This window comes from Onychostruthus taczanowskii, unplaced genomic scaffold, assembly GCF_017590055.1.
Source record: "Onychostruthus taczanowskii isolate IOZ18803 unplaced genomic scaffold, ASM1759005v1 scaffold33, whole genome shotgun sequence".
NCBI lineage: Eukaryota > Metazoa > Chordata > Aves > Passeriformes > Passeridae > Onychostruthus > Onychostruthus taczanowskii.
In genome coordinates this window covers 8,509,256-8,581,344 of record NW_024500683.1, presented here as the reverse complement: position 1 = coordinate 8,581,344, position 72,089 = coordinate 8,509,256, and the positions used below count along the sequence as shown (strand labels likewise).

The window sequence follows — 72,089 nt, the reverse complement described above, 5'->3', positions numbered from 1 at the left end:
TTTTAAGAGCCAGATTTACCCCAAATAGTGTCCCACAAAACCAAAATATTTTGTTTCTTGTAAAATAGTTCAAAATAATTATGGAATTTTCTTTCTCACTGGTGTTAGTATGTTCTTCTTTCTCATGCTCATAATTTCAGAAAGAGAAAATGTGATTGAAGTCCACCCTTGTCAATGCTGCTACAGCTTTAATTACCCCAAATTCAGAAAATTATGAGTCCCAAGAATCTTGCCACTATATAACAGCTAGTTTGCTCCTATGGCACTTCTGGGGCTGCTAATAGGAGACACAGAAAGAATAACAAAGGTGTTTCTGATGATGGAGTAGTTCCAAAACGGGCACGAAGAAAGAGGTGAGTTAACCCAGAGTTACGCAGTGATTGACTCAGCTGACGTGAGGCTAGTGCCGTCTGTCCGCAGCCTGCCTCCTCTTTCACAGCGTCTGCAGGAGAAGTGGAAATCCGTGCTGGCTTGTTTATAGCCTGTACTCAAAGCACATCTCTCTCTCTGGGCCGGGCCCAGGCTGTGGCAGGGCATGAGCCACCTTAGCCCATCCAGGGGTTTGCTGGTGGCTGCAGTGTGCTGGGAGAGTCACCCCCGTGTGCCTCTGTGCCACTGCTCCGACCCCAGAGAGCCCTGCTGCCCCCTTCCCTGACTACTTTTGGGTATTCCCATCAAAATTTGGGCACATCTACAGTGAAGAGTAGAAGCTCTTGAAGGGGAAAGTATATTTTCACTTCATATAGCGAGCAGCTTCTGCTGGAGGAAAGTGATTTTATATGAGCTAATGCTAATGACAGTAGGGTGAACAAAGTACAAACTGCATTATTTTGCATTGGTAATTGGATGCCTTGCTCCTTGCCTGTTCCTGCTATGGTGTGTTTTTGTTGACTTGCTGTACGGATTACAACATCTAATCCTTCAAAACAATGTGTGGTTTTCCAAAGAATCATAAATCCATCATTGTCCATTGCAGCCTGACAACAATTTTCTTCATAATCTCAGAACTAGTGGGACTGGGATTTGGACCTGTCATATTACTCAGTATAAGGGAGCTGGTAAGAGTGCATTATTTCCATGAAGAGTATTAGGTGTTCTGATTTAGAGAATCAGTTAAGGGCAGCATTTGCAATCCCTCTTCATTCTCCATGCTGTCTATCCCTTTCTCTTTAACCACAACCAGTGTAAACTGTTTGAGATAATCCTGTTGTTGAGAAAAAACACTGTCTTACTGCTTAGAGCAAACAGTGAATCATGCTTTAAAAAAAGAGATGAGGAAAAGTATTTTTGCAAATGCTTTGATTTGTCTGAATACACGTAATGAATCTGAATGGTTGTCATCACATGCTGGAATTTTTAAAGTATTAAATCTATTCAAACTGCTTTGTTGGTGAACCTCATGGTGCCAATTCCTGATTGTCAGGATGGTTATTAAGTGATCACTGTCATCATGTTTTTGAGGAGACTGTTTCCCTACAGAGCACTCTGATCCTGATATAATCCTTTCCTATTTCAGCTTCAAGTGTGCATAGAAAATCTGTTGTGTATTTTGAGAAAACCATTATACCTGGGCATTTGTCCTGAGTTAAAACTATTGTATACTATTTCAATAGGCTGTATCATTGAAGTGTCACTATGTGTGCAGACCAGCCTGCAGCCTGCCTTGCTGGCTGCTGGATACTAAAGCCCCAGTACACTGCTCTGAGCCCTCCCCTGCCCATCTTCCCAGCAGAACCTGCAAATCCAGTGTGCAGTCTCTGCTAAAGTGTTCTGCTATCCTTTCCCCCTTTTAAGGATTATTCCAACTCTCACCTGGGAAGGCAGAACTTGCCTTTGCCCTGTGGTCATTGCATCCTTCTTGGGATCTCCACTCATGCGGCCTGGGAAAAAGGAAGGTTGAGAATATATTTTACAAGCAGTTGGGAAAAAATGCCAAGATAAAAATTAAACATACAAAATAACTGGTGTTTTGGGGTTTTTCCTATTCTCACTGACCATCTTCAGAGAGCCCTCTGGAGATGTGCAGCTAAGAGTGAGCCTCTCAAAGCAGTGGCTGCTGTTGATGTTTCTAGCCCTGCTGCTGACCTCAGGAGAACTGTGATGGGGTCCTGGGGCACTCCTCAGCTGTAAGCTATCAGCAGCAACCTGCCAGCTATTGGGAGTAATGTTTGGTGAGTGATACAGCAACCAATCCAGGTCAGGTTTTGTGTGGGAGGTATTTTAACATAACCCTACTTCTTGTCAGATTAAAAGTATTTTGGCTTTCTCTGAGATGGATGGGTGGTTTGGTTTTTATTCTCCTAGGAATGCAGTTTTTTCCCAGCTGTGAACAATACAAGATATGGGTAGATAATGAGATAACAAGTGGTGGATATTCCTCTCTTCCTCTCTCACTCTTACCTTGTTTTGACAACTCACACTGTAAACTCAGGGCAGGGACTCTTTCCCACTATGTGTGGGCATAGTACACTTCAAACACTTGCATGGGAGAAGAGTACAGAAATGTCACATCCCCTGGAGCAATTTTGATAATGACCCAAGGAGCTCTAGGGAAAGACTGGGTACACTCCTGGTCGCTATCCAGAGCAGCCTCATGGGCTCATCATGAGTAAGTAAGTAAGCAGAAGTCTCAGAGGTGGCTGGATCCATTCCCTCACCCTTAGGCAGACTGAGAATTTCCTCTGCATAGCCAAAGATGCTGAACTATTCCTGCTGTGCAAGGGCAGCAGCCAAAAAGAACATCCCCAGCCCCACAGATCATCATGTCCCAAGTGTGTAGGTTGAGACTGTGACTGCCAACCAAAGCCATGTTAAAGTCCACAGAAGGTCATGATGGGGTCCTGGGAAAGAGGAGTTCTTGCTTTGAGCAGAGGCTGCAGTCTCTGGGGACTGGTCTTCAAAGAAGCAAGCCTGATTTACACTTTTGAAAATAAATTATATTTAAAACAATGCTCTGGTCAGTCTCATTAGTTTCTTGCATCTTGCCTTCCTCACAACTCTTTTTAAACAAAGTGTCTACTTACTTCAGCATGAAAATAGTATTTAAAATACTTGGGTTTGCTTCCAAAACTTTTTTTCATGCTGCTGAAGTGACATTTCTCCAGACTTGTCTTTTATGTATAAATACATTTGAGCTTACAGTCCTGTCTTTTAGTTTTATGCTTTTTTTTCATTGGACCTTAACATCTATTCTGATGACACCTAACATTTCTTCTGTGCCTCTGGTACATAATTTGGTCTAGTCTTCTTTACAACTTCCTGCCTTCATAATTTATTGCATTGTTAGCATTTTCAAGCTGCAGTCTGCTAAAACCTGTTTATTTGTCTGCTGTAATTTTTGTTTCCAATCCTTTGACACAAATTTTCGTTTTAGTACTTGAGCAGCAATATCTGACTAACAATTATTAGGGTTTCTTGTGTTTATCAGTCTGTTTGAAAAGGAGGATGGCATGATTACAGTATTGTCAGAATCTACATAGTGACCTTTCACATCCATATCCATCCTATGTAGCTTTATGGCACTGATGATGTGATGGATGTGGGTCATGTTGACTGCTTCCCTGAGTAGAAGGTTAATGCATCCATACCTCTAAGCAGCCACCTTTATGAAAGTATTGGAATGATGAGATCCAGTCCTTGTTTTTTGTCTGCCCTTATTTCTCCCGCATCACTCCATTTTAAATGAGGCACATCCTGCTTTTTGAGTCCTACCACAGTTTTGTCTCTTGCATTTAAGGTTTATCTTTTCCATGATTTCTGTGACAAAATATTTTGTTTCTGAACTTGATATCATTTTCTGCTTCATCTGTATAACTGTCTAACTGCTGTACTCTTATTATTTGATACCTTTAAATACCAATTTTGTATTTAATCAAATTTAGAGGCAATCTGTGTTCTTGTAATTTTGTTTTTCTCGTTTAAAAGGAAGTGGTTTAATATAGTTGGACTAAAGTCTGCTTTTATTTTATTGTTGGAGTAATTTTATTCACTGAATTATTCTAAAATTTAAAGTTGCTGTGGCTTGTTCACTGCTGCCCCCAGCCTCTGCATAGGAATGGCTGTTGTGGGATGTCCTGGACCCTTTCATCTCCAGGATGGCTTTTCCGTGTCAGGACAAAACAGCTGGAACTCAGAAATGCCAAGTTACTGGTTTTAAATGAATCACCACATCAGGCCACAGAATTAAGTTGTTTGTGCTCTTATTTTCTGTTGGAAATGAGAAATGAAATGCATGAGTCTAAACCTTTGCAGATCAAAGGTACCATGCTATGCTTTTGCTGGGGACTGAGAGCTTTTAGTTCCTGCTCCTGCTCAGGCACTTGGTCAGCTGCAGGCACCTGAGCCCTTAGGTATATTTTAACAAGAGCTAAAGTGGTTCAGTGTGTGCTGAGGACACTTACTGCTGCTACCAGCTCTCCTCAGCACCACCAGCTCTTCTAGGCATGTATATGAGAGAGCCTCTGTTCTCATAGTATCATTACCAACATGCTAAAATTAGACAAGTTAAAAATTGTCTGAGCTGAAATGCACTCAACTCCAGATGCAGTTACCACTGAGAAAAACTGCTTTGAAGCTTTAGCTCCAGATAGGTGACATCCTGACACCCTCCTCACCTTTCACTTGAATGGAGCGTTTTGCATGGGTTTAACATACATGGATAGTCTTTGTAAACAGCTCTTCTTGTCTTTTTATTGTAGAAGCATTAGAGGCTCAATGGAGTGTATTTTTTACATAATTCCTTTATGCCACCTGCCAGCCAGGGGGTTGTTATTTTATTACAATAGTTTCTCATTACCTATGCATTTTCTTTGTAGGGGGCTGCATAAAACATCCTCTGAAACCTGAAAGAATAGTAAGTTCATTGCTTTATTCTGTGTGAGGCGTCCATGCTCCTTGTTTCTTACCTCTTGCAGATAGTGGGTGTGAGCCCTGCACAGCATGGACAAGACATTCTACCTTGGAACTGCTGCCAAATTCAATGAACTGTCAGCTTTGATGTATCCTGGGTTTTTTCAACCTACTTTTACGAGGAAAAGAAAGCATCACTGAGTCTATTTGCTTTTTTGCTATAACCGCTCCTCATATCATTTTGACAAGGTAGTCACCTTGTTATATCCCTTGTATGGATCATTGATCGTGTCACTTTTTGTAATCATTGCATTTTTGTTCCAGCCCTGCAGTGAGAGCGCTGTCAGCAGAGAAAAGGTAGTGCAGAGCTCAGACTTCTGCCCTGTTCTCATGAATGCAGTAGCAGGAGATTCATCATCAGAGGCTCCCATCAGAACCCTCCATTCTTCACATAGTTTGGAGCTCTTGGCAGACTTTCTGCTTCCACCCACACTGTAAAGACTTGTCTAATAATGCCAACAGCGTGAAGCCCATTAAGATCAGAATGGCAGAATAACTGAGTCCAGCTCTGCCTTTTATAGTGGAGAGTTGTCTTTTTTAAATGAAGGTGGAAAAGTGTGTTTCAGCTCACAGAGCTGGCAGATTTCTGACACTGAAGCAGCAGTGTATGTTTGCCCCATGAGTGCCTGGATGCCAGGGTGGGTCGAGGCATCACATCTCCTCCTCAACTGTGTTTGTATTGTGCCTGCTGCAGAGAGGTCCTGCCCCATCCACAAGGAGCTCCATGGGATGTGACCTGTGGGCAAGACTACTTACCACCCCTCCTGCTTCAGGCACATAGCTTTGTTATACTTGGATCCTGTGTTTTATTTCAAGGTGCTTGCTGTTCCCCTGCCCTTTCCTCAACCCTAGCCTCTGCCAGACTGACTTTAAAAGCTGCAGTCATCTGATTTCTTCTGGAACATTGCTCTGACAAGGAGGCTTAGCGTTCCCAGCGCTGCGGCTTTAAAGGATGACTGTCCCCAGGGGTGGCGGGATGGGCCACACAGGCACTGAGGGGCTTTGACCTCCACTCTGTGTGTATTAGCACCACACACCAGTGCCTCCGTTTAATACATTTATCAGTGTTTCTTACTGCACCATTGTACTCTACAGTATGTAGAATTGATTTGACATGAATCAGCAGGGGAAGCTTGCAAATCCCAAATGAACGATGTACAATGTTGGCTTTATAAAATACTCATCCCCAGTTGATGCTTGCAGCACAACATTGCACACCTAATTGCCCACATGTAGAACTGTGTCAGCAACCTGCCTGGGTAGGGTACAGTAAACTAACATAGCTAAGGTGTGATGGGTTTCTTTTTTCAAAAAGATTATGTCAAAGAGGGAAAGATCTGGTTTACATTTTTACAGAAACAAGATCCAGCTTCTTAAACTCAAATTGCCATTGATTCTAACAGTAGAAGGAATGAGCCTCATATTGATTTTAGACAACAACTAAAAATTGGATTTTGTGTGGCAAACTGTTCTTGGGTCATGACTAATTACTTCGCTTTGGGTAAAAGCTATTTAAAACACTCATAGTTATCATATTTCCTTTTAAATGCTCTTTTATCTGAAAAAAACCCTCCATCTCTTGTGAAGAGGAAAAAACCCAAATTCTGTACTCAGTTCAGTTTTGTCTGCCAGACAGCACTCTGCATTCTGTGAGAGCTGTAAGCGGAGGAGTGTCCGTGCAGGCTCTAGGAAGGAGCTGGAGCAGGGTGCCGTGGCACCGTGCCTCAGGCCGGATCCCGCGGGATCGGCTCCGGGAGCAGCTCCCAGCGCGGCCCCGGGGCGGCCGCGGTGACTCAGGTGCCGGCTCGGCCCAGCCCTTGCCGGGAAGCTCGTGTTTTATTTTCCACAGTCAGTTCTGCCTCAGGATGTGCTGCCGCGGGCCACTCCCTGAGGTACTTCAAGGCACGGGGGGATTTTTGTTGCTGGCGAGGCCGAGGAGCTTTGGCTAAAGGCATGAACAGGTTGTGCTTGTGATTCATGCTCACTCCTCTTCTGGGAGTGCCTGGGGAGGTGCCCGAGGGGCAGCTTGAGGTGCCCATAACATCCCAGCAGATGTGCAGGGACTGATTATTTAAGTCATGCCCTCTTCACATTGCCTTAGCCTAGCTGAGGTGCGAATGTGCCCTGCCCTGGCCAGGGGCAAGTGGCCCAGGCCGCAGCAAGCATCTCTGGGGTGCGTGAGATGGGAAGGGAGCACAGGGCTCCCAGAACCGACAACGCAGGTGAAGCCCTGAACATGGCTTTGAAAAGGAAAATAAGGACTGTGGAGGAGGTGTCTTGTGTCTTAGGAGACTTGTTCAGCAGATCTTCTGGACCTTAAGGGAGAAAATCAGTTGGCATTATATGGCGCCCTCTCTCTGGGCATGTATTTGTACAGTAGGTATCATTTCCAGAAGCTTTGCTTGGTGAGACACCTACAAGTACCTTTTTATGTTTGGATCATTCATATTTTTGTTAAAATTTGAATTTAATTATTTAAATTCTAGCAAAGAGATGGATGTGGCTGTCATGATTCCATGCCTGGCACAGCATCTCAGCCTGCACCACTATGGAGACTTGTGCTTACCTGTCAGGAAGGGTAGTGGGCTGGAGTTGAATGGACATGAGCTGAACAGAAGTTTGGGACCCAAATTGCTTCCAACCTCATCCAGTACCTTTATCTGTTGGTCTTGCCCATTTGCAGGTCAGTTTTGTGTTAGTAACATGAACTTCCGCTTGGCAGTTTCTCCCCCACTGACTGTCCACTGGCTGATGTCTCTCCCAGTCTGTCAGTCTGTGCTCTTCTAACCATGACTATTGAGTGCGCCCTTACAGCCAGCATGGGGATTTTTGGGCCTTGTTCACCAGAGAAACACAGAAGTCTCTTGCTTCATACTATATTTGCTTGGTCACATTGTCATCTTAGATCCTGTGGTTAGGACCAAAGTTCCTCCATCTGACCATGTTTCATTCTTCAGATCAATTCAGATCAGAAAAGCATTCACTCATTCCATATGCTATTTTTTCTAATACCAGCATTACTGGTATCTGTCTTCAGGTACTTTCAGAACATCTTCTTTTTCTTCTAAAAATATATACTTCCTTCCTGTACCTCCCTCCTTTTTACATGATCTAGTATCACCAAAGTCACAAATATTTATGGTGTTGGTTTTTCAGTTTAGTTAGCTGAGAAAAAGAATCAAAAAATAAGATAATAAAGTAAAACTGAAAGCTAGTAGAACACTGGTGAGAAAACAAAAGGAAGTTATCCAAAGGGCAGAGCTGAGGAGCAAAAAGAAATCAGGTGAAGTCTGAAGAGATGGTAATGAGGAATTGCTACCTGGAGAAAAAGATGACATTTTGAACAGCCTAAATAAATTGTAGAACTATAAAGAATACATCCATTAATATAAAATCTATTGTAACATTCTCTTTTTTGAAATACCAGTGGCAAAACCCAGAGCCATATCTTATTTAAAATGGCAACAGAATCTGTACGCTTCACTTTCTTGGAAATATTTGCTAGCACCAGCAGTCCAGCCAGCTGCAGGTAAACCATCTCCCTGGCTTTGCCAGGTACCTGAACCTTCCTCCTGCTAAAGAAAGGCAGAAAACCAGAAGGAGAAGATGCCAGGGGCTGTCAGCACTTCTGCTCAGCTCTCCAGCTGGTCATTGTGCAAAGGGCAAATGGCAGGAGAAGCGCTCAGCATGTGGGAAACAGCACCCTGTGCTCCAAGCCCAGCAGCAGCTCATCAGACAGCCCTCATCATTACTGATCCCTGGTGCCTTTTTTGTACAGTGCTAATAATCATCTTGGCTGTTTCCCAACTCACATGACTGCCTTCTGCCTGTTGAAATTATCTTCAACAGTTTGAGCTAGGTTTGGTGTTTTTCTGCATGTCCTAGGAGTGCTAGGGAGATGTGTCCGTACCATGTCCCTGCTGCAGCTCCTGACTGAAGGCACGTAGGTGATGCCCTCCTCTCTCTATCTCTGCCACTTTTTCTTGTCTTAGAGCAAGGTGCTTAATAATTTTGCTGGGTTTCAGATCACGCAACTGGAAATTGCTTTCAAGGTCTAAAATATGACCCTAGCCTTATTAACAGCTATGTGCTTCCAGACAGGAGAGACCCTGCTTATAATGCCATCTACTACTTAAGGAAGTGTATGTCCAGGCAATTGAACAGAAGTGCCTTGTCAGCTTCCCAGGTGACAGCTGGCCTCCCTTGCCTGTTTGCTGTCAGCCCACTGGATGATCATGTAAAACCTGTTGGCTGCAGGGATGGAAATAACAAGTATTCTTTCACAACTGCCCCAGGCTGAGGAAGGCAGAGCAAGACTCATCAGTGTTACACGCAAGGCTGGGCAGCTGCCTGTGGCAGCAAGACAGGGGAGCTGTGAGCTGCCTGCCTTGGCTGCACTTACTCCCAAAATCCTGGCACTTGGTGGCTCTGATCCTGCTTTGCTCTTTCACCTTTCCCCAGAACCATAAGCAGAGTCTCTTCACGCTTGAATTTTGCTTATTCTGCTGAGAAATTTGGAGCCGCTGTCATATAACAAATTACTGAACTTCAACTGACAAACATAAATCTTTAATCACACTAATTTACCCTCAGAGTACCACTGCAAGAAAACAGATCAAATTATTCTCCCAGCTCTGTTTGAGCAGGAGCTTAAGTGAGGGGAGGATATGCCCCTAATCTCCCAGGAGAGTCACAGTTGCTGCTCAGAGTACCTCCTCGCAAATCCTCTGAGCTCTTGGGAGTTTTCCTTTCAAACTGCCTTGAAAGTATAAAAAAAAAAAGTAGAGTAATCTGTTGAGGCAAGCTTGGCTGAATGTTTAATTGTTCCATTGTTTCTCAACACGTGGAAGCTGATCTACTGCTATCCAGTTAGAGAGGAACAACTTCTTTATAAAAATAACACTTGGGAAACACAAGGGAAAACAATTGGAGTTTGAACATGAATGGCCATAAGCCCAAAGAGAGTCATGTCTGACAATGAAGAAAAACTAAACAGATTTATTCTTTCTATATATAAAGCAAACTATGTTTTTACATAAGAACAGATGCCCTTTGTTTTCAACGCATGGTCAAAAACAGTGGCATTGGTAGCGGGGGGAAACGGTTTTAATGCTTTGCTGGGAAAATGGCATTGGCACTTCCCATCTTTGTCAGTGGACTATTCCTCAGCTGTGCCTAACAGCCAGCCGTGGCTGGGGCACACTTGAACTCCCCCGAAAACCATGTTTTCCCCTTTTCCTCCCAGCTGTAGAGTTCAGTGCTTGCTCTGAGGTCACTGAGTAAGCCTGTTAGACAAGCTCAAGGTATTATTAACAGTGAAATATTCCTGAGCTGCTCTTATGATTTTTTTACAAATGCTACCAAAAATGTCCTAGTGCAATATTTATTTCCAGGCGGCAACTGAAGAAGCCAAACATATAATGATAAGTACAAATGTATTTTTGTCATCCACAGAGGACCTTACTGAAAGCGCAAGAATGAGCTCTAATGTCTGCACAATCCTGTGCTTGATTTCTTACTCTTTCTTCCAGGATCCACAAGAAATTTAGCTTGCAGCAAGAGGAGATTTTGGTTTTGTTATGAAAACAGAACAAAATAATAGTTTTCACATAAAATCTTCAATTGTGTGGTAATCTTAACTACCAGAAGATGAGAATAATTTAAGAGAAACCACTTAAAGTACTTTACAACACTTTTGTGTCCTCTGGTAGTAGGAAGAGGCTTTAAAATGTGGATACACTGCAGGCTATTTTATCTTCCCAGAAAGATGTGTGTAAGTACATGTGTCAGCAGAGCAATAACCACTTTCTTCTCTTGCAGTAATTTGAAATTTTATGCCATTCCTTGAACCTCCTGCAAAAGGGACTGTTAAGGACAAGGCCTAAATGCAGCAAAGTCACCTACTGTCTCTTCTAGATTTTTTAAAGGATGAAGCTTTTATCAAAATCACCTTTTTTGTGATTTTTGTATTGATTTCATTGTCCTTGTAATTGCACAATTCAAATGCAACATTCAAAATGCTCCTCAGAAACAGCTTTCTCTCTCTACCCATTGGATACTCTTAACTGCTGTAGTGGACAGGACAGGACAGCCAGCATGCTGTACTATTGATCTGTCTTCCTCTTTTAAAAATGTTAAGCAAAACTTTACCCAAAATGTGTTTGATATATTTGCAAAGGACTCTAAGGGTATTGCCTTCATACATTTAAACAAACACTGAGTGCAGATGTAGGTAATACAACATCACCAGTGAGTGGATAAGCAGATAAGAAAAATGAAAGATAATCTGTTTAGCCATTCCAATTGCCAAACGCTCCTGCTGGATGGCTCTCTGCTGTCACTTACTGTCTGTGTGATGCCAAGCTAACCTCAGTGCTGTAACTGCATCCACAGCAACACAGGTGAGGGAACCCACATCCAGCAGCCTACCTTGAATTGATTTTAAATGCTCTGACATGCCTTTCTGTCAGGCAGTGGTTTGCATGGTTCTGTGTAGTGTTCGTGACACATCTCTGCTCTGAGGTGTGGTACCTTTTAAACAAATGCCATATGGGGTTGAAGTTAGAGGAGTGAAATATGAGGTCAGTAGCATTGGAAATATGGAATATTGGTCTTGCACTGGGAATCTGTGAAGAATGAGGGTGTGTGAATTTGTGCTTAGAAGATCAAAAAAGTTTCTCCAATGGCCTATGAAAAGGGCACCAAGCTAGAAGATGAAGGCAAGCATCAGCAGAGGTAAGGATATGAGGACATAGTTCATCACAAATTGGAGATAGGAGGAGATGCTCATGCTCTGTCAGCTAAAACCAAACGGTTGATGTGATTTCTGTCTGTCATGTGTTACCTGACACAGGTAATAACCTCATAAAATATTCATGGATACAATCAGTCTTTATGGTACAAATTTAAGGAAGTATTACACCTATTAAAAATCTTTTAGCACTGTGTTTTTCCATGAATCCTGGGTATGCCCCAAAATGTAAGACCAGACTGGGAAGTAGCAGGGAATCAGGAAGGGGGGATATCCTTCCTGGTGGAGTCTGACTTCTGAACATCAGGATATGCTCCTTACATCCTGCCCAAACTTCCTGATGCAGTATTTAGAGCCCAAAAAAACTTCTACTTTGAGAAGATCCCTTTCTGCTTTTAGTGTTACACTCTTTTAGTCTGAGATATTCAGAGCAGACCTATGATGTTCCATCACACAGAGCAGTGTTCTGGCTGTTTAAACCCAAAAAGCAACATCACGCTCTGGACCAACCATGATACATTTTCTGATCTTTTTCCTGTCTGTGTTTGTGTGTCTCTGCCACAACTTAATCATTGTCCACTGGACTACATTAGAAACCTGCCTGAAGCTGAATTAATTTTATACTAGTGAATACACCAACTTGGGTTATGTAGTTATGTGTATCTTGTACAGATTACTGGATTGGAAAGAAGTAATAGCTGAGGTCTTCTTCAGGCAAGTGGAAGAAGCCTTGTTTGATCAAAGTGATTTGGAATAGACAGCACGGATTTGTGAAAGGGAAATTGTGCTTATCCAAACTCATGACCTTCTAGGATGAGAAGAGTGGCTTGAATGAGTGGATGTTCTCTTTCTTGGCATTAGACAGGGTTTCAAAACTGTCACCTGTAACATCCTCATAGACAAGCAGAGAAGTGTGTGCATGATAAGTGGACAATGAGGTGGACTGAGAACTGTGTGAATTGCCAGGCTTAAAGGGTTGTGATCAGTGGCACAAAGTCCACCTGGAGGCCTGTTACTAGGAGTGTACCCAAAGGTTGGTACTGAGACTGCTGTTACTTAACATCTTCATTAATAACTTTGGTGATGGGTGATGGGACAAGCTCAGCAAATTTGTTAATGGTTCAAAATTGTGATGAGTGGCTGATTCCATTCAGAGGGACTTGGGCAGCCTGGGGAAAGGGGCAGAGAGAAATCTCATTGAGCTCAGTAGAGAAAAATACGAAGTCCAATACCTGGGGAGAAATAGCTCCATGTTCCTGTACAAACTAGGGGCCAACCAATGGGAAAGTAACATGGAAGAAAAAGGCCCTGAGTATCCTGGTGGACAAGCTGACCATGAGCCAGCAATTCTCCTTCTTGGCAAAAAAGGCTAATAGTACCCTGAGCTGCATCAGCAAAGTGCTGGGGGAAGTGACACTTGCCCTCTGCTCAGCCCTGGCGTGCTGTGCCAGCGCTGGGCTCTCCTGGATGACAAAGTTATGACCTCAATGGACTGAGTCCCATGAAGTATCTGAGAGTTGGTTAAGGGACAGGAGCAACTGTCACATGAGGAAAGGCAGAGAGAGCTGGGAATGTTTGGAGTGGAGAAGAGAAAGCCTTTTTATTGGATATAAATACCTGATGGGACGATATGAAGAAGGCAGAGCCTCTTCTCAGATATCAACAGGATAAGAGGCAATGGGCACATACTCAAGCACAGGAAATTCTATCTGAAATAAAAACCCACTTTTTTACTGTGAGGTAAACAGCAACAGTTTAAAACACTTAACACAGGTTGCCCAGAGAGGCTGTGGAGTCCCCATCTGTGGAGATATTCAAAAGCCATGAGGACATGGTCTTGGGTGGAGCGTTCTAGCTGACCCTACCTTAAGAAGGGAGGCAGGGCATGGACTAAATGATCTCTAGAGGTCCCTTCCAACCTCAACTGTTATGTGCTTCTGTTCTCTAATTTCCAAATTGTTATGCACTTGAACTGCACTTTCCTTTATCAGGAAAGTAAATCAGTTCCTGCACGCATTACAAGTAACAGGCATGAGAACCTCTCTTTCCTATTTCAGACACAAAGTGAGGATGTAGCTTTTAGATGTTTTAGAAAAAGTTGGACGTGAAGACAGTGTATATAAAGAACCATTTGCTATATGATAATCAAATGCCGCTTGATTTACACAAGGTTGAATCATAAATGTCTGAGGCTTTGCTATTGCCTGGAGCTGCGGTGCTTGACCAGCCTCCTCATCTGTGAAGGGCTCCTTTGGTCCTGAATAGTTCATGATATGTCATCAAGTAGTGCTGGATGTAACCCCAAAGGCATAACATTCCTCTAGTTCTGTAGAGAGTCAGGTGACAAACCCAGGAAAATATTTGGGTACAGGAAATTTAAGATGTCATTGTGTCTAATTTATGCATATAACCTGATTTTGCCAATAAGCAAAGGCACATAAGCCACATCTGTATTAATAAATGAAATAGTCAGGGGGGCTGATTCATCTGCCAGCTTTACTTGTATCCATGTGCTGGCTTTGGCTAGGATGATTTTGTTTACAGTGGCTGGTATGGGGCTGTGTTTTGGATTTGTGCTGTTGATAATACAGAGATGCTTTTGCTATTGTTGTGCAGGGCTTACACAGAGCCAAGGCCTTTTCTGCTTTTCATAGTGCCACACTGGTGAGGAGGCTGGGGGTGCATGGGAGGCTGGGAGGAGACAGAGGTGACCCAAGCTGACCAAAGGGATATTTCAGACCATAAGGCATCATGCTCAGTATATAAAGGGGGGCGAAGAAAACGGATGGGGGGGGGGGGCATTTGGGGGGATGGCATTTGTTTTCCCAAGTCACTGTCACATGTGATGGGGCCCTGCTCTTTTGAAGATGGCTGAGCGTCTGCCATGGGTAGCAGTGAATTAATTCCTTGTTTTGTTTTGCTTGCATGTGTGGCTTTTGGTTTTTCCATTAAAATGTCTTTATCTCAACCGACATCTTTTCTAGCTTTTACTTTTCTGATTCTCTCCCTGATCCCACTGATGGGAGAGTGAGTGAGCAGAAGTGGGGGGCTTGGCTGCTGGCTGGGGTTAGACCACAACATCACAGAGCTAAATTCCACCTGCCTCTGGACAGTGTGGCTGCATCCTGCCTGTGTGACTCGTGGGCCGTGCCTGCACAGTGCAGGGGAGCTTGCTGGGGAGCTAGGACCCTGCAGGGAATAAGCTAACCATATATTTTTGTACAAATATGTGACCAGACAGGTCGTTTATGCTTTCCTTAGGCTGTATCTGAGCCCCAAATATTTTCTGCCTAATGGGTAGGTCTAGGTATCCATTCCATGATTCCAAGTAACAAGTAATTCCATCAAAGTGTCTAGTTAATATTAACGGCCTGTTAGAACAGTGTTGCCCAAGACGTGGCCTGTACTCATTAATCAGGTTGTAGGACATTATTGGGAAAGTAGTCAGGGCATGAGAAAGAGCAACTAGAGGTAGATTAATACATTACTTAAGTGGTTAGGGAGATGATGTGAATCCCTCTTGTTCACCTAGAACAGGAGCATGGAGCAGAACAGCTGAAAATGCTGCTGCATAGCAAAGTCAGTAGGAAACACCGGGGCTTCCTTTACATTCTGCATAGTCAAGGCTGCTAGACAGGGCTGGTCGCCCTGTGAGAGGCCTCAGTCATCTCAGGAGAGGCACCTGCCCATTCTGTGTGACTGCTGAGAGGGCTGGGCAGGCTTCACCCCGCCGTGGAGGAACACAGTAACAGGGCTGCAGCTGCTCTGGCCGTCTCCTGTGCAAGGCTACTGTGTTTGCAGGGCCACCCAGGAAGCTGAAGACTCTAATTCAGTTGCTCATCCACTGAGCTCAGCCATCCCCAAGGAGGAGCCCCCAGGCATGGACAAGGCTCCCACTGGAGTAGGGAACATGCATGCTGGTGACTGGGAATTTACCTGCTAGGGGCCCTCTTCTAAGTTGCCGATTCTCTTCTCTACTCTACTAGTGACTGCTTGAATTCCAATCCAGCTTCCAACGTCTGCCTGATAGGCTGAAGTCTGTCCTTTCTACTATGCCTGCTTCCCAATTAACATTGAATTTTGTAAGAACATAATTTAGTCAGACCAGAAAACCAATGTTCTCTCCCTGGCAGATGTGGATGCTTAGGGAAAGAACACAAGGAACAGCTGGTACAAAATGATCCTTCCTGACTTATTTACCCCATTCCAGCATCCCATGGTTTTGGATTTCCTTGGCAATGGTAACCAAAACACTGAATATTAAGCCAGATAATAACAATAATAGCAATGACAATGATGATGATGATGCCATTATCTAACTACTAGCCACATCTTTTCCATTAATTTGTCTAATCACTTGGAAAACCCTTCTACATTTTCAGCTCTTGCAGTGATCAGTTCCACAATTTACTTAGATGATTCAATCATGTTTATCCCCCAGACACCTATTTTCAGGAAAACAATTTCTAAATTATTTTGTCTGTGTCATTATGAAAGAACTTCTATTTTTTTTCTGAAAATTCCCCTTTGTCCTTGGTCATCTCTTGCTCTGTTTTATGTGTTTTGAGATTAGCAGGGGGAACACTCACACCGTGCAATGTGTATTACACAGAGGTTTACAAATATGCACTTTTGTTCTCTGTGGTAGCAAAGTCCAATAAAAAGAATTTCCATCCTTTCCTCTCTCTCCACCAGAGACCCTTTAAAAACTAGGTTAAGGAATTGGTTTAGGAGATTGTGAATATGTAAACCCTCAGAGGCAGCAGCATGTCTCTGTTGGGTCTGACTGAGATAGAGTTCACTTGTCCCTCACTGTGCTGTGCTTGGCATCAGTAGCTGGAAGGTGTTGATAACACACCAGTGTTTTGGCTACTGCTGAGCAGCCCAGTCCCTGTAACACTCCTTCCCCTCCACCAAGGGGGCCTGTGGCTTCACGAGAAGGACTTCAGGAGAAACCCGAGGTGGACATTAGGGTTTTAGAGCCGGAGTTATCGAGGATAGGCCACTGTACTCCAGCTGAAAGAGCAATGGTAGCAGCCTATAAGGGGCTTTGAGCTGCCTCAGAAGTTTTTGGGACAGAAGCTTGGCACCTCTTGGCCAAGCTTCTGTCCCTCTTGACTGTGATTGCCCATCCTACACTGGATGTTTAGAGGAAACATCCCCTCAACACCTCACACAACCAGCGCTACATGGAGTAAGTGGGCAGAATTAATTATACAACAAGCTCAGATGGGAAAACCCTATTTCCCAGGAATCCTAGAAGAGCTTAGGACTGGCCAGAAGCCAGAGATTTTGGAGCATTGCCTGAGAAAGTGACTCATGCCCAAGAAGCACCACCATATGACTTCCACTTTCTGACAGGTACCCTAACCACAATGATCTCATAATAACTTTGAAGCTAAGCCCTTCTTGAAAAACAGAAAGTGACCACTATTGCACTTGGTGGATAGCCTGTTGCTTTCATTCCAGACTGAGTCCCTCGGGGACTTGAGCATTGCTGGTTTGGTCAGTGACTGGACCTACACAGGTCTCTGGGTGCTCCCCTCTGTTTGGAGAGGTGTGTGCTGAGATGCCTGGGAAACTTGGGAGGTCAGAAGTGGGAGGAGTCTGGAGGTGAGACCCTTGTAGAGGACAATAAATGAGCAAGGGTCTGATGCTTCAACCCGTCAAAAAAATGTCACCATAAATGGACTTTTATCACTCCTGATCTACACAAAACATTGCTGTAAGGTTGCAAATGCCTAAGTTCATGTTAGATCAGTGGCACAAGCAATGTGCCACTTGACAAAAGCTTCACCTGCTGTCCCATGGCTGACAGCCATCAGCACAGTGAGCATTTGTCATGTTGGACCCAGCTGCTTCCCAGCCTCACCCTCTCTTCAGCACCAAGTCCTGACGTTTCGACTGAGGCTATTCCTGTTTTAGCACAGTGATGCTTCACTCTTTTTGGTTTCTATCTGCCACACAGAAAGAAGCAGAAGGAGGATGGAACCCCCAGCTTTTCTTGGGAAGAAGGAATTGCTAGGCTTTCTTAGCCTAGAAAAGGGCTGCCAGCTGTATGTCCAAAACAGGTTCCACAGGAGCCAGACACAGGGCAGTTCCTGCCTGCCTCGCTGTGTGCCAAAGCTAATGAGGTAAGAATATCAAAGCATTCCTTGGCAATCACTTGATGGAAGGAGAGGCTCAAAATTAGAGAAGTTTTTTTTAATAGTTTTTTTTTTTTTTTAAAGATAAGATTCTGCAAACACAAAAAGGCCTTCCATCCCAAATTACATGCCAGACTTATCTTGCCTGGACCATCAGGTTCCACAGACACTACTAAACTCTCCCTGCTATCTAAATCTTCTCTGACTTTTTCCTGTTCTGCCCACTCTTAGGTCACCTCCTGACTATCACCTCACTTTACTAGGTGGGTCAACCCTTTGGTGAGTTATTCTCAGCTTCTCACCACTCCTGTATATACTGCTGGTCTCCATTTCAGCTGTCTATTCTCCTGTCTGAATAAATGCAGAATTTCCTTTGCCTGTCTCCTTGCAGACAATTTACAACTCACTCTCTACTCCAGACCTGTCTTCTGCCCACACTGAAATCTGAGCTGCTAGATAAACTGAACTTGGACAAACTGGAGCTCCTTAGCACTTCCCTCTTTTCCTTCTTCTTTTTTTTTTTTTTTTTTTTGTTTGTTTTTTTTTTTTGTTAACCATAGACAAAAAAAGCCACACACAAGCTTGTAACTTGTGCACTCTGTCGTCCTCAAGTCTAGGCTGCATAAGCCTTGCAGTCTTCCTTCATGATGTTAAGTAATGAGGCATTTTAAGAGGACTATTGTGTGGCTCATGCCCATGTCTGGCTTCCCAGGTTTCTGTGTCTCTTCCACCACCTGGGCAGTGGAAGCAGGCACAGCCTCCCATTGTGCATCCCATGGGTGTGGGGCTGCTGACATGGAGCTGCAGAGGGGCAGGCAGGCAGGCTAAAATCAGAGGCAGAGCTTACTCAGGAGCCATGGAAGCAGTCAGTCAGACAAGAAACAACCACGGAGATGTGCTGTCTGGGGAGAGGAGGGGGCAGGAAGGGTGTGGTCCTGAAGGAGAAGGTAAGGCTGGCAGAGAGGGAAGTAATGATGAAGCTAGCCTTTTCCCCTGGAAAAGGGAAACATCTTTGCAATTTCTCTTGACTAGGTATAGCTTTGCTTCCTGGAGGAGGCAGAGCTCCTGGGAACGCTTGGACAGAGAAGCTGGGATATGCTGAGTACATGTGGTTCAGATTTTTTCCTTTCCTATCCCCACAGAAAACATCAGGCAGGTTTCAAAACTGGGAACTTGGTGTTACATCAGTGCTTCCTGCCCTGTTGAAAGAGTTTTTGAAAGTAGCTACTAAATCACCAGTTCCTGTTGTAGGGCCTGTTATAGCTCTGGTGTCCAACTGGAGGTATGCCATGAAGACACAGCACTAGTGTTCAGTGATTTCTGAAGAATCTGTAACCCTCTCTTGGGGGCACATGCCACCTGCAGTGTCCCAGGACACAGCCCAGAGGTGTTTTATCATGATAGGTATTGGAGAATCTGGCTGATTTTGAGCCAGTGGGCTCCACCAGTAAAAGTTGTTTACAAGGAAGTAGCTAAGGCAAACCAAGTTTATACACACTCTGTATTTGTTGACATTAAAAGATAGGAAATGGATGGGCAAGGCTGTCACTATGTCATCTCTCTCAAACTCTAGGCACAGCAAAGGAAAAGTTGTAAAGACAGTGCAGTTTGATGATAAAACTTATTATAATGCCTTACATGTTAATTGCAATTAGAGCATCAGACTCACCACCTCACATCATCCTGTGGGCACTTCCAGACCCGCACTGTGCCTTTGGCTGGGTGTTGTAGCATGGAATTGCAGCAGTAAATGTGCTTGGCACCAAAGTTTTGACACACTACAAAATTTTTGGCTGCATCAGGACAAAAGGAGATAAATCCCCCCTTTCAGGATGAAAGCAGAGCTGGAAACAGTTAACCATTTGGTGATGTCCTGACAACTGGTGTGCCTAACAGATGATCCCCTCTGGACAGCGTGGTCCTGGAGGAAGTGTTCCTCTTCCCAGAGAGCAGCTTGCTGTGGTACATCTTGAAAACTTATACAGAGCTTTGTGCAAACATAGGAGTACAGAAAGCACTCAGTGAGAAACACAGCAGCCTGCTGGGATTTTCCCTGGATACTCTTGTTGCACAGTTGTAATCCTCTCAGTTTCCTTTCTGTTCTGTGGATTTGGATTTTCTGAGGCAGGATGAGAAATGTTTTGTCGTAGCACAGTGTTGGGGTTCAGGGCAAGCATCCCACTTTATCAGTTAAAAGCAAGGCCAAACATGCCATGTTTCTGGAAGCCAGTGTCACAGCTGGAGGGACTGAAGTGGGATGCCTGGTTACCTTCTCCCTTCCTAACAGTGCCACCTCTGAGTCCCTGTGGCCTGATGGGAATGGCCAGATACTGATGACACCACATGTGCTGTGGTGAGTGGGAAGTGGAAAGCCAGAATGAATTTCCAGGGATATGTGGAAACTCCCTTCTGGAGCTCTGCTTTTCACAAACTTCTCTAAAAACGGCTGCATCCCTCCCCCACAAGAAGCTGTAGGATGTGTGCCAGTTGGGCTGCACTGGAAGTAAAGGGAAAAAGACAAAAATCTGAAGTATGTTGTTTTATGCCATTCTCTAAGGAATCCTGGGCAGATTTTTTTTAAAGAGTGAGTGAAGTTTGTTGTCTAGAAATGATTATTTTAAGAGCAGGAGCAAACTGCATTTAAAAGGGGAATTCACCTCTTTGCCTCACACGGTTGTTCAGGATGTGTAATGTCCGGAAGCACTGTAATGTTACATGTTTTAATTTGGACCATGGCAGTTTTGCTCCCAGCAATTGTGTGTCTAAACCAAAAGTTGGAAAGGGACACGCTGGTCTGGACTGCTCTTTAAACACACAGAGGTCTGCCCTGCTTATAGGGCATCTAGAAAGCACATGTGCCTGGAAGGCTCCCAGCTGGGTGTCCCCAGGCAGCCCCACCACTGGCATCACCTGCCATTTCCCTTTCCCAGAGGGAATGCAGCAGGGATGGAGAGGAATAACCACTGCTCTGCTGTGGGACCCCACGGGGAAGCGTTCATGGGTTAACCTGTGAGTGGCAACTTGGGCATAAATCCACAGAGGATTTGGACCTGGAATACCACTGTGGCCAGAACAGCTGTTTTCTCTCCCAGCTCACTGCAGTGCCTCTTACCTTAGGAGGACACCTAGGGCTGGCTCTGGCCTTAGCAATGAGCTTTGTTTGACCTCATCACCATGCCCTGAGCACACCCCAGTGAGGACCCTGCCTGGCTTTCTGCCAAGGTTACTGCATTTTGCTGGCAATGGTCACGCTGCCAAAGCCCAGGGATCACATCAGAGTTTATATGGCATTGCTCTGGTTCACCCTGCCAGGGTGAGAAGTTACAGGCAGAAGTGGTTTGTGCTCAGTGGTCCAGTTTGTGTCTGAGCCAGAGTACAACAGCCCCATCTCCTGCTCTCCACAGTCTGGGGGGTCTGGAGAGCTGGCTGCCAGCTTGGCCTGCCTCCACTAGCATCCATGCCATCCTCTGTCCCACTGCTCTTTAGAATCAAATGCCTGTAGCTCATGCCAGTGGGATGAATAATGCACAGAAATGCTGCAGAGTGGGATGAAAGGTAGGAAGTGTGGGTGATGCCAAGTCTTGCTTCCCCTCAGCACAGAGGTATTTTTTTTGCTGGAAGGCTTTCCTGTTTTTCGTTAGGCAGCTGTGTGACGGTCTCTGGGCAAGGAGTCCCAGTCCCTTGCAGTGCCAAGAAAAACTAAGTTCTTGGCCTCTGAATGCCCATGTGGTGAGTAAGCTGGCAAGGATTAGATGTCCAGCTCTGCCATGCACAGATGGGAACAGACGGGAAGCTAGAAAATGGTTGAAGGGAAAGAAGAAACCTAACTGAAAAATGCTGGAGAACTTGAGGTCGTCTTGGCACAGATGCTTCCCCAGCACAACTCAAAGAGCAGGGAGAAAATGGAACCTCTCAGGATGGTAATAGGCTTCTCTCTTTCATTCTTTCCTCTTCCCTGCCCCAGTCACCTCTTTTGAACATGACCTGCCAGAGCAACACACAGCAACTCCTCACTGCCACACAGACTGGCTGTAGTTAAGGCACTCCTTAAGATCTTTCATCAAAATCTGTACCATCACCCTGTACCATCAGATAAAAATCTGCTTACTTTTGATCTAATTGCATTTAATAGGAGCTTGGACTTTTTTCCAGAGTAAGAACAATTGTTGTTGCTTAAATATTTTATAAACTAGCATTTTTCTGGCCAGAACACAAACTCTTAGAAGTCAATGATGAGGAGCCATCATGTACCAACACTTTTTTTTTTGGGCACAATGTGACTCTGGGTATTATTTTAACTTTCCTTCACTGGGAAGTGAAGGAAAATTTACTTTTTACTTTCTCACTGTCAGCATGATTTCAGTTTTCCCTTTGTGTCATGTCTCAGAGGTGTAACTTTACCTTTGTGATACATAACTAAATTCAATGACTAAATTAACGTTGTTTTAAAAGACTGAGAGAAGAGTTTATAGCCATTTCTTACTTAACAAAAGCCATAGTATCTTGCCCAGTTGTTCAATTCATAAGCCAGCATTTACAGTTACACTTTTCTTTGGGAAAGACATTGCTTTGGAGACACAATGCTGCTACACAAGCTGCAGAAACCTGCATTTACTGCTCCCACTGCTGTACAGAGTAATCCTCATACTTGAAAGGGAATGGGCAGAAAGTGTTTTAGCCTGCAAAGCCTTCCTAACTTTACCTGTCTAGGAGAATCTTACAAGGAGATTCCCATTTCTAAGGGAACCTTATTCCAGGGAACACTGTATTGGATTTGCATGGCCCTCTTTTGGTATTGGGCAGGCTATAGGGGTGGCTTCTGTGAGAAGCTGCTGGAAGCCCATGTGCAACACAGTCAAGGGCAGGTGGCTCCATGATGGACCTGCTGCTGGCCCAGGCTGAGCCCATCATCAACAGTGGTAGTGCTTCTGGAAAAGCATTTTTAAAAAGGGAAAAAACTGCACATCAGCACTCAGCTGGAAGAGGGGAGTGAGAATATGTGTGAGAAACGACTGCAGACACCGAGGTCAGAGAAGGAGGAGGGGAAGGTGGTGTCCCAGGTGACAGAGGTGAGACTCCCTGCAGCCCATGAAGGTCCATGGTGATGCAGAGATCCACGCGCAGCTCCTAGAAGAACCCCCAGCAAAGCAGATGGATGCCCAAAGGAGGCTGGGACCCTGTGGGAAATCCCTGGCAGGACCTGTGGCCCCATGGAGGGAGGAACCCAGGCTGGAGCAGGCTTGCACCACCGTGAGAAAGGCAAGCTGCTTGCAGAGCTCTGTGCTCATATAAAAGGAGACATTTTAAGGATGCAGGCCATGATAAAAGCATGGCTATAATAATCCAGAAACAAAGACACTTGAACATAAACAGTCTGATGCAAGAGAAAACTGGAATCGGATTTCATAGCATCAAGACCTCTGGAGATCACAATGGGATCTCCTAGCTGAAAACGGAGTGGAAGGCATGAAGTACATTACTGGGGCTGAACTGGGGCCAACACAATGATCACTGAAAGTGCCACGACTGATGCACAGTCAGTCTTTGGGCAAGGAATCAATCACAATTCACCTCAGGTGCCTGATATTTCTTCCCCTCCCTTTGCTCACATGATTGATGGGAAAGTCATTATTTCAATGAAAGAATTTCATGACTGCAAAACCAAAAGTCCTGTGTGCATAGCCCAAAGAGGTTTCTCATGCTCTCTGCAAAAGGCCAGCCAGGCCTTGAGGCTTGGACTAGGGTTTGCTTCTCTACCTCAGAGTGTGCGCAGAGCCACCAGAACAGAGCCACCTCTAAGCTGTATTCAAAGACAGTGGCAAAGCTTGCCCCCTGTCCCTGCAGCAACTCTGGTTTGCACTGACAGCCTTCACCACACTATAAAGAACAGGCTGGATCACATGCCTGAACTCTTCATCTAGTGAATGTACAATGCTTAGACACTGCAACCATGCATGCCTCAAAAACCAGAAGCAGCTTTGTGTTTGATCTCACTCATCCCCTTCTGGAAACATGGACATAAGAAATCAGGAGGGAAACTTCCATCATGACAAAATGTTCTCTATCTTACAGGACACATATTTGGCCAGAAGGGAAATTCAACGTCAGCTGAAAGGGAATAAGGACATGCATTGAAGCAGTACCAGCAGAAAACCATTACAACTATTTTAAAGGGTTTTCCAAGCACGGTGGCTCATGCTGTGCAATAATACAGATGCTACAATTTTAACAATAGCAAGGACTTCTTTGCTGTAGGAGTGTCAGACCAATTGTCTGAGTCCTGAGAAGCTCCACTGTGAACAAAGTAAGTCTGGGTGAGTTGCATACCTGCCAGGTACGCAACTCCTCCTTTTTTGAATCTAAAAATGTGGGTTCAAGTCATGCAAGTGACCAATACATACTGCAAATTTTATTTTTATTTCCTTATTACAGAAACTAAATTAGCATATGCCTACATCTTAATTAAAACAAATTCACCACTGCAGAGAAAGAGTATTCTTTTTATTCTCTAAAGCACACCTGTGAACACAGAATGAAGTGTAATTCAGTATGTGAAAGCTTCTTGGTGCACCTCTTACTGCAGTTTCTCCATTAGTTCTTTTAAAAAAATCATTAGATCTTAGGTATTTTTATATGCTTCCATAAGCTTTGCATCTTCTACCCCTAATGCAATTCACTTTTAGAAATCAGTTAAGAAGCTAAATCAAAAAGGCCCCTTAAGTTTGCTTTATTTACAGATGCAATGGCTGAATTTAAATAGATTACAGTCACTCCCAGCACCAGCTTCCAATTTAAAGGATTAGTGCATTCCAAAATTTCTCTTTAATCTGTTTTCTAGAAGGGATTAAGTTGTCCATAACTACAGCTATGTAGGTAATCCCAGCCACCTACATAAATTACCTTATAGAAAATAAACATGCTGACAAAAATATTTATAATTAACAAAATGACAAAATGAGAAACTCAGCCTTCAGGAAGAATGGACAGAAGTTTGGTTTTGTGCTGCAGTCACTGCTGACCATGGGAACAGCAGCAGTGTGAGAGAAGAACAGTCAAGCAGGCTGAAGTCCAGAGCAGGTGTCTCTGGTTCCTTTGTGAAGAGAGCTGTATGTCCAGCTCTCATTTCCTCCTCCTTTTGACACATCTCCCATTACCACTTTTTTGTGAAATAATCGGGCAGATTTTCTGAACTGAGACATCATGCAGCTTATTTCAGAGGGGAAGAAAATAACTGCATCTGCAGGCAGGCAGACTTGCATTATCTGAATAAAGACAGATCTGTTCCTCTGAGTTTTAGAGTTTACAAGTGGATGAAGGTCTTGTGGCAACTGAGAAACTACTGTAAGATAAACAACTCTGATGCACATGTATTTGTCTGTTCTTACATACTTTCAAAACCCAATGGAAGGAAGAAGTATCTGTGATTCAGGTAGATCCAGAAGGATTTTTTTTCTTACACAATAAGGTAAATTACTTAGCACATTCCAGGTTAAAAAAATTACAGTAAACATTCAGTAACTGGAATGCATATAATATACAAGTACCATTACATTTACAAAGCTGTTCATGACAATTTTTCTATATTAAGCATAAAAAAGTTACAAGCTAATTCACAATAACCTTAGTTACAATGTTATTAAAATACATTGATGTTAATCATAAAAATATCTTACTATTTACATGTATATTGTATAAACCTTAACAATAAGAATATGCCTATTTAGGATGCCTTAAATGAATATTTAGGCAGATTGGCCCATTTTATAGTGCAGTATCCCTGTTTTGGTCTTCACACCATGAAACTGTACCAGATTCACAGTATCTTTGCTAGTGCTTTGCTAAAAGGCTTAATCTTTTTATTATTTAAGAAGCATTCATTCATTCATTACAAAGAGTCAGTTTTATTTCCACTTTGTTTCTTATTAAATCCTACCCCCAATAGTTCAGGACACTCTGCCTGGCCTTGAGCGATTTGGTTGCACTTCCACATAAGGCTGTAATTAATTTCATCAGTTATCACACTGTCCTGCTTGTAGTCCGGATGCTGTGCGATGAATTCCCTCATCCATCGAGCAACTGTCATTAATTCTCCTGTGGGCAAGAGGAAATGAAATTTCACAGTTTATACATCCAATTTAGCAGTAGAACACCTAGAGTTCTGTACATTATATACACAATGAGTAGCCCATGCTTTCATGAGAAATACATTCCTATATTTTTTGGTTTTCAAATATCGCTAAACTGCGGCACAATTAAGCTGGCATATCCCTGATGGTCTAAAAGACACTTATCTGGTGCAATTTTCCAACTTTCAGATGTTCCAATGACACAATGCAGACAGATGCAGCAACTGGAACAAGTGCTACTAACAGACTGTGCTGCAAAAGGTCTTAAACAGTTCATTTAACAGAGAATCTGGCTGAGATGAATCCACAGACACCTCTGCACCACTACATTTATATAAAATAAGTTTGTAGTTGATCCATCCAACTGAGCTGCTAGTTTTGATCAGTCAACCTGGGCTTATTATTCTTTCTCCCTCTGGCAGCTACTCCAGCAAAAAATAGGCTGGTTCTCAATTATACCAATTTCTGGTTTGTACACAGTGCCTCTGCTTCACTCCACAGTTCTTGGGTTGGTCAGCAGGTACCTAAGGGCCCCCAGCACCTCTGTAAAACGTCACTGAATGACACACACCACTTGCAGGAGACTGGAATCCCCATGAAGCGGCAGCTGGGGGCTGGCTGCACACCAGAGTCCAGGCTGCTGAATCTTGCTCCTGAATGCAGCACATGTAAGCAAACCTTAACTACTACAACTTTAAGGTGAGTCTGACTGTTAAGACATTAAGATGGGCTGATGGAATGCTCAAAGAGCCTAGAAAAACTTCCATGGCTAGCTACCAGAACATCAGCTTCACTGTGAGAGTGGAAAGAGTCAAGGGCTTCCACTACAGAAGTCTTTGGCTTAAGAATATTATAAAAAACAAGAGGAATCAAGTTAGAGAAAGCATGAAGGTACACACAAATAAAAAGTAAAAATAATCCAACATTATTTAAAAATATCCTAGCAGTGGTCTTGAACAGATGTACATGAAGATAAACCAGAAAAATTGCAGAAAAATACTGGGAAAAAAAGAAGAATAAAAAAGGTTACTAGAAATCAAAATGTGCTTCAAAAAACAGAAGTAATGTTTTAAAGGAATGAGGCCAGAGTTTACACTTCTACATAAGAAGTCAGGAAAAAAATTACCGAAGAGGCTTTATTTGTTGAAGGCACTAAAAACTCAATATGAAAACTTTCTGACACCAACGAGAAGCAGGGGGCCTGCAGGAAAGTCATTGGAGGCAGGAGATGGGCGAAGAAGGAAGAGACACGACTGAGGCGCAAGCCGTGCAGGCGCCGCGCTGCAGGAGCCGGGCAGCGTCCAGCGCACAGCAACACGGACACCTAGCGGCCCGGCAGCCCCGCACCGGGAGCGCAGCCCGCACAGGAACCTGCGGCACCACCGACCGACAAGGGGTGAGACACCTTCCAGGCAAGGAGAGGCAAAGGCAACTCTAAGTTCAGGAGCAGCAATTATCCACACGATTATGAATGCTGATGACAAGTGAGTAGATAAACGTGATCCTACAACACAGGAACTAGAAGGCATATCATGGAATAACTGTGAAGAGCATTTAAACATGAAAAAGTACAGTTTTTTCAAAAAGCATATAATAGAAGTGTGTAATTTCTTATTATATGACTTTAGGGGGAGCAAAAGTGTAAGTGCTTCAAGAAAGGCAAGGCAAAGATCATGGAAATCACATCTGTGAATGCTCATCAAGCTCTGTGATTACTGCACCGCAGGCAGCCAGGAGAGCACACCAGGACAAGGACCACTTGGTGCTGCTACCTCAGTACTGCTTTCATTAATAATAACTGGTGGTGGTCAGCAGTTGCCTAGCAGATCTGTAGTCTCACTGAGTGGTGGCAGTCACACACCAGCTATACAGAGACCAGGAGGGTAATACCTTGCTGTGCTGCAGGAGAGGAGGTGACTGAAGCTCAAATGAATTATGCCAGGGAAGGTTACAGCCACAGCAACTAAGGTGTTGGTGGTCTTAACTCAGGAATGCTGTGCTCACCATTGGAGAAATCTGAAAAATGGCCACTTTTTGTGGATAGGACTCATACAAAACAGGCTGTGGATAAGGAACATTTGATTTAAGATAAAGAGTAAACTGGAATAATCCAAAGCTCACAACTGAGAAATATCATGGCACAGTAATACAATACCTAATGCTTTTTTATTCTGTGAATTCTAGCTCTTAAGAAGCTTCATTTAAAAGTCATTTCAGTTCATAAGACCTGAACTACAAACCCTACACTCTTATCAACCTCACTCTCACAGCTTTTAGGTCTGTGTAAACACAGAAGCTGACTTTTGCAATGACTGCAACTTTGCACCAGGTAGCAAAGCTTTTCTTTGGTGGGGAACACCTGCAGCTGGTCACTAGGCCTTAGGAAAAAGGCCTACTACAGTTATGGATTCCTTGTTTTCTCAAGATCATTTCTCTGAAGGAAAAAAACCCCCAAACAACAGAAAAGGGAATGTTTAAAAGCATGTTACCATTCTGAAGAACTGCTGAAGTAGTGAATTACCAGGTAAGACAAAATCCTGATTTCCACCTCAGCTTTGGAAAGGTCTTTAGCTAGAAGCTTCTACAGCAATTTTCAGGAATTAAAAAGGAATGCAGCACTTTAGTTTAAAACTGGGGGGGGGAAGAGGGCTAAGAAAAAAAACCCATTATTGACTTAGGAGGCTATAATTAACTATCTAGCTAAATTTACATCAATGCAGTTATGCAGGGGATTTACACAGAAAAGTTAAAAAGTTGGTGCAGACTGAGCTAAGCACACAGCTCTGAATTAAGTTTAGCCTGCATCTTTTACTCATTACACTGCTGCATTTTAAGAAGAAATCAGTCATTATACACCTGTATTGAAAAACATTGCAACATGGGAAAGACTGTGGAAGAGCCTGCTCTGCTCTTGAAGGAGTTCTGCTACTTACAGAAGGACCTTATCAGTGAGCTAAAGTCTAGGTCCCATGGTCTAGCAGACCTGAGCTTACACTTATGAATGCTTTGGAGTCACACCAGTCGTATCAGGCAAGCTGTCAGACCCAGCCTCGAATACTCTTACAACACTCAAGTGACAAGGCAAAGTGGACTAGTGTATGTTTAAACTACTATAAAGTGGACAACACAGTGGCAAAACAGCAGTAAATGGTGTTGAAAAGCAAAATCGAGGACTGGGTACATACTACCCCCTAAACCATGATTGTTACTCTATCAATTACTCTGAATTTAAGTTCTAAAAAGGATCACTAAACATTAAAGATCAAAAATAGACAGGACAACATTTAAGCCAGAGAACACACTCCAGTCCTTTACTCTAATGATTCAACAGCTAATGAGACATCCACAGGTCCCATCAGTGTTATCCAACTGAAAGTAGAAAAATGTCAAGAAAGTCAATGTCCAAAAATATCAAACATACCAGAGGCTCTCTTTTTGATTAGCTTCAGATAGTTTAGGATGGTGCATCTTGTATCCACATCCACTTCCATGTTTTCAAGATAGGAATTCAAAATTGGGATCAAACCAGGAAAGACTCCTTCCTGTGAAAGACAACAGAACCAGCATAAAACACATACTCAGTCTGGTTTCTGGGAGGGTAGAACAGAATGTGTTCCAGGTAAAAGAGGCTATTACCTTCCCATTGATAATTGTGTCAATGCTCATTAAGGTGTACTCTTCTGTGTCAGTGCCTGTCCCATTCTGTGCAGAGCCACATCCATCCAAAACAGCATTTCCACCTTCGCGTGTGACAAAGGGAAAGGAAAAAAATGGTTAAAAGGCAAGGCATGTTCTAAACAGCCACAACAATGTTAGTCAGATTACTTGATGTGATACCTTTGCATATATCTTTTCTGAAGTAAAACATTCCCTGTCGTACAGCATCTCTTTTCTGGGCCACCTTCATGTTTTCATCCACCTGGCAAAAAAAACATTTCAGAGATCTGCGACATTTTAGAAAAGCAGGATTCTACCAAACTGTCACATTTGTGTTTTGTAAGTTGAAATAGATACTATATTTCTTACTATTTCATCACACAAGGTCAAACTGTGAAGCTAAATTTTATTTCATTCTTCAGTGTCCAGGACAAACCCATCAACAGATGACATTTTATGAAACTGGGTCTCCAGCAGAATAGGTAATGGTATCATGTTAGAGAATATGCTATGCTAATTTCAGTTTGGATGAAAACACAGGAACAGTTACAATTCACAGGTTACATCCCTTCTGGAAGACTACTTTGCATATTTCGATGCAATTTAACTAAGTATGAAAGAAAAAAATTTCAATTTCCCTAGCCATAATTTGCTACTTTGATTAACAAACTCATCACTATCTTTAGAAGAATTATCACGGTATTAAACAAACATTCAGAAACAGCATTCAAGTAAGTTTGTATGGGAGTTGTATCTATTCCATCCCAAACATGTTAGCTATTTAAACTTAGATTGCCAGCAAAAAAAGTTCTTAATTTCAGGCTTCTCCAAAGTCCCCCAAACTACAACATTTGCTCTGCGAATGACATAAGCATTGCTCTGTCTTTCTGGATGGAAGATTTTGTCCAAGTTCTTTGGTGGGTGTGTTCTCAGGGAATTAATTAACATCATACAGCTTCTGGACATTAGCTTTGCCATACTGTCTTCAGAAAAAAGAGATATAATTTGCTGAATTCTTTGTCTGATATTTAACTGAAGGCTATGCAAAATCTTCACTTACTTCTTACCTTTCAAACCTTTGTTTTCAATTAATTTTATATTATGAAACCTATTTACACAACAGGTTGCTTTGAAAGTTTGAAAGAACTCCAGTCCCAGCTGATGAGTGTTCAACCACATTCAATCAGACAGCCAAGATTAGCGTGAGATTAGCCCCATAACCCCCTATTATTTTACTTGAAAGAGGCAGGCTTACCAATGGTTGTGCAATTCTGTGTTGTATTACCTGCCAAATTGCTTGGCAAGCTCAAGCAATTTTAAGCCCCCCCGCGCTCCACTTCTGTTCAGGTTCTTTCACCACCTGATCTCTTATTCATTCTTAACTGGCAGTTAAAAGTTTTGTGCTTTTGAGACACTCAAATAACAATGTATTTATGTAATCTAACTGCTAAATTGCTGGATTATTCATGGAGTCTGAACTCCCTGACATCTCCTTTTAGAAATCATACCAAATCATACCATGTATGTATGGCATGATTACTGTAAATTTACAACTTCAATATTTTTCTCCATTTCAATTAAAAAAACTCTGTGAAAGCCACTGGTATCGATACCTATGGCTATGCTGGATTTTCTAGCATAGTGTCAAAAGCCTCCTGCCCTTCAAGATCTTTTTTAAAGCTACCTATAACATCACAGGAACATCCATACAAAAAGACATTTTTTGGTAAAGTGCCTCAGAAAAAGGACATGCAAGGACAGTTTGACACAAAACAGTTCAGCAGTTGTGAGGGCAAGATTAAGGAAAAAGTACATTTTGCATGGCTTTGTCTGTCTAAAGACAAGCCACAGTTGTGACCAGAATCAGCAGTGTTTGTTTCCAGTCAAATCCTGTGTAACACTAAGCGTGCTGAACTCCTCCTTTCCCTCCCCACTAGATATAAACAAAACACAGAGTAAGAGCATCAGACACAGGCAATATTCATGTTAAGATAAGTCTAAAGTTTTTATTTTGAGTTCCACATATTTCTCCCCTCCATGTAAAAATGGGGGAAACATGCCCTTTCCCAGCCTCAAAACAGCCTTGTGACAACGCTATTTCTTAACATTTCTGCAGTAGTTCCATGCTAGGCACCACAGAAATTCCTACAGCATTTGTTGATGTTTAATTCCATGAGACAGCAGGAAAATATTTGCTTAATATTGTAGAGTTTACATTAATTCAAAGTACTGGTACAGATGAAAACTGACAGGAAGAGAAAAATGACTGTTCTGTAAGTGGACAAATATTATTTCCTAGCTTGCAGGGGATAAAAATCAGACTTGATGCATTACATTTAGTTCTAACAGATCTGATCTTTCACACCTACCTTGGACAAAGGAATGAGAAAGTCCAGTTTATATGACAGAATCACTCTGGTTAGCAATACCACAAACACAACATAAGCAGAGTTCTCAAAGTCTGTTAACTGGACCTAGACATGAAAGGAATAGAGATTCAATTACTTTAGTGGGAACACACTCATGCAAGGACAGTCTGGACCAGCTGACTCCGATGTTCATGCAGGCACTTGTGTTCACACAGGCTGTACTCGCCGAGGGGCGATCCACGCGTGCAATCACCAGCAGCGACTTCCAGCGCACAAAGCACGCACATGCTGCAACAAACTCAACCCTGCAATTCGATGCAAAGCACATTTGTGTTTCAAAAGACTAATAACCTGCACCTTCAGGCTCTCTAATTACAGAAGTATAGCAGCATTTAAATTTCCACTCTAAAAGGATTAAATTCAGAGAGCTTATAAACAGACAACTATAGAATAAAAGCACTTTGTGAAAAAACCAGAACTGTGACAGTGGAATTGTTCAGTACCAGGAAATGTACTAGAGAAATACAGTCTCTAGAAGCTAAATGGGGCTTTGTTTGCTGCTGCTTTAATACAAGCCTAATTCCTTTACCCATCACCCCAAATCCATTAGCATGCATTGATGTACTGCAGTGGATTCTCCTGTCAGTTACATTCCCACAGTCCATGTCAGATTAAATAGTGCTGTCCACTTCACTTGCATCTAGCAAATCAAAGGGGAGAAAACGCAGCACAAGTAACAGGAGTTTGATACTGGATGGCAGAATGCCTGGTACTTTTCCACTTAAAAGGAAATGTGCTCTTGTACATACTGATGTCTTCCTTACCTCCATAGGTCTGAATTCCACTCTCCATCCAATATCTGAATTTGGAGGTGGTGGCTTAAACCTCATTGTCTGCCAGTTTGTAGACTGAATATTCTGCAAAGCACATGAAATAATCTGTCACAATCAAGATGCACATCATTCTATAATATAATTGAAGAAAAATAAGCAGATAACTAGAGTCCTAGTGTTTTCCGTGGAACAGTGTAGCAGATTAGAGAAGTGGTTCCCAAGTAAGTGCTGTAATTTCCTAAAGCCCACAGTACAACTACCCAACCTAGGAGCAAATACGTTGTACTTTCTCATGCTGCTTTGATTGACTATTATGTACAAGATACTAAGGCACTGGCATGAAGCTGACTTTATTTTTTCACGAGAGGCTGACACATTGAACTAAAAAGGCCTAACATTACCACAGCTATTACCCCATAAAGCTGTAAAAGAGAGATTTCTACATAAATGAAATATAAACCAGGTTTCAGGAAGCTTTAAAAATTGACAGTTCCCCTTAACATTTATATACATAGCTACAGGCTCATATATATACATAGCATAGGCTCTTCATATTTTATTTTAGTTTAAAGTATAAGCTATCACCTTCTAAATAAAAGATAAAATGAATGAATGTGCTTACAACTGCAAAGTCATATGCTAAAACTAACTCAAGTGAAAAATTAATAAAAAATTCTTAGCTAATATAACCATCCTCCAATTTAGTATTATGAAGATAAGCAATTATATATATATCTATATTTATTAAATTCCTCTAAATTAGACATAACCTCAAAATGGTCGGATTCATTTGCATCATCTAGATGTATTTTCTCCTCAAACAAAGTCAATGGGTCTCGAATGAACAAGTGTGCAATATGCTGTGCCAAAAGGTGGTCAATACCTACAAAATGAAAATTCAAACAAAAATTCATACATATCAAAACAGGCTCCAGGATTTTTTTTTTTCAAGACTGAAAACATCTAACACTGCAGTGCTACCTCAGCCCACCACATCCTGTTACAGTGATGACTTCAGGAAGGAAGGAAATGATTAAAAAGAGCAAAAAAACCCAAATCAAACAGGCTCTTGTTTGGAAATGGCAGTATTGGTGTAGCTACCATTCTTCCCATTTTCTGATGCATTCTGTGCCCTGTTTCCTAAACCAGTTCGGCTCTCTCCATAAAAATAAAACATTAATTCCAGCTTGAGAAACTCAGTATGTTGCATTAGGGACAGTTTCTGTTACAAATTAATCCTTTTTAAACAACTCTCAAGACCACTCTGCACAGCTACTTCCTGAGTATGAATCACTCTTGAGAGCTGCACAGTGTTTGTAACAAACAACAACAAAAACAGTAAAATATCCCCACACACTTAACCTGCTCATAATGAAGCAAACACTTACCTTCCTTTATTAGGTGCTCGTAGATATCTTTGTCTATTGTCAAATCAATGTCATTGTATTTCTCACCACATTCAGATAGATAACTGTCTATGGAATCATATCTGGATTTACTGATTCTATAATGGTTGTTCTTCAGTGGCTATATAATTTAAGAATACAATATTTTAACAGCTTGTTAACAATGTTACCTAAGTTTTGCTCACTAATGACACTTATGTTGAGAATTATTATCCTATTTAAAAACCCCTACCACCTCAATTAAAATTATTAAAAGCACGAGTCTTAAATAGGCTCAATATAAAGTGATTCTGGAATTATGACTATTTTGTTTGCAGACATATATATCTGAGCAAAAAATTAGTCACCACACATTTACCAAAATTCTCTAGATGTAGAAATGTTTTCCTGATGTAATATGCCATCACCCCAAGCACCTGGCAGTAAACATATACCAGCTGTTCACTATGTGCACACTATTAGAAATGCCCTTAAAATAAGTAGTTCAAGAAATATTTCAAGTAAATTAAAAAATTATTTATTTTATGTAATTTTGTAAGTGCATTGAATGAAAATTCCTGCTTAGAGAAACTCTACAAGTTCTGATACCTAACTCTCTTGATTTAGTTCTAGTTTATACTACTCAGCAGCACCCACTATTTAATCTAGTGCAATTTTTGCCTTTTGGGCTCAAACATAAATTAGAAAGTTTCATCACTGGGGCCCTTTTCAGCCAGCTGTGGAAGACTGGGATTCCATACCTAATTAAAAATATGTCTTTGTTAACACAAACTGACCAACCAAGGCGAGTGTTTACACCGTCTTTCCTGTATTTACCACAAAGACCATCACATCCCCTCACTAGGGATTTGATAAGCACAAGCAGAATCTGATGCTAAAGGGGATTTAACTTTTTTGCCCAAAAAACCCCAGACAGCTACTAGGTACCCTGACTGACCTCCAGCCCTCGCTCCTCGCGCGTTCGATCGTCCACGGAAGCGGAGATCACTCCCCAGCGACAGTCAATGTCAGACACGTAGCCTCTGTAGAATGGAGACGCAGCACTCAACGCCATCTAAAACGGAACAGCCTGACATCAAAACAAAGGACAGGCCAAGGAACCAAAAGCAAAAATACAACCCCACTGGAAAGGGATCCAGAAGGAACGGAAGTATATATACATATATATATATCAGTTTAACATCCAGCCAAAGCCTGTACAACCAGAAATATCTCAACTCCTGCCTCCTAAAAATGCCTGGGGTCAAGCGTTAGCTTCCTGAAGTGGCTTCTGACACTCTCCAAATGTTTCACCTCTACAGATCAGCATTTAAGGAATGCAAAAATTACACTGGCAGAAGCACTTTTGAGCCAAATCAGCAAGTATTCTGCTTGCTCACTTCCGAAGTTCACCTGGCAATCATTTTATTTTGTTTATTTTTGTTTGGCCAAGCACCTTAGTAACACAGCTGGAACATACCTCACTCAGGGCAGGATCTACTCATCACTCAGACCAGACAGATACTTTAGTTTCATAACTCCTGTTACAAACAGTTGTTTATGACAACGTGCTTATAAATCGGGACAGATTTAAACAACTTAAGCTGAAATCCTCTGTAGCACCAGAAGGTTTTCAACACTAGTTGAAAAATCAAAAATTGTTTTAAGGAGCAAGCTTGCCTTGCTTTCATGGAATCAAGGACCAAGAAGGAACAGACATTATCTGTTTTAGGTGTCATTTGCACATTAAATAGTTAACATGACTCACATGGCAACCTAGAAAGAGCCTTCTCCCAGAGTACCCAATTTGTGAGCTTGCAACTTGGGTATTATTTTTTTTAATATATAGTGGATTCTGCTACTAAGAAGAGTTCCTCTGACAGATGTCCATTACTTACCACAATGGGACAAATCGTAGCTAGCTGATCATAGAGATACCTTGCTTCGGAAATGCTGCAAGCCTGAAAAGTTACCTGTTGGAAGATGTACAGTTGCTATCAAATTTTTGTCCATACAACAAGCACAGTCTTCCTAGATTTAAAATTATTCATATACCAAAAATTTTAGGGTTTTTTGTTTGGTTTTGTGTGGTTTTTCCCCCTAAGTCTCAGACACATTTCTGCCCCACCTATCAGTAGCATTTATATTACAAGCTTCTTTCCATACACTTCCATGTTCATTAAAAGATTTCAGACCATAATGCTTCTATGGTGAGGCTGAGTATACTTGCCAGAATAAAAAAAAACTGAGTTAACATCTAGAATACACATGGGTGAGTAATGCACCTTCAGGAAGTAAGCCAGGAACCTACTTACTTAGAACAACAGTCAAGACTCTATTGTAGATTTAACATTTGTTTTATGTGACGCGAATCCTGTTTTAAAGAACATTTCAAGATGCCTTTGATCCTGAAAAACTGTGGGGAAAAAAAGAGTATCTGTGTGTCTACTGTAATTTTCATTATATTAAAAAAAAGTCCATCTTTTTCTGTATCAGAGGCTAGAACCCAGCAAAAAAATAGAAAATAAATATTATTTGCAGAAGACATTAATGCTTTGGAAGACCTACATCAGATAGGTCACTGGAATAGGTAACTCCTTTGTAATATTTTTGTGACATTTACTCAGAGCAGCATCAAACAAATACACATTTCTAGTAGCAGATCTGACCCTCTAGACTTTGTAAACCAACAATTTATGAATTTAAAATATGCACAGAGTGATCAGTCTCAAAACTCCCTTTGTCTTCACAGGTTATGTATTCACAGATCAGAAAAAAATTTAGATGGGAACGTACACCTGTACTATCATAACATTATACCAAGAGGCTTCAGCTCTATACCAATATCTCTGCTTGCTGTCCTGAAGAATTCCAGTTGTACACAGGCTTTCCTCTTCCAAGGATAGTAATTAGAATGACCCACAAAACACAAATTTTCATCTCAGCTTGCCACTAAACCAAACTGCACCTCAAGAAAGACTACAAAATAATCCAACCAACAAATTCCTCCAAAACTCCTAAGCTCCCTGGTGCCTCAGTGATGGATTTTTTGGGGGGTGTTGATGATGATGATATTGGGGAAATATGGGATTTATTTGTGTTTGTCCTTTTAAATCTTCATCAAATATTCATTAAAACATCCCAAATTAGAAAACAGCTGTGCTGTGGATAAAATATTCCTTCTGTGTCTATCCTCCAAGTGGCTTGTTTTGTTGTTTTTCAGAAAAAAAAACAAACTAACAAAAACCTAGGTGGTTAAAAGACAAGACTAAGTAATTATCTTGCAGAAAAGCAGCTAAGTATTATTTCTCATCATTAATTTTGGAAATTCAGCACTAGAGAGCTAGCCTTGAAGTGGGGGTGGGTTGACAGAACACCTACACTCTTACCCCAGACAGTGATATTTGCTTCCTCTTTCCTTTTATGTTTATTCCAAACCACATTAAATCTGAGATTCAACATGGTTTCTAGGCAAATGTCCCATCAGAGAGGAAAAGGGCAAGGCTATCTTCTCCAGAAGGGCTATATGCTCTGCCAGTGCAGGCCACCCCAGCCCAAGCTCATCAGGACATTATTTTTACCTCTGGAAATGCATCAAACCAAGTTGTAGCCTGGTGTGCAGTACAAAAAAAAAGGAACAAAAACCAAACCAACAGACCACCCCCCAAACACGAAAGGAAGTATATATACTACAAATTACCTTACAAAAATAGATGGGCAATACATGTTTTCTTCTAGCCAGTTATCAGGAATTATCAGTTGATACAGAAGCAGCTGCCAGCCTTTTCATTTTCCCTTTGATGATTACAGGGCTACCAATTTTGAATCTGGCCACTTATTACCATAATGTAATAATAAAATGTAGCAGTATGCAAGAGTAAAATAGTACTCCTTTAATAATGTTTTTAAAATTCATACAATGACTGAATAAGGCTGGATTTCTTTTATTGATCTTAAATAAGAGATGGTAGAAAATAAACCATGGCAAAGTAACACCCTGTAAAACCACAGAGTATTATGTACACTTCACTATCTCATCAGGTATCTCACCCTGATTTGCCCTAGTGACAAGAAACCATATGTAGCACCGGTCGAGAACTTTTATTTATACAGCTTCTGTAGTTTCTCAAAGGGAGTGCTTTTTATGACGTTTTTTCCTGTCCTTGCTATGAAACAAGAAGAGTCTAGAGAATCCTATAGAGAGTTAACACTAGCCTCTTCCTAGCTCTGCTTCCAAGACTGTGGTGGCAACGGGCACATTTTATCAAGAGTCAAATACACCATGATTACCTAAGGTGTTACTGCCCAGCATCAGAGAAACATTTAAAGCAAACAAAAAATGAAAGGATTAAAGCACTCTTAATATTCAGCACCTGGATTTAAAGGGAAGATACTGCAAGACAGGAATAACTCAGGCAAATTACTAAAAAACACAGAAAGTGGGCATGTTCAAATGAGAGAAAACAGAATCAAAAAACATCACAGTCAGAGAAGACAATTTCCCACAGGGATTTGGTAATTTGTGGTACAAGCAGTGAGAAGACAACTCCTTAGCAGATAGCTAAAAATATTTAAGAATGAGAAACTTCATATAGGAATTCATGATGTTTGTAAATGAAATAAAATTAAACAAAAGCAGAAAGCTACTTATTTTTAAACATTCCCACAACCTCTTCCACTCCCTGCTTTTGCTGTTCTAAGGTGCAGAAGAGGGAAAACACCCAAATGAGTAACTAAAAAACCTCTCCCATTCCTACAAGACAGCTCAGTTTCCATCTCTGCAGCGTCCTTTGGTCATGCCTAAAAGATGACCAGAGTAGAGGATGACTTTTCACACCCAAAAAATTGCTGGAGTTTCAGGAGCAGGTGTTTGATCAAATGCGGTTTGACCAGTTCAAGAAACTGTCTCAGCCAGTCATTCAATTATGTTTGAGTATTAGCAAAAAAAATTAGAAAAAACTCCCCATAAAGCAAGTGAATAAACCTGGTGGTATTGGACTGACCCTGGCTGGATGCCAGATATCCACCAAAGCCATTGAATCACTCCCCTCTTTTGCTGGACAGGGAAGAGAAAATGTAACAGAAGGCTTAAGGATCAAGGTAATGCCAGGGAGACAACACAGAATCAGCAAGACTGGAAAAGACCTCTGAGATCCCTGAGTCCAGCCTATGAACACCACCTGGCCAACTAGACCATGGCACTGAGTGCACATCCAGTACTTCCTTAAACACCTCCAGGTACAGTGGCTCCACCACCTCCCTGGACAGCCCATTCCAGTATCTAATCACCCCTTCTCTGAAGAATTTCTTCCTGATGTCCAACCTAAACTTCCCTAGTTGCAGCTTGAAGCCATTTCCTCTTGTCCTGGCACTGGCTGCCTGAGAGAAGAGGCCAACCCCAGCCTGGCTCCAGCCTCCTTTCAGGCAGCTGCAGACAGTGGGAGGGTCTCCCCTGAACCTCCTCCTCTCCAGGTTAAACAGCTGCTCCTCCCAGGACCTGTGTCCAGCCACTCTGTCCCCAGCTTGAGCTCTGCGTGGGCTTGTGGCGGCCAAAGTGCAGGATCCAGCACTTTGTCTTACTGAACCACATACAGCTGGCCTTGTCCTATTGATCCAGCCTGTCCAGGTTCCTCTGCAGAGCCTTCCTACTCTCCAGCAGATCAACACTGATCCAACTTGGTGTGGTGGAGATCACCCACCAATTACTGTCGCAGGAAAAACAAGCATAACTAGGGGAAATTAAATGAATTTATAACAAGTCAAATCAGAGTAGAACAATGAGAAATATAAACTAAATCCTAAAATTCACTTCACTTGCAAATTCTCTACTTTCTCCCCTCCCAGCAGTGCAAGAGAATGAGGAATGAGTGGTCAGTTTGTCTCTGCTGCTCCTTCCCCCTCAGGGGGAGGACTCCAAACACTCTTGCTTCAGTGTGCGGTCCTTTCCCTGGGACAGTCCTCCAAATGAGTATGTTCACTGCTCCAATATGAGTCTTTGTCCTGGCATCAGCTGGGATAATTACTTTTGTTCCTAGTGGCTGGGTACAGTTCTGTGTTTTAGATTCAGTATGGGAATAATGTTGATAACACAGTGATGTTTTAGTTCTTGCTGAGCAGGGCTTATTCTAAATTAAGGACACCTCTGTTTCCAATGCTCTGCCAGTGAGCAGCTGCACAAGAAGCCGGGAGGGAGCACAGCTGGGACCTGAACTGGCCAAAGGGATATCCCATACCATATGGCATCATGCTCAATACAGAAACTGGGGAAGTTGGCTGGGAGGGGCCAATTGCTGCTTGGGGACAGGCTGAGCATTTGTCAGCAGGCTGTGAGCATCTGTTCTGCTCAGCATCACTTTCTTCTCAAGTTTTATTCCCCCCCAACCCCCCTTATTTTCATTACCATTGTTATGATTTTTTATTTTCTTTCAATTATTTAGCTGTTTTTATCTCAATCTACAAGTCTCACCTTTTTCTGATTTTCCCCCTCATCCCACCAGGGGCCAGGGGGGTATATGTGTGTATGAGGGAGCAATGGCATGGTACTTATTTGCTGTCTGGGTTTAAACCACAACAGCCCTTCTCATGTACTACACTTAATTAACTGCTCCAGCATGGGTCCCTTCCACAGGGTTCATCTTTCAGGAACTGAGTGCTCCAGCACGGGTACTCCATGGGGTGACAGGTCCTACCTCCTTCATGCATCCACCTTTTTGGTGTGGGGTCCTCCAGGGGCTGCAGGTGGACCCAGGTTCCAATGCCAACCTCTTGCCTTACCATGATCTTCACTGCAGGCCCCAGGGGAATCTCAGCTCTGTTACCTTGAACATCTCCTCCCCCTACTTCTTCACTAGCCTTGGTGCCTGCAGAGCTGTTCCTTTTACATATTCTCATTCCCATCTTTACCTGCAGTGTCATTGCACAGTTTTTCCCCTCCTTCATGCTCTGTGTACCTCAGAGGTGCTACCACTGTCACTGGTGGGCTCAGCCGCGGCCAATGGTGGGTCTGTCTTGGCATTGGCTCTGTTGGACATGGGAGAGGCTTCCTTCTCATTGAAGAAGCATCTTCTCACAGCAGCCACCCCTGCAGCCCTTCTGCTAACAAAATCCGGCCACAAAACCCCAACATAGTTGGATTTTAAGACTAGACTACTAGACATACCACCTGTTCTTTTATCTCCCCTTTTGCCACACTGATGTTCAATGCATCAATTGAAGAAAGTGAAAGTAGACAGAAGACAAGTCTTAAAAAGGGAAGTGTTGAGTGAAGTCAATGTGTAGTAACATATTGAAAGCAGATGCACTTTACCTGGAGACAGCAGTTTCCCATTCCAAAACCCATAGCATCCATATATATGTAGTCTGGCTTAGCTGCCTTTGCTGCTTCTCCATCATCATTAGGAAATGTTTCAATGAAAGGTGATGGTGTGTTCTTATCTTTAAATACTGTGTGGAAAATACAGGCACTCAGTAACTCAAGAGCATGAGACTAAACAATTATTTTGAAAAAGAACAAAGATAAGACTGAATTTACTCACTTGGTACATTTATCACAACCTTCTCTCCTCTTCGGTGTCGAATGTTTCTGGTCAGTGTACTACAACAAAAGAAAATGTTTTTTGAATGATATGAAATTTTCTCTTTATGCAAATATTTTTGCAGCTACTTTCTAAACAATTTTTCGGGTTTCAGAATGTCAACTTCCTATTTATTTTGAACACTCTCCTTAGGGATGCTTATTTTCCTAGTTTAAAGATAGACTGTAAAAAATACAACACTGAATTTTTCTTCAGTAAAGTCAGTCTTACTTTAATGGACTTCAAAGTACTATATTAACAAAACAGTAAAAGGTTACAGACCTGAAGAGTACAAGTCCAAGTTAAAAGGTATGCTTAGTTTTAAAACAATGATTTTCATTGGCCAAAGTCTCATTTTACAGTGAGAAGTACAATTTCAGAGTAACTAGGGCAAGCTACTGGGTACAAAGATGTCAGTGTGACAGACCTAAGGGACAGCTGGATTAACCATGATGGAAGCATTTAGGCAGAGGACTTCAAACTGGAAACAATTTTGCAGTAGCAAAATCAACACTTTTTGCCCCATAACAGTGTGAACGATTATATAAAGTTCCTTTAACTTAACAATTAATTTTCTTAAGACACTTTGAAAAGAAAATACATGTCATCACAACCACTTCTGTCCAAGTCCTTCTGATATCTGCAGCAATCAGCTACAGTGCTCTCTATTCCAGTAATGTAAAGAATTTGCAGATATGTCTACGATATTTAGGTAGAGACAAAATATTTGAATTCTCAAATTTCCCAAATATTCTTACCCAAATCTAGGATGTTTATTGATGGCTTCATCTGGAAAAAAAAGGGATTTTGAAGCTCCTCCTTCTACTGGTGTTGGCATACAATCCGGCAGTGTAAATCCAGGACAGCCTAACCTGTGTAACACAACAATGAGATCCAAGCTGTAATGAAAACAGACTGTAATTTTAGAATGGTCAGATGATCAGAGATTAGGATTCTAGTAGACAGCCAGCCAACAACCACCTTCCACAGTAGTTAACACAGCCTTTTTTTTAAAGAAACCCCACTAGTCCATCATCAGACAGCAAACATGGACATTTTCAGTGGCTGAAGCAGGAAACTTCAGTACTATGTGGGGTACACACACATTTTAGTGTGTTAGTGCTTGTTATTAATACTGACGTGCAGCTGCATTCCTTGCTTCAAAGTTTATCTTGAGGATACAGGTTGACTGCCAAAGTAAGTTATACAGTCCTACTCTTAACCATCTATCCCTTTTAAAATATAGGCTTAACCAACTCTGTAAGAATTAGAGGCAGTTTCAAGTGCTACACATATCCTAAGTGTTATAACACTTCTAGAACTCTGAAAACCCCTATGAGACAAATGTCATAAGCAAAGAAAAATTGCAGCTATTAGGTGTAAAATGCTGAGAGATATGCAAGCTAATCAGAATACATCCCTCCCCTTTGGGAAACTCCATTTTAAGATTCAGAGTCACCTGAAACAAGAATAAGCTCTCCGTACAGCTGAGACAAAGGAACATTTGACAAGGTTGAGGTAAAGCAGCAGATTAGTTTCTTCATGTTGCACAGTAAAAAGGGCAAAGATTGTGTTGAAAGGCTCTAGTATTTGTATAGTTAAAAAAGTTAGCTGATAAAATTACAAACAAACTACTCAAAATATCAGGAAACAGACATCCGAGAATATTATTAATCTTCAATATTGTTTCTTCTTCCTGGTTTCAGTAAGGTGTCCTACAACTTGTAAAGCCAGCTTCATCACTTACCCAAGTGCTATATTGTAAACTGCATCCCTCCAGTCCTCAAAAAGAAAACAACTTTCTGGCCCAGCAGTGATGGCTCACAAATTTAGGGACTAGGGACACTTATTTAGTACCTAAGCTATATTTTTTTATTATTTAAGCATTTTCAAATCGTTCACTTTTAACTGAATTATTTTGATTTGAATAAGCTTGCTTCTTTAGCTTTCTTCTGTCAGCACTCTAACAAGTTTTTTTGTCTTTTCAAATGCACAGATTTTATTGCATACATGTGTACATGCCCAGATGCACACAAGCATAAGTACATGTTATTGTAGAGACAATGTGGAAAAAACTTCAACCCCATGAAACCTCAGAAATTCATGTTAGCAAGACTCCAGTCAAATCAACAAGGACTTGAATGGGAAGATAGCAAGAGGCAGAAATAATAAACTAAATTAGGCTAGCCTAGGGAGAGCAATCTCTGAGGGATGAAAGCATGTTTGGAATGACCCATAAGTCATAAACAAACTACATTTTATTACTTACTGGCTTCCACTGAAGTTCAATGTATTGCTCCTACAGTGAAGCAAAAAGTATTTATCTGTATCTACAAAGGGATTAACAACTCCTCTCCCTTTATTCCCCGCAAGACAGGGTCCAAAACATTTGTATGTTAAACTTTTTAAATGACATAATGGACCTGGTAAGGTTGCAGGGGAAGAAAACACAGTTCTCTAATACACTGACAACTACTTAACCACTCACTTTAAATAAACTCTTATTACATCTAGTATAACTCTAATAAAGTGAAAGTAAATTTTGTCAAAGAGTGTTCTTAAAACAGCATTTGTGGGACATTATGCAGATATTTTAGCACCACTGCTGCTAGGACATATTTTGTATTGTTCCTACTCTCAGCAAGAATTTCGGGCTATTGCATTCTGTATTACACAAGAATCTAGCCATAAGGCCAGCTGCTTCTCTTCTACTGCAGAGCAACTTTTATAAGCATAACTATCTTCACTCATGTCACTGACCAGGCTAGTTAGAATGAATGTAATAAATCTCTGCCTAGAATTATATTTCAAAGGAATATTTCACAAAATAGAGTTTCTCCTAGATAATGAAGCTCATTCTAAATTTAATTTCTTCAAGAACTCCTTTACAACAATAAAAAGGATGAAATCTATCCTTTGTACGGGTATTAGTAACCCAGGAGAGATGCTCTCCTTTCTAGATTCAGTAAGTAGAGTATTGTATAATAGAAGTACTAGGTCCAGGTGCCCTAAACTACCAGAAGCTTGCGTGTACTTTAGTGAAAAAGTAGTATTAAAATTAGATCCCACTGGCCATGTTTTGCAAAACTGCTACTTATAAAGAACACAGTTTGCAAAACAGGTAAAGAGAAACCTTTTCAATATAATTTTCTGTATTAACTCAAGGTGGTAGACCACTCTTTAGAGTTAACACTTTGTGTTACAAATATTCAGTATTCTCTTCTAATACAAAATCATCACAGGTTAGAAGCAACCTAAAAATGTAATAGATGCTTATTTACTTGTCTCGTTGCAATAAAAAATTTAGGAAACATGACTGGAACATAAAAGCCAAAGTACTTTAATCAAATAATATTTTTCTCTATTTCATTGAACAGTATAGCTGTATGCAATAAGGAGAAAAAGTGTATAAGGAGAACAGGAAACATGGCATTACACTTGAACAACCATCTTACCTTGGAAATGATGTCACGGTACAAACAGCCTCATTTTCTTTGAGTACAGAAGCAGCCTCCTGCCGTCTTTTCCTCATGTTGTCTTGCACAGTGTTGAATTCAGACATGGTTCCCCCATATGGCTGTCCAGGTGTACCCTCAATCATGTAACTTCCATATTCTGGTCTCCAGAGTGTTGGGTGACTATAATGAAAGAAGAGTCACTGATGAATTATTTGTGAGAATTTCAGAAATTAGTACCACTTAGAGGGACACAATGTACCTTCCCATGTACCTCACCATCAGGAAGCGGTGAAAAGAAAGCAAGGTTCAGTTTGGCAGTAACAAGTGTTGCTGTGTAGTACAATAAGCAGGACTTGCCTACTCCAAATTGCACTCACCCTTAGCATCTGCCTCAAGCTTTGTTTCTTGGGGTTTTAACCAGAACCAGAAAATACTGCTCACTGCTGCTTTTCCACAGGAGAGGATAGGAAAAACTTCCCTGCCATTCTTACATCTACACTCTAGTTCTTCCAAAAATGGGAGAGTGGTTCTACAGAACAGGCCTCCCCTATGCAGCCCTCACTTGCTCCTGCAGTCATGAGATACAGGAGTTAGTACTTTATGGGACATGGATTACTGCATAGACACGGACACAAAATCAGAGCAAGACAAAACGAGCACCCAAACGGCAACTTCTGTGGGCTCACCATTACATCCTCCTTTATTTCAAAGCATAGTAATTTCAAAGCAAAAAGTGCATGGTCTGCCTGCAAGTATGCTCAAAATCTTTCACTTCCTGAACCCCAGATTCATCTGAAAATATCAGTATCTTTGGTTTACAGTTTTACCAATGGCAGACTTGAATGTTAAGCCAGGTTAACAGTATTTTGCACAGCATCATAACAGGAGGATAAAAGAAAAAAAGAAACTGGAAACGGCTACTCACTTGGGATTTATCTTCTCCCCCTTATCTTGCAGTGTTTGAAGAACTTCTTCACCACAGAGTAACACACGCACTTTCTTATTTTCATGGTCAAATTTTACCAACATATATTCCACCTTGTAAATAATAAAAACAAAACAAACTATTAAACAGCAAGGGTTTTTCAGGCACAAACACACTGGCATACAATTTTAAACATCAAGTGAAATAAAAAGATATGTCACACTGAACTTTATGAAGGTTCAAAAACATTACTAACTATGAATGCAGTAAGCGGTACTGGCAAAGATGGCTGCAGGCTTATTTCATCTTGAATAAAGACTTGAAATTCCTTGAAATTTCTTTCCTTCCATTTCTAACCGAAGATGCTTCACCAAAAACATCCTGAATTTGTACTTGCCTCCACATTATTTCTGGATGAATTAAATTCTAGAATTATTCAGAACTATTTCAGAATATTCAGAATTATTTCCAGAAGGAATTAAAACTCCATGCAAACTATATGCAACCCACCAACATTTCACTGTCATCCCATCAGTTACAGTCTCTGCTGCTGACAAAAAAAGCCCCAAACAAACAAAAAACCCCAAAGTTATTCTGCAAGAATCCATTTACACCCATCACTTGTTGGAGCTATCAAAGACTAGCACTGTGTCTCATTTGCACCACAGAAAGCCCACAGCTGTTGGTGACAGCACCAGTCCTGTCATAATGACACTCCAGCTCTTCGCATAACACAGTGGTTTTCACCTCCACTTGATTCAGCTTGGCTGCCACATTTTCTTCTCCTCCTGCCCAGCAGCATACTTTGTCCCCAGAGCTCTCCCCCTGTCCCCGCTCCAAGCTGCAACCCACACTAGATCCAAAAAGCCACTCATGACAGCACTGCTGCATCCCAGCACTAGAGAATATATTCCCCTAACAGACATTATCTGAAAGTAGCCAAACCTGGACCACCCCTGTCTCAAACTTCCTGATCTCCATGCACACTTGCTGTCAAAGCCCCTGTAAAGACTTCTAGAATGCTACCCAGCTTGGCAACCTAACAGCTGCTTGGACCTTGTAGCCCTTCAATACTTATGGATACACTCTATTTGCTAATATCTCTAGGTCAGAGGATGCTTAGCAATGTTCTGGGAAGTGCAAAAGACAAACCAGCCCCCAGTTGTGATGTGTTGCCTACCATGTAAAAACATGGGAATGCATTACCAGAGTACTAGTAATGCTTTCAGGGCTTTCAAACCCCAGCTGGGCCAGCAGTGAGAGGTAGTGCCTTTTGCTGGAGGCTCTTGAACCACTGCCTCCAAGACTTACAAAAATCATCTAATTCAAACATCAACTTAGAGTTAAAAATTCAGATTGCAATTTCACAACTAGAACTGTCACAGGTGCACAGTGCTCCTCAGTTTCAATTTCCAACACTGTCTAGAGCCACATCCCTCCGTATTTAACAAACACGACTGCTCCAGTCCCAGGAGCTCAGATTCATGTAAGATGCTCATGTTAAAGTTGCAGCATACCAACTCATGGCAATTTCTATTTTGTACAGAAGTCTGATGAAAACAGGAGAGCAGCTTGCCAAAAGACAGGGAACTTTTGCCATGCTTTACAGCACACTGTAAGTAGATTTGTGGTCTTCATGCTCTTTGGTTGCTTCAGTGTCCAGTGGAAGAGTTATTCCTTACTACTGTGACAAAAAATATAACCCTTGGTTGGGATTTGTGATTAAATCACAAGCAGTATTATCCAAGAGTGTTTGTAATTCTACAGAATCTGATCAGAGCCAGAATCTGGAGGGATTCATCCAGCAATTATACACATTTGCTGTATGTTTCCTAAGATCAAATTTTAATCTCCTAGAGAAAAAAAAAAAAAAAAAAAAAAATTCTGGTTTCTGTGCAGACGCACTTTGTTGCATGGTATATTTTGTCAATTGTGTGTATTATGCCACAATAATATACTTGAGATAACTACAGATTATCGTCAACCAGAACACAGTTGAGCACTGATTTAATTATTGCCCAGTACCAGTCACTCCAGCGTCACCTGACCTTGAATACTGGAACGAAAAAGGAACTTCCAGTTCCCTACCACATTCAACATCATCTCCTGCTTCGTGAAAGTATCATTCTCACTAGGAGCCAGCCTAATCCAGAGGGGGTATGGAGTCCACAGGTCTGAGTCATTCAGATGGACACAGAATGAGCATCAAGCTTGCACATCCCTGGCCTCCCCCCACACTGCTTGTGGGAGTGGATAGCAGAAGGGAGAGCACAGGAACTGCAGCTGCTCTTGAGAGACCCAAAGTTGAACATTTGTCTACCTTTACATGAATATGCTACTGTGATTAGCCTCCTGTCCTAGAAATCCCTCTCCAAATGTACCTGTAATGAGCTGGTGGGGAGAACACTGTATTTCTCTATAAACCAAACTGCAAGCTTAAAAAAAAAAAAAAAGCCAAAAGTATAAGGAAACACTAAGTCAAGAGGCAAAGCCCAAAAAATCCAAGTGTTTCATATTGCAAGTACAGTAGTTCATATATTGCATTTATGCATCTAGCTGTAGAAACAACTATTACTTTTGCCTCCAGAAACACTGACTAAATCTTCAAAGCTGTCTTAACACACACACGATCTGCCATTAATTGTAATAAGAAAAAACTTCAGACGGCTGCCAACAGTTTCAAGTAACCCACAGAGTATCTTGACAACAGAGGGACTGACTGAATGGGCATCCTTAAAGAATGTAATTTAGGCTCATTAAAAGATTTAGCCTAGAGCTACAAAGAAAGAAACAAATTCAGAGTTCACACATTTTTACATTCAACTTCAGGCCATCATTCACAGAGTTCTCACATGTTTTTTATCCACAACAAAGTTCAGAGAAATGCAGCCAAGTTGAGAGAATCAGCATGTCTGGCAGAGATTCCAGTCCAAAGGCCAAATATGAGGGGCTTCACCCAACATCCATAATTCATTATTTTGCTGAGCTCTTTAGAGCTCACTTTTCTCTGTGATTTTAACTAGGCTCCTTAGCAAGAATCAAAATACACAGCAGACCAAACTACTGATGCAGATGGCTGACCAGCAGCCTTGCTTAGATCCAGCGAGGACAATGCACCCTGGCAATTTGGACCCAAGTTTCCAGTCAGTGCTCTCATGGTGCAGCAAGCCCTACACACCTCTGTCTTCTGGCTGGCACATGCTGCAAGGCTGCTGAGAACAAGATGTGGCATCCCAGCTCCTCCCTGCAGACAGACAATGCTCTTAACAACCTCAGTGAAAGAATCTCTCTGGCCCCCCTTGCTCTGCCAGGCTCACAGAAGTTCTGTGGCACCTTACCAGGCAAAGGAACAACAGTATGGCGAGCAAGGTTGCGAAGCAGAAGCTCAAAGTCCAACCCCTTACAGAGCACACCTAAACCAAATTACTGTTCACAGTTAAATGCATTAAAAAAGCAAATACAATCTTAGTTAAAGCAAATACTTGGAGCATCAGAACTACTTATGAGCCAACACAAGGAAAAACTGTTCTTTAGAGGCTTCCTTCCTCTTAATTACTGGCTTGCAATCTAACTGCATCTACAGAGTACTTCCACACAACCTCTGCTCCATTCCATTGCTGAATCTTCTCAAGAAACACTATGCTCCATTAGCTTGCTAGCACCCAGAATACTGCTACTGCACTCACTATGACCTTTTCTCACAGTTGGTCACCAAGAAAATTTCAGGCTTTTGAAAATTCTTTGATATTGCCTCTGTAAATACAAGTGGGACCTTGAAGCCTTTCAACTGTGGAGAACCACAACCACTCTCCATTCATTAAGTCAAACAATTGTGCTGGACTTGTCTGGAGGCAAAATGAAAGACGACAGCTCTCTAGAAATGGGTAAGCATGTCTGAAATTGTTTGAACGCCTGAGTTGTTTGACCATAATTACACATATTATTTCTGCGTAAGCAATGCTTCTTAAAAGTGAAGCTGTATAAAAAACAACACGTTATCAGTAATTCTAAGGAACAAGGAGGACCGAAGTTGTCACCTATGCCACAGTGCTGTCCCAAACGTGGGTTTGTTGTCCTGTGTGCACAGTCAATGTACACACCAAGATGAGATACCTCTATTTAATCACAGAATCTTCAACATTAGAAGAGACCTTAAGGATCAGCAAGTCCAACTGTCAACCCAACATGGTCACTGTAGGCCCTAAATCACTAAACCATACCACCGAGCAAGACCTAGATGCCTTGTTAACATCTCCAGGGATGGTGGCTTTATCACCTCCCTGTGTAACCTACCCCAATGCCTGACCCCCTAATGGTGAATTATTTTTTTCTAATGTCTAATCTGAAACACCCATGTTTCAACTTAAGGCTGAACATTTCTTTATTCTAATTTGTGCAAAGCAAGGAGCTAGGTGATAACACACAAAAGGTTGCTAGCACCCCTATCATCAAAGCTTTATACCATTTATACATTTTAGCAAAGAAATCAGTTCACTGACTACAAGATACATAGTTCTCTTATTAATTCTACTTCTGTTGGTTAAATGATTCTCTTGTTTCTTATGCTAATTAGTCTGCACACAGTACTTCTCTTGAAGTTGGTGGGCTTCCTAAGTCAGCAGACCACAGAGGCAAGAATCTCTCCCTGTCGGAATTACCTTCTACCTTGAACTAATCTCTGCACAGTTGCTGAGTTAGCTTTGTTACTTTATTACTTATCTTGGGATAAGTAATCTTGGGATCTTGCCAAATGTCCCTGCAGCCTGTAAATTCTGTGTACTTTGTGCCCACTGTAAGTAGTAAATCCTTCTCCCCAAGGTTTGCTAACCTCCTCCCCTAGACCTAAGTCCACTGAAGCTTGTTAAGCCCTAAACCTTAACACAGCAATTTCCTCAACACGTAATTTATCTTTCTAACGCAGGGATAGCAACATTTATTGTCCAAATACTTACCTTGGCAGTGGTCTGCTTCCCAATATAAAAACCTGCCCTTAATTTAACACCATCATGCTAACTACACAGGGAACAAAACCTATCTAGTAGATGGGAGCAAAGCCTCTGCTGTAGCGTAAAACATTAAAATCTTTTAACTTTCTAAGTATGTGCCATGAGGTACTTCTGCCTATGAAAATACTGGTAAGCACAGAGTCTGGACCTTAGTAAGCTCAAAAGTAAGGTGCCAAGATTATATAATAGAAGAAAATAGTTTAGAAGAATGATTTGAAGAGAAGCTTTTTTTTTTAGTTTTTTTTTTTTTTTTTTTTTTTTTTTTAAAGAAAAGCAATGAAAAAAGCATTGCTTCATGCTTTCTACGTGTGAAAAACAGTACCTGCATTAGCCTTGTACCACACTCCTGACCATCCATCTCAGATGTGGATGTCCCATCCCTGGAAGTGACCAAGGCCAGTTTGGATGGGGCTTTGAGCAACCTGGTATAATGGAAGATGACCTCGCCCAGGGCATGGAGCCCACAAAATGATCTCCCAAAGGTCCATTACAACACAAACCGTTCTGTGATTCTAAACAAATCTGATCACAGGTGACTCACAGACCACTCTGTTTCTCAAGGATAATCTGAATGACAGCTTCTTTCTCCTTCCACTGGGCAGCTATTGCCACACACACCTGGAACAATTGTTAGCATTCTCCTCATATGAATCTTTCTTCACGCCTGGAGCTTTAAGGGAAACTGAAATTTTTTCCTGAACATCCAGGAAGGTCTCATGGGTATTGTTTACTGTTAACAAAAGCCACTACCAACATTTAAGTATTTTTGTGCAGTTTGCCTCATATGCCTATGCCTATTGCCTTATGTATGAAGTAGAAAATACCCTTTTCACTGGTTAGTAAGCTCACTTATGGATAAAAAGTAGTTCTTCCATATCTTTATTCATCAGTTAATGCATCATTAAAATACCATTATCATTAAAAGACAGTCTAAAGGAGAACAAAGTTCTAATACCCTGACTGCTCATTAAAGAACTCTGCCACAAGTTTTCAGTGTTAGATGGAAAAAGCAGATTATTTTCTGTAGGTACAAATACTTCTGATGGATGTAGAACATAATGCCCAAGGTGGGTTTTTTTGATGTACTTATCTTCTCACCACTGATGTGATAAAGCATGGAGCCACAGAAATAAACAGCTGGTAATGTACCTTTAATGAAAGCTTTACTATCTTACAATAAGTCTAATGCCCTCAGGAGCAAATTTCAGAGGAAAACAAGTCTAGAAGTGCCACAGTGGCCGGTTACCCTGTTTCTAGCCAACAAGCCCCCACACTCCACACTGGCATGAGGCAAGGCATTTCCACACTCGTGAGATTACCATGGATGTTCTCTACCACAGAAATAATTTCAAAAATCTGCACAGGAGAGCCAAAATTAAAACGAAATTCCCAAAATGCTTAATTTTGATAAAGCAGATTGGAAGTGGCCATCCAATTAAAAAAGCATCAGCCTTTTTTCTGCCAGCTCTAAACAAAACCAATTCACAGAAACAAAACACAACTCAAGTTTTACATTACACTGACAATAATGAAAAAGTTAAGAACTGCTATGCCACATTATACATTATCATAGACAAAACGAAGAGGATGCAGAGGGTCTCATCTCAGTCAACACAGCAAGCCACAGCTAAGCACTCTTGCCAGTTCCCCCCATGTGACAACATCAGGGCTGCAGATTTTTTTGTGCATGACACAACGTGACTAGAGGACCTTCTGCACACACCACAAACCAGGAAGCTGGGTTATTGAAAACTGAAATTGAGAAGTTATAACCTTTTGCATGATTCTCAAGAAATAAGATGTGGTGCATTACAGAAAGAAGTGCCATTCATCTTTGACTTCTGCACTGTGTAACTGAGTATTACTAAAAAGACTAGGATTATGTTAACTTTAGATTTCTGCAGCAAAGACAACATTATTTATTCACCTGTGAAAGAAAATGCTGCAAGTTTCTAATTCACCTTTTGCATCAGAAAGAAAAACAAAAAAACTGAACATGCAACATCAATAACAAAATCTTTCTTGCACTAATCCTTCTGACTCCCTCTTTCTCATACTGTTAACTAAAATAAGGCATCTGCACAGCAAGAAGAGGTCCTTAGGGAAAATAGGAATTATAATAGAAAAAGTCCCGTGATAAAACCACAGGAATCCACAGAAGGAAATACACTGTGAACAGAATATTTTGTTATCAAAAATATACAAACAGTAGGTAATTTAAACTTCTCTTATTAAAATCTGAGATTGGGAAGGAGGAAATCGATGTTTACTATGGGGGCAGGTCAATATTTATGACCAACTGCAGCCTACTTTGGGAAAAACACTACTAAAAAAAACTCCTAAAAAACAGCCCTAAAAACCCCCAACCAACCAAAACCCCAAACCTTCCAAACTGGTTTCCAGTGATTGCAAATTTCAATTTTCAAAGAGTTTGTCAGTATAAACTACAATGAGTCTTGCACTGTCACCTACACAGTGCATCCGGAATACAGCTCTCGGGTAGGTCACTGGTGCTGCACTACAACCTTACATCATACACACATACACATCACCCAGCCACTGGAAAAGCTAAGCAGAGGGAGGTGAAGCAAAATTATCAGCCATCATGGGGTTACCACACTGTGCACGTTTTGAGAGCTAGAGGGTTTAGTTTAGGTTTTCCCCAATGCTTGGTTTAAAACCAAGCAGAAAAAGTAGTTTCACGGCAGTCAGCCAAAGTATCCAGGGAATGAACAAACATGAAGACTCTTCAAGGGCACCAATCTTGCTCAAGTCAAGATTTAAAGAGTTACATTTCTGTGCATTAGTGTATTCCTTTTAGAGGTTGCATACTTACACACTCATAGCTGTCAAGCAGCATAAGCTGATGCGCTAACATCACACCTTCAGACCCAGCCCCAGAAAACACCACTGTTTGAAACAGCAGGTATCCATACAAGGGATAGAAAGGAAGCACTAAGTCTAATTGTAAATAAGTAATTCTACTGTCCCTTTATTTAGCCAAATAAAGCTCAGAGAGAGAAAGGAAATAAGCAGACACATGACAAAAAACAAAATCATTCATGAGTGCTGCCTCCCCCCATGCTGCCAGTGGGTGAGCACATCGATTAAGACAGCTCCATTGAGATGCATCTGCACATGTCACATTTGGCAGAGGCCATCATGAGGAAGTTCTGCATTAAAAAATCAAAAACGCATTCTGTTTGGAGAATTTCACTGGGGCACGGGAACACTAAAAGCATTTATCTTAAAACAACAAGAATGCAAAAAAAGACTTCAGGTTGCCATTAGCTTTAATATAGGCACAAGATTACCGAGAACAGCTTTTAAAAATGCAATTTCTGCACACTGGTATACTGCAGCAGTCTGTACAAAGTGAGAATGTGAGATCATCGTAGTACTGATGATGAATCTGTATAATGACTTGGACTAATATTTTTAAAAAACCATATATTACTGACATTCTGGAAAATGGAATAACTATTTTTTGTGATTCCGTCTTATTTATAACATATAAAACAAAAACCTAGTTAAAAAGTTTCAGATAAACACTAAAGAAAACCCACAACTCATTATACAATTATCTAAGCGGTTTGGATAGGTGGACAAACATCTTGCATCATGTAAAGTTTAAAGAAACCACAATAAACTGTCTATTCTTGTTGTCCATGCAAGTCAATATCTCAGCATCAGAGCTATCATGTGGCATCTTGTTCCACAGGGCATCTAGGCTTTGTGAAATAAGTAATTATCTTAAAAGGCCATCTGTTCTTCTGGCCCATTAGGTTAGCCAAGTTTCTTGTAAAATGAGAAATGAACATTACCTTTCTGTACACCATGATGCTCTCTCAATGTACTCATCAGTTCTGGTCCTTTCTTATCTCTTTTTGAACATTTTAATGCATGTATATCAGTCTCTCACTAAGCCTCACTGGTTGTCTTTTTAGCAAAGTGATGATGAAAACTTCCTCTGTGTACATTAGGGATATTACCTGTACTTATTTCATTCAGCTGGTAAGCTATATTCACCATTGCTAAAAAATGTCCTAGATTTTGTTCCTGCTTTTAAAAGACAGGCAAACTGGAGCCTCAAACCGTGTGCATCTGAACCCAAATTAATTTCCTTAATACGCAGCAATAATTTTATCTGCCTGAAGTTCTACAGACTGTAATGTAACATGTCCAATCATACCATTTACAGGTTGCTACTGCCATGGAAACACCCAAAGACATCTCAGGCTAGAAACTGTAACAAGACATTAATGCAATAGCTAGCTCCCTGGAAAGAATCACTGAAGAGGAAATACAGCTCTTTTCACAGCCCAGCATTTCATTAAGAAAAGGAAGAAAGCTTTCAAGACAGTCATGCATCTTCTGATCAGAAGTAACACCTTTGGGACATTCTAGTAAGAAACCTCTGGCCTCTCCTAGCTCCTGAGAAGTGCTGCTTTGCTTCTTGCATGAGGAAGTGCTGATTAGCACAGGTTCATTTTAGTTCTCATTTAACTTATTCACAAGGTATAATTCAAAAACTAAAAGATAAGGAGAGGAATTAATTGAGTGTACAGAAGAAAGATCAAAAGAAGCTTAAAAAGGATGGAGAAAGAGGTAAAAGCAAGGAAAGAAAACAAAGAACCAAAACCAAACTAGAATTAACTCAGTAAGACTTCAAGTTGCAAGCAGTGCAGTGGTACATTTTTCATGTTGTCTCATAAACAGCATTATCAAATCTTTTTAAAGGCCTCAAAATTTCACTTCAAGTTTCCATTAAGAAAACAACTTTTAAAAAGCTGAAGATGCATATTGTATGCTGGGTTCCTACACTGATTGGAACAAGACATACACAACAAAAGCGTCATAATGTCCAATTTCACTAAACAAGGCTGAGCAAGTCAGATTCCTACTTCATTCACATGTACTTTAAAATAAAACTGTCATGTTTTGCCCAAGCTTGCTTTCTAAATCCCTTCCTTCTGAGACCTTCTTCTGGCACACCTTTCTCAAAATTTTCTTACACTGAAACAGCTCCTTGTCAGTCTTTACAGACTGGGGAAGACAAGTATTACATGCACATATGAATACACATGTATATGTAATTTGGTGTGAAATGCTGTGTCTCTACACTTGTGTGCATGCTCAGCACGAAACAGCAGCAGTGAGCCCTGCCAAGGGCCAGCCATTCCACTTGCCTGATCCGAGTGTCCGCATTAAGCTCCAAAGGGAAATTTAAGCAGCATCCGTCAGTTAGAGGAATGCAATCAACAGACAAGAGAGAGGTGCTGAACAGCACAGGAGACTAATAATACACTGGCACAGAAGGGAGCTTTTTGGGAGAAAAGCTGGGAAGCAGCGGAACAGGCCAGCATCTGCCAAGCTGCACAAACTAATTGTTTCAGATAGTATCTGCTAACTGTACTGGAGTTCTGAAACGGTACCGAAAAGGTTTTTGATTCTACTGCACAAAAAAAAAAAAAAACACCACCACAAACAATCACAACTCTGCAACCCCCAGGTCAAGCATAGATTACTGGATGGAAGAGGAAGATGAGAACACAAGGAGATTGTACTTGTTAGCATGACAGGGTCTCATCAGCAGATTGTTGCCCAAACTTTGTGAGCATTAAGGCAATGATAGTAAGGCAGGGTTTGATGAGGGGTAATGAGACAGTTCACTGTTTTGTATTCTCCACAGTCAGAAGAAGTCAAGCATAAACAAGGAGATCAACTGTCAGTTTTAAATGAGGTAGAAGGATGATTAAGAGGAAGAAGACCTTTACCTGCAAATTCAAATTTAAGGAGACCTTTGAAAAGCTTTTTTTAGAGCAAGTCTTACTCTGTTACATATTTACATAAATATTTACATATTTACTGCTGCAAAGGCTTCATGGTTGTGGAAAATGGAGTAAAAAAGAACTTAACCCAAAACAGACAACAGCTCTCAGTTCTATTAACACTGCAAGCAATAAAAGAGCTGACTTTTCCAAAGGTAGCAGAAGCAGTGTTTTGACCTTTACAGCTCTTTACTCAGGAGAGGATGGGAGCACTAGGGAATGCTGCCCTGCAATGTAAGCTGTGATTCTGTCTCACTCGCTTCAAAACAGACGCCACCATCATGCTCTGTTAGCACTTAGCCTTAACACTTCTGTCTGACACCCAAGAAACAGTACATGATAATTCCCCACAGCTTCATTCCCTTGGAACCCCAGCGAACGATGTCCTTAGGAGGTTACAAGCACCCCAAGGGACCCCCACAGCTCTGTAATGAGTCTTACAACACACACTGAGAAGCGGGAGTCCTAGTGAAAACAAAACCAAAGCAAACGCTGGTATCTACACTTATGAGCAAACACAGTATTTCCTTTTCACAATGGCATCACCTAGATGGGGAACAACCTTTCAGGAATTCACACATACACCCTGAAAGACAAACTCAGTATGTGCTACAGAGTTTTCTCTCATAAACATTCCTCAAAAAAATTTACAAGATACATTTTTCACTAAACACGGTCACAGAAACACTAATTTTGTAAGAAGTAATTTTGTACAAAGTAATTTTGTTTACTCTGATTTTATCTCTACCACTACATGAGGGCTGTCATCTTCATTCTTGATTTCTATCTTCAAGAAGTTTTTAAAACAATTAAACACCCTCAGGCTATGACTTTATAAATGAAGGTCAAAGTGCAACCAAGACTTTTTATTAAACCTGTCCAATTAGTCAGTTGATTCATCTAAGCTGCATATACATGTGGCGCCACTTTCTAACAACCAGGTATGTGAGAGGAAAGATGGAAAACAAAGGCACGGCCCTGCGCGTTAGTCTTTCGACAGCACAACTCAAGTAAGCTACAGACCGAGGTATAGCGTCGTGTTTGCACAAGAGCAGACTGGCTACAAGTACCTGCTCCATTAACACACTCCTAAACGCTACATTACATAAAAATATATAACTGCGTAACACAGAAGAATAAAGTTGTCAGACATGAGTCTATTAGCATTTGCTAAAATGAAGAGGTAGACAGTGAACCAGGTTACCCGACCTTCTTGGAATGCCCACAGACATTTCTAATACAGCTCTCAGCTCCTTATCAAAATTAAGTCTGCAATGATACTGCTCTTAAAATCCTGTCTCTTGCCACACTGGGGCATGGTAGAAGAGAACTGTGAATCTCCTTTGCCAGTACACTCCACTATTTATCGAGCATAAACACTTTGTTCAGTAGGGTCCCTGGGCCAAAGGGAGAATGAGGCTCCCAGAGTCCAGTCTCACCATACATCTAAGATTACCAAGTGATCAGCTGCGGGTGCTCTAGGGGCCGGTTGTACTCGACCCCTTTCCTCCACACACTCCTGGTACTTTGCTCACATTAAGCAGAGCTTGTTGGGCCTACCTGTGAAAGAGCTGAAGCTCTGCTGAGAAAACCAACCACCCTAAAATATGAATGGAAGAAGAGTTTTCTCCAGGTTCAACTTTTTAAAGTCAGCTGGCCAGTAACAACACAAGGCAGGCAGCAGAAATAGGAGCCCGGAACACAGGGAGGGAAGCTGAACCAGCCTGCTAGTAGATCAGCCTTAGCTATCTTGTGAAATCTCACTCTGAGAAAGCAAGGACAACTAAAATCTAACACCCATTGAAAAATGAGTACCATCTCTTAAAGATTAATGAGAAAACCCTTGAGCTAAGTCTCAGAGCAACAGGAAGACTGTCTATATTCCTGGACTTAAAAGTGTGAGGTTCTTTTGCCAGCGTAACTTTAGTCATACAAGACATGCGGGAACACAAATGTCAGACGAGGACAGATAAAATTATATTTAAACTTTCTGAGTCCACACCACAAAACTCTGCAAAGCATACTTTCATTAAACAGATTTTAGTAGCCAAGCCCCCACTGACTCATGGAAGCATCTTCTGTGCGCTGACATTTGCCCTGATGTTACATGCATTTTAAAAGGGATTAATTTAAAGAAGAACTGGCTTTAAGAGAGAAGTTCTCTCAGAGTGCACATGGTGAACAGCATTCTCTATTTCTCTCTGGCAAAGAGCATCTGTGAGCAGCTGTTATTACCTGAAGTTTTCTCACAAATGCCTTTGCTGCTCAGCAAACTGTACATGAGACACAGGTGCAATGGCCAAGTCCCCGCATTGCTTGTATCCTAATCTGTTCTTCCAACTTCCCTGCAGCTGCATCTAGAACACCTTCAAGTGACCAATGCCGGACTCCACCAACACCACAGACAAGGACAGCTTCTAGTACAGCACAGGTGAAGCTGCTCCCTGCCCCCTGGGGAACTGATGAATAGAGAAGGCAGCCTTTGCTCCTTGCAGAGCGCTGTCAGGCTGTGGCACAGCTGTGCAGGTTTACAAGGCAACACACCCAAGACCGGTGACTAAAGTTACGGTCCTCGGGCACAAAGCACCTGTAACAAAGTTCAAGTCATGACCCGAGCGATCACCCTGATCCTCGTTCAGAAGGCAGGCGGACGCGTACCAAACGCCCAGGAAACCCAGGGGTAAAGCAGGGCTCGGCAGGTCCCTCTCACGCAGGGATACAGGAGAAACGCACTGCCTCTGCAGAGCCGCCCGCCCACCCCCGCTCCTGCTTCCCTCACTTTCCTCCCAAAAAATGAGTCTGAGTCCGAGCAGGCACTGCCTGGGACTCGAGGCATAGACATGCTTTACTCAGACTCATCGAGAGGGCATAAACAAACTCCGGAGAAGGAGCGAGTGCTGCCGAGCATCACCGTCCCGAGAATACACTTCCCGCGGGGCTGCCCGGGCAACCGAGCGGTGCCGGGCGGAAACACTGAAAGTTGTCCCAGCGTTTCAGAGCCGCGGGTAACAGCGGGGCGGCCGCGCTGCGCAACGAACGGCGGCGAGCGCGTGTGCGTGCGCGAGGTAAACAAAGCCCCACCGGGCAGCCCGCAACGTCCCCTCCCGCCGAGCGACCGCGGCCGAGCGGCCGGGCCCGCTCCGGGCGGCACGGCCCGACCCGCGCCGCACCGGAACGGCACCTGCGCCCGCGACAGGGGGCGGCGGAGGCCGCGGCGGAGGCCGCGCTCGCAGCAGGGTCCCACTCACCTCGTCGCCCCACTTGAGCACGTCCTTGTGGCGGTCGCGCAGGGCGCGGTAGATGTGGAGGAACTGGAGGATGCCGTGCCGCCGCACGTGCTCCGCGTACCGCCGCGTCTCCTCCCAGCTTAGCGGCGAGCCCTGCGACAGCAGCCCCATGCTCGCTGGCTGGCTGGCAGGGAGGGAGAGAGGCCGAGGAAGCGAGCGGAGCGGAGCGAGTGCGCTCGGTGCCGCGGGTGCGCTCGGCGCCGCGGCGGCGGGACCGAGCCCGGCGCCGCACGTGACGGCGGCCGCGCGTCAGGGCCGTGACTCAGCACTTTCCGCCGGCAGGCGCCGCCCCCGCCGTGCCGAGCGCGGGGCTGAGCGCGGCCTGCCGGCCCCGGGGCGCTCTCGGCGCGGAGCCGCCGGGCAACGAGCGAGGGAGCGTGTCCGGGGAGGCAAACGCGGTTGCCGGCAGCGACCGTGAGCGCCGCTGCTCCGAACGCCCGGCCCTCGCCCCGGACGCGGGAGGAGGCGCCGCTCGCCTGCAGCAGGGGACATGGCGGCGGGAGGGTGTCCCCGGCAGGACGGGGCGCGTCCGACCGGGCTGGTGGGCCTGGGGGAAAGGGACCCTTTTGGGCCTGGGAGCGCCAAAATAAAGATCCTGATGGAAAGGCCCAAAGCGCGGTCAGTGTGCGAACGCTCCTGTGTACTTTACAGATGAGAGCACAGGGGAATAACGTGATGCTCGGAGTGGGTGAAGTCCAGAGAGGTCGCACCTCAGGCCCCATAGATTCTCCTCTGCATCTCTCCGGCCGCGCAACCCACGTGTTGTGGTGTCAAGCAGTAAGCCCAGCTCGTGAAGATGTTGAAAATGAGTTTGTTACCTGGGGTTGTTCTAGAGGGAATTGCAACAGCATTGTGTCAGGAAAGAGGATGTGGGTGCGTGTCAAAGCGTGTATTTTACAGTCCATAAAAAGTAGAAGGAAGGCCTATTAGTGCTAAGTCTTTACTAATTGAAGAGACCAAAGCTGAACGTTAACATGAAGGGAAAGTTTCTCATTGCTGAGAAGCAGCAATTCAGTACTCCTGGACCCTCAGTGTTCAATTCATAAAGCTCATCATCGGCCGCAGGGCTGGTATGTGATAAAACCGATGCTTTGAGAATTAGTGCGGTATTTAAATTGTGGTACAGCCCACTAATGGATGAACTGTATTATTAGATATTTCCTTTACTGAATGACTATACTTACAAGAACTGTTTGTCTTATTCCAGGATATGAGGTACCTAAAAGATAGAATGAGCTCCCAAGATAATAGAATAACAAACTGAAATGCATTAGTGGAAGATACCATATATTAAAGTAAAACAACTCAAAAGTATTTTAATGGCATAGGTTTCTACACAAAAGGCAGCATTGACAGGACAAGGAGTAATTGTTAAAATTACAAACAATTTATAATAAGCTTTTTTTAGGAGCTCATGGTTTTTTTTTAAAAAAACCCCATGGTTTTGGCAAAAGTTGTACCTGGCCTGATTGAAAGCAGTGTTGTTGTTGGTACTATAGTAGATCTGAAGATGGCTGGTTGACTTAGTTTGGTGGACAAGAAAACAGTCTTTTCTTCTAGCTAAGAAATCCCATAGCCTTTTTTATTTTTGAAACCTCAAGGGCCAAAAGTCTCACACTTGGCAATGATAGTCTGATGAGGCATATCCCTCATGTGAAAGCCAAATTGTACTTTATTTCAGATCTAAGGGGACAAAGCCTTGCATGTTTAAGGACAATTGCACCAAAATATCAAGATAATATATTGGTGCCATCATGCTGCCATCAAGCCTCAGCTTTTCCACAGCTTTAAGTTAGAGCTGAAGCACCTCAGGAGTCCTGGCAGTGACAAGGAGCCCCTGATAGCCAACAGCTGTGTCAGTCCCTTTCTAGCTCTTGGGGCAGTGAGCCTGGGTCTGGAGCAAACCTTGTTGTATCAAATCAAAGTTAACATTGTCATCTTACGAATCTGAGCCAAGGAGTCTCTATTGTTTAGAGTCCATGCTCTCAGTTCACTTGGCTGACAGCAAGAGCCCTCTGTTACTGAGAAACTTTTCTGGAAGAATTAGGTATTTGGTATAATCCCAGCTGCTTTGAGTGTGCTGGTGCAAACATTTCCAGCAACATACAAAAAATTTTGAAATTAAGGTCAGTTTTATTATCTTGCAAGCTGCTATTCCGCAGTCTGTATTCTTCAGCTGACCACTAATGCTACTCTTTGACCTGCACTTCAAGAGCACATTTTCAGTGTCCTGTCTTTCTCAGTATTTAAACTCAGCTCATTTTTGTGTTCTTTTAGTGTTACTATCTGCTCTATTTCCAGTCCTGTGTCCTTAGTCTCATCATTAACTCATTATTGAGATAATACATTGTTTGTAACAGAAACTCAAGGTATTTTCCTTTTGCACCAGTAAAACTGATAAAGATGTAAACTCTTTTCTCACACTGCAATCTCTAGCATAACAGCGTGACAAGTCAGCTCTGTTTATGAAGTGTTCACCACCTTCAGCTGAAGCTTTTTCCCCTCCAGTTCTAATGTATGTGATCTGGCAGTGTGGGGTGATCCATAGTGGAGGACTAAGCCATGCTAAAGTTGACAGCATCACATGCAGAAATGTTCATTTGCACATCACCTAAATTACTTCAAGACAAACCACCATTGTGTAATATCTGCCCACATGCTTAATGTTGTATAATTATTTCCAGTACACTGAGTATCATGTATAATTACTTCAAATACACTTAATACGAAAAAAAGCTTCTCTGAACACACAGGCAGTACTTTGGATGATGTTATTAGTTTACTCTGTGCCCATATGCCCAGCCCCAAGGCTTAACTACTTTTCCTGAACAGTTCAAAGGAAATAGTTGAGGGAAAAGGCTGATGTACCAGTAATTTAGTAGGTTGATCGGAGGAGAATATGTGACTTGCAGCTTGCACAGCAAGGAGCTGTTTGACATGTTCCTGTCTTTCTCCACAGAGGATAACTCACTTTTTGTTTTGTATAGCTGCAGAGCTATTCAAATCAGCTGCCACTAAATCTACATAGAGTAGCTTGGCTCTTTGAGAATATACCCGCTGGGAGAGATGAAAGATATGTAGACTCATAGGCGAGGCCACTCCTGCAGAATCCTTTCTTTTACTGGCTGTCATTAAAAGTAATAAGTAACGAGGAGACGTCTTGTGATGAGGCTGTTATTAGAAGGAAGAAAGAAAGATTTGTTTTACTTCATGAATCATCTGCAAAAAATTTTTAAAGCAGCTTTGTTCAAGGTAATTTTTGAGCTGGCATTGCTGTATATTGTGTTATTCTCTGAGTAAAATGAAAATACTTCAAATGAAACAATCTTCCAAAGTTTTAAAATGGTATGTTTGGTAGAAAAAATTATTTTTAAAAAATTTTTTTTACCAAATATTTTTTTGCTTCCAGGTCTATAATTTATGATATGCACTTGTGTCCAGTATAATTGACTTAGGTGAACAGTACATGCAATAACTGCTTCCTTTTGAGTGAGGAGAATGAGGAGGTCTCCAGATATTTCCTGAGGCACTGGAGAGACCTGTGCTCAGTCTCAATTATTTCTTGATGCAGAAAGTCTTGCTGACTTGCAGCTTGGATTAAGTGATCTGTCTGGGGAGAGAAGGAAGTCAGGACACTGAAAAGATTCAAGTGAAGGATCTTCTGATGTATCTTCCAGTTAAAGTTTTCTGCTCTGCATTGAGGAATATGACTAATGGGGACTTATTCTGGTCTAACTAATAGTACTTATTCCCCTCTAAGCCAGCTTCTCAATTAGTGTATGAGAGACACTGGTGTGGCTTGTCAGTATTGCTTTAAAATTTTCTTGCTGTTGCCTGATGTAGAAATGACTGTAGTAACATTAAGTTATGTCATGAGTCTAAGTGGTGTATTTCTAGGATATTTTTTGGTGAATTTTTATTAATAACCATTGGTTTTGAGGGTTGGAGTTTTTTACTTCAGTCAGGATGAATTGTGCATTTCATTCTATAAAGTTTCATGCATTTATGTAAAAAGTGAATATAATCACATTGTTTCACCACTTTGGTCTTTATTAACGTGTTCCTTTTGCAAGGAACTTGAATTTCTCATTTCTGAGTACCTCACATATTCTTTTGCTGTGTCTGTGGATAGGACATGGTTATGGTGCCTTGACTGACTTGGGCATATCTAATCATGCCATGAATGCTGCTGGCAGTAATAGCAGTTGTAGTGTGTGAATTACTCTGTGTGCACAGTGCTGAGCTGCTCCCTCTCAGAGTGGTCTGGCATGGTGACTGATGCCCATTGCATCCTGTTTACCTTTTTGTCCTGCCACCACCAGTTCTCTTGGAAGTGCATTCTCCTACCACCAATTCAGCTGTCATGGTGTCCACATCTGTCCTAAAGAGGCTCTTTGATGACATGCACAAGATACAAAGTATTCAAAAGAAAGCAAGAACTTCCAAATTACTTTCCACTTTATTTTCTTTCCAGCACCTTCTAAGATGGAGACCCTTTATTATAGGATTATCTTTATATTCTTTTCCATAGGCTGACCTGTGGGTTTTTTTTTCTTAGTAGATATTTGTAATATAAAATAAAAGAAGGCCAGGTGCTTGATAGCAAAGCTGAAGGCTACCTTCTCATCCTCTCTCCATGTCTAGTTGTTGTCTTTCATGCGTCACTTCACTGTGAGTATCAGAAGCGGTGAAATTCTTCTTTAGACATAAGAAAAATAGTGGCTGAGTGCAAAGTCCTTCCAAAGACTCTGTTGATAATTAAGCTTCACAAAAGCCTGAATTGAGAGTGTGCATCTTAACAAATCAACTGAGCTCCTTGGTTACTTGAATTCCCACCACAGGCAGGAGTGTAGGTGTGTGCACTTCTTTTGCACACATGTATTCTCTTAAAGGACAACACACCTAAAAGTCCTAATTCCATCATCAACATCTCATGAAAAGAATCCACAAACCCACAAATATTAGTTAAGTGTGGGTTGGAGCATTCAAAAGTTAGTTGAAAAGCAGAATAAAGAAAAAATACTTTTCTCTTTAGCAACTGTCTCATCTTTCCTGCCATAGTCAAGCTGTAGCATATTTTTTACATAAAGTTTAACAGCTAAGAATAAAATACTGATCCTTAGTGAAAAAGATAGTAGAATTCCTACGTAAGATGCATAAGTAGCAGCTTTTATATCTTTTTTAATATCAGTTTTCAGTCTCCAGTTTTTTTTACAGGCTGGGAAATAAGAGCAGAGCCAGTGAGCTGCACTGCCAGATAAGAGTTGGAACCCAAACCATGCTTCCCATTACCAAATTCCCCAAGGCTCCATTGTTCTAGTATTTAAGATTTATAAAAAATAACTGCCTGGTTTCTCTCCTATGCCTGTAAATTATTATAGGCCTCACATTTCTAACCTCTTCTAATTCTGCCAGTAACAGCAATACAGCCTCCATGTGGTAACTCACTTGTTCACATCCGCAACTTCTTTAATCTTTGTCCAAATTCCCATTTTTGCCATTGCATGCATCAGGCAGCAAGATAAGACTCAGGGAAATGTAACCCTTGCCCCAAATAACCTGTCATGAACTGTAATGTTTTATCACAAGAACTGTACTTTGCACAGTTGTGTAAAAGAGCAGCCATCTGCCTGCCAAACCTGCAGCTCTCCCACGCTCCGTGGCTGACACCAGGATTCCCAGGTTTTGCCTGTCGGATTGCTGCTGCCTGCTGGTTCTTTCCAAAGCCACAGCTGTTGGGTAGCAGCACCAAGGCAGAATTGCTGGGTTTGTGCCCTGCCCGGATCCATACTTGGTACAAAGAGAGAGAAGAGGCTGCAAGGTTTCCTCAGTGCAGGCTGCTGGGGGCATACAGCAGCAGAGCAAGAAGGAAGAACAGCAGATACAGCCGAAAGATTCCATGCTTAAAATAATTCAGTCTAATGCTGGTTATAAGCTCCCTTTTAGTGTACGTATGTGTGCAGGTTTTTGTCATATGGATCACCCCCTGAGAAACCTTTGTTCTCAAATTTGTGATGACTCCAGTGTGCTTTAATCTTCTTTTTTGTAAGAGCTGTGTAATTCTGTGGCACTCCACCAAGGAAAAGGCTTTAACTATATCATGAAAGAGTTGTTCAAAATCCCAACGAGAAACCTGTGTATTACTGCATGTAACAGAAGACTGTATTTATTAATAAGCCTAAACATGTTCCAGACATCTCGAGTGAAAAATGCTGTTAGCTAGCTCAGCAAATATTAGTGAGGCTGAGCTGCCAATCTGCAAACAGACTGGCTATATCAGGAAAGATGACATGGGCCTTCCATTTAATAGTTCAGGTACTTGAATAATTTTACATTTTTATCTTTCTTTGGCAGCTTGTATTTCTGGATACAGCTTCAGGTACTGAGAAATGGGTGGAATATAAGCTGAATAGGTCTGCTTTTTCCCAGTGAGAAATTGAATTATGTGAGGGAACAGCTCCCATCTGCTGTCTCCCTGCTGCTTCCACATGGTGCATAAACACCACTATTGGAAGTAGCTGTAGATCATGGGCCACAGGGTCTTCGGTGGTCTTACCACGCTTGTTTCTCAGCCTTTGTTGCTGAAAGATGCAGTCCTAAATGACCCAGGAGGTTGTTGAGAGGTAAGGGATAGATGTTAGAGACAAAGATGCTACAACTACTACAACTGCACAGGCACGTGCAGCTCTCAAAGGATGGCTAAGTGCTTTGGAAACACTTCAGTAGATACTACTTGATATTTTAGGCTTCTAAACATATTGAAAAGGTAGCTTAGCTTTCTCTTGGAGTTCTTTTTGTTCACATTATCACATTATTGCTCAATCCTTTGAGCCAGGCTATATAATTACTGTCAGGCTGCAGATGGCTATTAGGAGAAGCCTGCAGGACACATAACAAAGAATTAAAATGTCTGCAGCAAAGCTGCACAGGTAAAGTTACACATTTGGGCTTGAGATTTTCTAATAGCTCATTTCCACTTAAAGAGGTTCTGTGCCCTTCTCCCTGGCCTCCTTCTGCCTTGGCCTACCTCCCCTTACATGCACTGGCTTGTGTTTTCTGACCCTGCACCAAGCCAATTCTAATTACTGGAATTGGGAAGAATATTAAACTGGAAAAAAGGTGAATCATTTGTGATAGCATAAGGAGTTGACTCAAAGCATGAATGTACTGATGAGCACAGAGCTAATGCAAAGGATGTGACTGGATCTGGGTCTAGGGAAAGGAAGAGGAGAAAAACGAAACAAGAGTTTTACAGCAAGGGAAATGTGATTAATGTTATTTGTGTAAAGTGCCACTACTCCTGAATAACAAATGGCCAAATTCTGTTCATGCACAGTCCAGCATCATCCTTCATGTATATGTTATCCTTGTCATTATGGTTTTGCCTTTCACAGCATGGGTCTTAGTGGGTAAAGCTGGGACTGCAGTGTGGCAGATCAGTGAGACACCAGCAAAAAGGCTTTGCTCTGAGGGAGGGGGGTCAATAGTAGTGACATATTTTGTAAACTTGCCCCTCAGCTTTCTCCAGGTGATAATGTCTCTTGCCAGCTCCATGGAACGAAGGTAGGCTTGCTTTCTCCGTTCTTTTTCTTTCTCTCATTTTTAGCTGTTTTTCCCCCCCTATCATAAATTCTGAAAACACATCAGCTTTCCATCTTCCTCTCAAAAATCTGTAGAAAAGCAAGACAGCAAATAAGTAAATGGCAATGAAATGTACTGCCCATGAAAGATTTGGCATAATTCAGTTGGAGGAAAAGGAGGAAAGTTAATGGTTGGCAGCAACTAGTAATCACTCCAGCATTTCAAAGTTTTTTCCAGATTAACTGAAGACTTTTCTGTTTTTGTTGAAGTGAAAGACAATATTTCTGTTGGCTGCAGTTGGGGCAGTTTTAATCCCTTAAGTTTTGAACCATCCTGTTTTTCAATCTAAAATAATGAAGTACGATATTCTTTCAAAACTGGGTCAGTTATCTGATGTGTGGATTCATCATTCATTTTGACACTTATCTGATTATATCCTCATTCTTCTACTGAGGTTAGTTTAAAAGAAAAGGCACCTCCCAAGCTATCCTCCCTTGAAATGTCACCTGAGGCTTTCTTGTTCACTTTTTAAGCTCTGTGGGAAGTACAGCTTCAGCCCTATTATAAACAAAACACAGCAAGAACCCATCTTCCTCACGCAACATCTTGGGTTGAACACAGCAATGACTCACTCTGGCACCCTGCTTTGGCTGGGCAGGTGCAGTGGCAGGAACGTGGGAGCATCACTTGCATGGGCAATTCATGCACAAGGGCAATTCATGCCAAAACGTGGACAGCTCTGTGTGCTGGGAACAAGGCAGCTGCCTGGACATAAACTGCAGAGGGTGGCCAGGACATCCACCCAGGGCTGAAGACACAACACAGGACTCACTGGACCTCCATGCCCTCTGCCTTGTGGCTGGAGGCTGGGTGCAGTATGCCAGGCACTCAAGAGGGCATCTACATGTGAAAACCTGCATCTTTCTTGAAGGAAACACACCCTAGAGCTGATGTGTTAAGAAGTCATGGGTGAAAGAGCTAACCTCCACAGAGAATGTACTTGTTGGTTTTCCTCAACGTATTCTCCTCCGCAACCTTTAAACGGATTATGGTTTCCACTTCTTTTTTTAACAAATGGGCTATTTGTGCTGGTTTTTTCCTTTGGTATAGCATATTGGACCTCTTGGCAGCCTGAAGGTCAAGGTTCCCATGTTGCAGTTGCCACTGCCTTACAGGCAGCTCTCAGCCCAGTGCTTCTGGTTGCACAGATGCATCTCTCATGTTTTGTCTCCTGGAAAACTGGAGGAACGGTCCACCTTCAAGTGGACAGATTAACCAAAACTCAAGGAAAAATATGTCCTTCAGGTGGACAGATTTCCTTTGAAGAAAGTAGTTATTCTCTTCTTCGTCTGTGCATGTAGGCATTGGACACAGTGGTCTGTCCTGGCATAGATCAGAGGCAATTTCAAGTTTTCAACTTTTGTATTTCCTTATGATACCTTCAGGTATTTGTAATCGGTGCAAATGCATCCTATGGTCAGTCAGTCAGCCTGAGGACATTGGTGTAACTGTGCCCAGTGAGTAAAAAATGTGGATTTTCTGGGGTTGAGCTGAAATGTGCTGCTCTCTGAAACATCATCTTTTAGGGTTGAGTGGAGAACTTTCAGTGAGGGTAAGAATACTGCCACAGTAAATGCAGCTGGATATGGCTGTCTCACACAGCCTGGGGCACAAGACATGAAAACTAGGTTTTCACAGCTTGCTTAGTCTGTATTTTTTAGTTAATCATCTTGGATTACTGAGTCATAGAGCTCAGCTGCAGTTGACTTGAACTTTGAGAATAATTACATAAAATATTACATTTTTAATTTCCTATTCAGAGCTGTACTGGGAGTCAGTTCAGTAAACAAAAGAGTGTGGAAAAGCAGTGCTAATAAAAATCCTGCCTAGAATCTCTTTAAGAAATCTCATCTGTTCCTGTGTACTGAATGAAGTAGGGATCTCTTGAAAGAAGCACAATGCAGTTGTCTAATTAAAAAAGTGTATCATCATATGTACACAACAGGATGTGACATTAAAGGCAAGCTTAATTCTGGCATTTCTTGATATTAAAAGTATTGACTTTGCAATTAACAATTTTCTTTCAGTGCAGGACCATTTTTGCTTGGGTGGTGTGTGTGAATAACCTCATAACCTCACCTTCACGAAATTGGGAATGTGAAAATGCAAGCCTCCTGTGAATACACCACTCATGTTGTCATTTATGCTCTCCTCAGCGAGTTAGGATGCTTTTGCTTCATAACACATCCTCTGCCCTTTGAACTGCACTCAAAGATAGGCTGCTCTTCCCAGGGAGTCTGTGCCAAAAGACTGCTAAGAAATCTGTATTCTCATTGCCTTTGACACATTATATGCAGATAAATGGAACTTGCTTATTCCCAGCTCCAGAAGAAGCCGAGATGAACTGAGCACAGATTTGTCTGGTATTTGCTTTTCATAATTTCTTTGTGATAAGTTGTATCTTGTGCTGATGCATTGGCTCCGTGTGCTGATCCTTGCCTTGGAGCCTTCACAAGAGCATAAGGCTGGCCCAGCAGAGCAGCTGCAGCGTTACTGTGTGGGGTAACATCTGTCAGTCCCTCCTTGGTTCATAAACCTCCACAGACTGCAGGAGCAGGGCCCCCTCAGCACTTCCAACCCATATCTGTTGTGTCCTTGGAATCTGAGGAGTTTCTTACATATGTCGTGCGACCCTCACCTTTCCAAGTGGGAAATTCTTCATCAAATTCATAGTTACCAAAGAGCTTCCCAAGGGACCAGTAGTAGTCTTGTCAACCTAGGAAATAGCGTGTTTCCCACGTGGTCATGTTCTCATCAGTGACTGAACCCCTCCATAAAGGTGTATTTTATGTCTTTTCTTGACCTCAGTAACTGCCTCCAACTATTTTTGTCAACATTTTCTAATGATGGGCACTCTTAGTGATACCAAGAGTGAAAATTTTCAGCTGTATGGAAGTCTTGCAAAGTCAAATGAAGAATTTCAGGGGAGAACCACTGGACACTTTTTCCTTTAAACACTGATGCTGGATTTGTATATGGTACCAATCAGAAAATGCTAAATTATTCATTTCTGTCCTGATTTCATCATTCCTTAACAAATAGAACATGATTTTGCCTACTGTAAAATAAAGACAATAGCTGCTATTCAGTTGTATATTGTACTTGTGAAGGAAACAAGTTTCTGCATCTCAGATTTCTGCATTTGTTAAGCTGTCCCATGTGCACACAGACTTCTTCAAGACATACAGAGCTGCTCAGTAGCAGAATCCAAAACAGAATTAAACCTGAGAGAGGAATCAGAAGATAGAAACTGTCCTAGTTGATGGGGATATATGTGATTGACTGCACTAAGGATGTAGTTTATTTTAAATATTGTCATCCTTTTGAAATACTAAGAGATCTAAAATTACATACTGCAACTTTGAAATGGAACATTGCTATTTGTGGGGATGGTACCAAAAGTAAATGTAATTGCCAAAAATACACAGAAGTATTTAGTTGCTTTTTAGCAAACACTGACCAAGTAAAGGAACTCCCCTGGATCAAGCTGTATGTTAATTAGTGACCCATGACTAGGGCCTTTGCTTCTGAAAATTTAACACCACTATTTTATAACAAACCCATAGGATGCTACATTTTAGAAAATACTGAAATTACCACATTTCCTGTTCCCTCTGTCAACCTGAACAATTCCATCTGAACTAAACAGATGTTTAGTTTAGCTGTTCTCATGCTCCCCTAAAATCTCTGCTCTCTGCTTACATCTGAGGCTACTTGCAGTTTAAAACAATTAAAATTTGTGGATGCGTTTTTTGTATTGTTGTTTGGCCATACAATGATTATATATAATCAATATGGGGTGTTTTCCATGGTAAGTTACATCAATATGTGGCAGCAGTGCTGTGAAAATCAGGTTTCCAATTCCTTGGAATTTCTGACCCAGTAAGATGCTATTTGAAATCATCTCAAAATATCAAATATTCTGTAAGAAAATAAATGAACAAATCCTTTTTATCAATTCATATTGTTTTTCTGTTGAAGTATCACCAAATGAAACCAGAAAGATAAGGGATTCTTTTTTTTCAGAGAAAATGAATTAATTTCTTATCTTTGGAAAAATTTGGCTGGTCTCTATCCTTAAGTGATGTCATGTTATTTCTCTGAGCTAATAAAAAGACCAGTGACTCAGCATCTGTAACTTATAGTTCAATCTCGGGTGAAAAGTTTGAACAGCATGCCAATACTTCATCCT

At 41.9% G+C, this 72,089-nt stretch overlaps 1 protein-coding gene across 2 annotated transcripts; it reads right to left on the bottom strand.

Moving 5' to 3' along the window:
- Nucleotides 1-24,203: 24,203 nt before the first annotated feature.
- Nucleotides 24,204-60,495, bottom strand: GCLC (glutamate-cysteine ligase catalytic subunit). Of its 2 annotated transcripts, XM_041410599.1 has the most exons (16): nucleotides 60,218-60,494; nucleotides 46,133-46,245; nucleotides 45,205-45,387; nucleotides 42,508-42,621; nucleotides 41,711-41,769; nucleotides 41,482-41,618; nucleotides 36,074-36,148; nucleotides 35,134-35,250; nucleotides 34,179-34,317; nucleotides 33,561-33,673; nucleotides 32,782-32,874; nucleotides 31,958-32,062; nucleotides 29,769-29,850; nucleotides 29,568-29,671; nucleotides 29,353-29,473; nucleotides 24,204-25,896 (listed from the first exon to the last, which is right to left on the bottom strand). In XM_041410599.1, exons 1-16 carry the CDS (start codon nucleotides 60,365-60,367, stop codon nucleotides 25,691-25,693), a joined length of 1,911 nt encoding a protein of 636 aa, XP_041266533.1. In that variant the 5' UTR covers nucleotides 60,368-60,494; the 3' UTR covers nucleotides 24,204-25,690. The 2 variants fall into 2 exon arrangements, with proteins under 2 accessions (XP_041266533.1, XP_041266535.1); XM_041410601.1 differs by lacking the exons at nucleotides 33,561-33,673; nucleotides 34,179-34,317 and having other exon boundaries at nucleotides 60,218-60,495.
- Between the last annotated feature and the right edge of the window lie 11,594 nt (nucleotides 60,496-72,089).

Bases quoted from the DNA above. Each gene is read 5' to 3' on its own strand.
- GCLC (XM_041410599.1), bottom strand. From the start codon at position 60,367: ATGGGGCTGCTGTCGCAGGGCTCGCCGCTAAGCTGGGAGGAGACGCGG. The intron at 41,619-41,710 runs GTGAGTAAATTC...TTTTCCACACAG, and splicing joins GGTTGTGATAAATGTACCAA to TATTTAAAGATAAGAACACA. The intron at 29,474-29,567 runs GTAATAGCCTCT...TGTCTTTCACAG, and splicing joins ACACAATTATCAATGGGAAG to GAAGGAGTCTTTCCTGGTTT.